The sequence below is a fragment of the Vigna umbellata genome, chromosome 9 (assembly GCF_029865625.1).
Source record: "Vigna umbellata cultivar VRB3 chromosome 9, Vumbellata_1.0, whole genome shotgun sequence".
NCBI classification, from domain to species: domain Eukaryota; kingdom Viridiplantae; phylum Streptophyta; class Magnoliopsida; order Fabales; family Fabaceae; genus Vigna; species Vigna umbellata.
This window is the reverse complement of record NC_142173.1, coordinates 37369051-37431635: the sequence shown is the minus strand read 5'-3', so window position 1 is coordinate 37431635 and position 62585 is coordinate 37369051. Positions and strand designations below refer to the sequence as shown.

Below are 62585 nucleotides of genomic sequence, written 5' to 3'. Positions count from 1 at the left end.
CGTGTGATGACATGTTTAATGGCTAACGTTGCCACGTTGGTATCTTGCAATGGAAAGTGAGAACAGTGGTTTAGACCACTGGTTTATCAGCTTGAACCTAATGTCAACCAATGTTTGGTTAGAAGTGTGGTCTGTATGCAGTTTGGCAAAGACAAAACCATCATTTAAGCTGGAAAGAAGGGTGAAGAGCAAAAGGTTGGAGTTGGTCTTCTTGGGCATTGGTGTACTTGGTCATGTAACGTTGATTTTTGTTTTTCATGGGAATAGAGGGATGAATTGGGGATATAGGGTTTTGTTGGGAATAAAGGGAACTAAGTTGATTTACTTTCGAAATCATTGTTGAAGGGAAATGAAAGCTGACAGTGGAGGAATCAGTTGCACGCGAAGGAGCATTGGTTCTGGAATGTCCCAAACATGCGGATCCTCCTCTCACTTAGCTTCCAAAATGTGGTTGTGGGGAAAGAATGTTGTTGTTGAAGGCAACTACATTGAAGAACAAAGGAAGACTATGTTTGAGATGTAGAAATTGGACAGTAAGCGAGAAAATGTTTTACTTATTGTGATGAAGTTTTTATTAATGATTGTAATTTTTTTGTAGAGTAATTCAAAATGTAACTACTTTGAATGAGTTGATGAAGGAGATTATGAAATTCAAGGAACCTTACAAAGGAAGACCGAAGAAGTTGAAGTTTTTATGGAAAAGGAAAATGTTGTATTGGATCTAAGGAAGAAGAACGAGAAGTTGAAGAGGAAATTAGAGCAAGAGAGAAAATATTGGAAAATGATGTTGCTTATGTTTGTTTTGTCATGGGCATTAACAATGATGTTTTGTATTATGTTTTTGTTGAAGATAAATTGTAATTAGTATGGTAATTTTTAAGTGTTTAATTCAATAAAATATTGGAAGTTGAGTTCAATTATCCCTTGACAAGGTATATTATGTGCATTTGTATGAACATTATTGTTGTGCTTTTAAATGAAACATTTTGAAGATATAAGTTGATGTTGTATCACGTGTTTTGTAATGACCAAATCTCGTACCAAATGTCATTGAAGAACATATTAAGTTCATTGTTATATGCTTTCAAATATGGAATCCTAACATTTACTTCAAAACTTCAGATTATAAACATTCCTATTGCTTGTCAGTTTATCTGATACCAAATCTCATACTAGAAACCAGCACCAAGGTTCCTTGACAGGTTCATGTAAAAAATAATGTTATTTGAAATTGAACACAGTAACATGTTGAGGCACTGGACTTGGCAAATGAAGCTGGACTTTTAACAAACAGTAGGTGCATTTAGAAGTCAGATTCACAATATGTAAATTTATGAGATATGAATCCCCTTATGCCTTCAAAATAAGTAATTCCAACAACCAATTTAGTGCACAATGAATCAAATGGACTATGAACATTTAATTTCACTCCACGACAACAATCACAAATTGAGAACAATTCAAAAGTTGTCCTATACCATTATATACGAGAATTCATTTGCCTACAATGTTCAAGTGGTCCTTAGCACTTTAATGAACATTACATGTGCTACTAGATGACAAAAAAGTGGTAGAAAAATAATGTACTGACTACTAAGTTATTACCTAGTGGGTCACATTCAGTACATAAAAGCATTAAAAATATCACATGCCTACACTAAAAGTTCAATTGCTACTAGCTTGAGACCGTACAATTTGTGCAGGCAGTATTTTTGTGGATGTTCTTCTTCCCCTTGACGACTAATTGCCCTAGTGGATGTTGTTCTAGCTTGTGATCTTGATGCAGCTCCTCCATCTATGGCAGTTCCCCTTCTTGATGTTCTTTCATCTTGTGTTGTTGATGCAGATCCTCGTGTAGTTGAAGTTTGTCTTCTTGATGTTCTTCCAGGTTGTGTTGTTCTAGAAGTTCCTCTAGTCGCACTTGCCCTTGTGGTCCGTCAAAAGAGTAAGGTAGTTAGAATTCACATAGTTATAAATAAGAATTTAAATAACATAATACTAATAATTACCTTGCTTTTCCTTCCTTTTTACAACTTCTTACATTATGTCCATATTGATTGTAGCTGCTACACTTCATACTAATATATTTCTTTGACAACTTTGAATGACTGACATTCTAACATGAACAATTTACAACCAAATAAAATCAACAATAAACGAACACCAAAACTAAAAAATTACCTTCCTTCACACCAAATGCAACAACCACAACACCTACAACAAGCGCTTAAGCAAATTGATCGAAAACAAAAACTAACAAACTCACCGTAATCGCGATTTTCGATTTACCTTCAACATAAAAGTAACTTACGAACCCTAATTTTCATTCGTGTAAAAAATTCCCAATTTAACTAAGTAAGGAACCCTAATTTGCTTCAACTGAATTACTCACTGACCACAAGTCATCAAACATGTCATAAAACATGACAAACGTTAGCCAACTCAGCCTAATTTTAATGGCGTTGGTTTTGGAGGACGAAAATTATAGTTTCCTTAAGAATAAGGATCAAAGTGTACCAAAGTTTGAAAGAGGGACTAAATCTAAATTCGCATGATAGTTAAGGGACTAAAAACATATTTAAACCACACACACACACACACACACACACATATATATATATACAACGATACTAGCTTAGGAATTTCATCAAATAGGTGGGAGACAAATAAACAAATTTGTTAATTCCAAGAATTACCAAATCTGGCTCAACACATATTACCAATAAGAATTCAATGTGATACAAGAAGACTCATCATTCATACAAACTCTAAAATAATAATTACATTACAAATTGAAAACAAACAGGACAAACAAACTAAATAACTACATGCAAAGTGATAAAGCGCTTCAGGTTAGAAGTAAAAATGAGAGGAGGGATTATTATGGGAAGGCAAGAGGGAATAATAGTGACTAGAAAGGCTATCTGATAACATTAATTTCTAACTTTTAATTGTGTTAAGTTTTTTGAATAAAAATCAACTATTCTTTAGCTTTTATCTTGCTTAACTCTCAACTATGTCTTGTTTTTGTTATTTGTTATATTTTAGTTATTTTATACTTGTTTTACCTTTAATTTATGTTTAAGTGCATGAGATAAGTATAGGAAACAATTATGGTGGAGGAAAACAAGCTAAAACTCAAGGAAACATGATTAAAGAACCGAAGATGAATTTTTAAGCAAATACCCATGCCAAGCACCACTAAAATGGCGCCCAACGTTGGAAAGTAGAGAACAAACAAAGGTGTAGAGGTTCAAGACGTTAGATGACACAAAAAGGGTGCTAGGCTCCACAAGTCTCGTTGGGCAAGAAGACAAGTTTGAATAGGTGGCCTTGGATGGTCAAAAATACTTGTTGAATCTTTTGGCAAGCGTACCAATAGTCAACTGTGTATAATGATTTTTAAGTAAAAGTATCGATCCTACGAGGAACAACTTCAATTAAATAGATAATTTTATCTCAAACAACATATATACAAGGATATAAAATCGATTCATAATGGATTTTTGTAATTTATATTAAGTTGCGTGAAGGTAACATAATAACAACAAATAAGCTAGAGAAAATTTAATATGAGAAGTTGGGATTGAATTCATCTATCTCACTCGTCTTCCATCTGGATGAATATAAACATATAGCATCTGAAATTACCAATATTGATGCAACACACAAAAGTCATTTATACTGATTCATCGCGTATAAAATTTTAAGATCAGTTCCTTGAATATTGATTCCTCACATATCCAACAAATTGTCCAGCATTATGGTCAAGTGTTATAAACAATTGACAAACTGAAATTTATCCCTAGCATCATAGGATATCAAGTATTCTTGTTCATATATGATTTTAGAAATACTTTCCAGTCATCTAAAACCCACATTCATGAAACTATTGATCAGATATAATCAAGCACTAAGAGTAGAACAAAAATACCAATATTGAATAAAAATAGAAAGCTATATATAAATATCACCAGATTACATCCGAGTTCGAATCAATTACATTAAATCTTTCTTAGATTGGGGCGAATTGATACAAATGTACACAATTTAAAACAAAAGTGCCAAAATTTCATATGAAAATTTACTACTTTTTTGCACTTATCAGTGGGTCATCAACTCTGAGCAATGGTTGTCAGCGTAGGGCAGTGGTATAGCAGAAGTTGCTCTTTTCACATTTTAATTGATGGCATGTAGCAATACTGAAATGGTATTGGGTAGTGATGTCGCTGACATGACAAAATAAGGTATTTATTCATACTTCTTATGAGGGTTTTGGCTCATTTCCTCTTTTGCATGAGTTATGTTTGCCTAAGGTGCTTAGGCGGGGCCTTTGAAGGCTATCAGGGGTGCTGAGAAGCTCTCTATTCTCCTTCATGGGTCTCCATCTTCATCTATGACAGTTTTCCCCTCTATGGGTTGAAGAGGAAGAGGGGTTGCGAATTGGAGATGAAGACACGAATGAGAGACACAATTGGAGTGTGGAGTAGATGCTAAGAACCTTGGGATAGGGCTTGCATCTTCTCTTTGGTTTCAATTTCTTCCCTATATCTTCATTTTGTAAACCCTAGGTTTTCTACCATAAGAACTAAATTTATTGTTGAAATTAAATGTAATGAACTTTTTTCTTGTGTATTTTATTGTGTTAAAACATGTTTTTCCAATTCTATGTTAATATTTGATTTCTATGCTTAAAGCTTGTTATGACTTATTCACCCATGACTTGATTGTTGGTTTTTGAGGTGTTGGAAATATCTTTTGAACTTAGAACTAAAGTTAACTACCTAATGGAGATTATATCTAGGAATAGAACATGATTCATTAATAATCTGAAGACTCTTAAACTTAATGCATGGTGCTTGTCCAGGATTAAAGCCATTGGTACTTGATGAGTTATCATAGACTCAAAGTCACTAGGGATAAAATTTGAGTAATTTTGTGAGTTGACTGTGATATGAAATTGGAATTGAATGATTGAGAATGTATTAGAATGAAATGGTGAAGTCTAATCGTGACAATCATAAATACTTTATGTTAAATTTATGTTGCACATAAATTGTTTGATAAAAATACAATTTGTTTTTGTTTTTTTATAAACATTGTCGTCTAACCAAGTTATAGATTGTAAAAATTGTCATGTGTTACATAAATTCATTGAGAGAGAATGATAAATATTTATTACTTATTAAGTGTTATCGACATACTTGTCATTTCACTCTAACACTATCACTGGAAAAGAAAACGCCAATCACTATTGATAAAAGTGTTTGACTTTGGTAACAACCCAAAATTGAAAAAAAAAACCCTAAATCTATAAAATCAGATAAGGAAACATAAAATAACAAATTGATAACAAACTATGAAGAATTGAGAATCAAACCCTTTAGTGAGACACAAATTCTCCCAGAGTGATAATATTGGGTTGTTAATCTATTTTTATGTGGGTTGCGAATATTAAAGATAGTAATTTTAAAAAATAAAATACAAAACCTTTAATAAATTAAAAATGAGATGAACGGTGATATTATTAAAATACGTAATATTAAAATAAAGAACAAGTCATATACTAAAGAATTTGATGAACATTAGTGAACTTCCCTTCGTGAAGCACTTAAAACATATCTTTGTCATATACCTGGACACGGATACACAAGCTTCATCCACGTGTCTGTGCATCAGAGGTTTCGACACACCTCAACTTGAAAATTTTCTTAAATCTTTGGTAGTATTGGATATATATAGTAAAAAGAGACCCATACTATTGTTAGGGGAAATCCAACCGACCACTTGACCGTGATTAAGGTGGTAAAAATACATAAACTTGTTGGTTGTGGGTGTTATTCTTAGATGCTCACATAGGATTTCAAAGGCCTTTAGAAAGACCCACTGTTTTAATGAAGCTGGCTATGTGCCACCCTTATCATTGCATTCGAAGTCGGACAAAGAAAAAGAAACATTAAGGTCATTAAACACGTATTCGTACACAAAAGTAAAGTCAACATAACATGACAGGTTTTTTGAACACCCTATCACTAGTAGAACAAAATTCAACAAATTCTTCAAAGACATATACTAAAACAAGAAACAAAATCCTTCACTGATAACATGGAAAGGAAGCCAAAAGTATAACTAACAACCTTCCCCTAAACCCAGAAATACTTGAGATCGTTAATGGGAGGAAATTTTGTCCTTTTACCCTTCTTAGGAGACTCTCTTCATGGATTCATGACAACTCTGCAAGGTAGGTTCATTTGAAGAACCCTCTCTAGGAATAGAGTCAATGTGACTCGAGAGTTGTCATCCACAATGGTAATAACCTCTGGTTCAACCAAAGCATACAAAACGTGGGTGAGTGTAGAATTTCAAATCCGTTTTTAATTTTTGAATTTCAAATTATAGTGTTTTACTGCTTAAAATAAGTTAATTTTTGTCTTCTAATTTTTATAAAAAATTCAATTAAATTTCTAATTTTTATTTGATTCAATTTACTTTTTTAATTTTAAAAATAATCCTACTAAATCTTTTTTTGTTAGAATTATGCATTAAATCATTCTCTCTAAAAAATAAAATTAATTTAAATATTTAGACCTTTTAAATAGAATAATTTGATGCATAAATTCTAACAAAACTCTAATGTTAATTTAATGAAAAAGATCTAATTGAATAATTTTTAAAAACTAAATGACTAATTTAAACCAAATCAAAATTAGTAATCTAGTTGAATCTTTTATAAGAATTAGAACATCAAAATAAGATTTTAACCTTTAAATCTAAAATACCATGTCAAAAAATCCTACATTTCAATTCTTTTGAATTTCTTTATCCATACATGTTGAGGTTAATCAAATTTTCAACTGTAATAACTGTTTTTTGAGAGTTAGCTTTTGTTTGTTTCTTCTGCTACTTATACTGTTTCATTCATAATGAGAAATTCGCTTTCTCAAAGTTCTTCTCTTTGCACTAGTCTTTGTAATATTCTTTCTCTTCTGCATATTTCGTTTAACAGTGGTATCAAGAGCTCGGTTGCGTGGCCCTGGAGCAACGGTGAAGTTCAAGAAACTCATCAAGGAAGAGTCTCGTGGCAGCAATGGCTGGAGTAATTCATAGCAACCTGCCGGTGTTTGATGGCAAAGGCTATGACGACTGGTGTGTCAAGATGAAAGCAATTCTTGGCTTCCAAGAAGTGGATGATGTTGTGAAGAAAGGTTTCAGAGAACCTTTAAAGAACGATACAAATGAGATGAAGAAAGAATATAAAGAGAACAGACGACTGGACTGTAAAGTTAGGATGTTGTTGCATCAGTGCATATCTGCGACAAATTTTCCAGAAAGTTTCGAAGGTTGCCACGACAAAGGAAGTATGAGATATTTTGCAAGAAGGTTATGGCAATTCTGGAAAAGTGAAGAAGATTAGATTGCAGTCTTTACAAAGACAGTATGAGCTCCTGTGCATGGGGAACAAGAAACCATTGTTGAATACATTGGGAGAATCCAGTTATGTAGAATGCAATGAAGTCTTGTGATAAGGCTATGAAAGATAGAAAGATAGTCGAAAAGATCCTTAGAACTTTAACTCCTCAGTATGATCATATAGTGGTTGCCATAAAGGAGTGTAAAGATCTTGAAACCATGAGAATTGAAGAACTGCAGAACTCGCTAGAAGCACATGAACAGAGGCTGATCGAAAGGAAAAATGCTGAAAAAGGCATGAATCAAGCCTTACAAACCAGAACTAACCAAAAGTTCAAAGGTCGTGGAGTTGGAAGAGGTAGAGGGCGTTCAAAGGGTGGACAAACTAGAGGGAGAAACACAAGCTTCTCCGAACAATTCTCTGAAGAAAATGGCAGTGATCAGAAAGAAGTAAATAGAAGAGGTGGAAGGCAGTCGAAGGGAAGAGGCAAAGGCAGAAAAGGCTACGACAAAAGGAATATCCAATGTTTCACATGCAGCAAATACGGTCACTATTCCTCGGAATGTTGGCACAATGAAGATGCGAAGAGAATCAAGAATGGTGAATCAGCCAACCTTGCGCAGGAAACAGGAGACTCTGAATCTGATCATGTCGTGTTGATGAGCACAGTGGAAGAACGATGTAAAAGATTGACCTAGAACAGGTGTAAGCGAGAAATGATTCATTTGGCGTACAGGTCTCACGAAGCACATGTGTCAATCGTAGATAGTGTAACACATGCATTGGGTGATCGAAGACACGTGTCTTTCTCAGATGAAGTGCGACATGCAGCAGATGATGATGAACTACCTACACATGCGTTACTCTCAAATGACACAAATGGTGCGGTGACTGATGACTCATGCAGCTGGTACTTAGACACGGGCTACTCGAATCATATGACAAGGAGACGAGAATTGCTTGTGAATCTTGATTCAAGTATAAAGAGATGCGTGAGGATTGCAGATTATAGCACCATTATGGCAAAAGGAATTGGCAGAGTCTTGATCACCTGTAAGAATGACAAGATTTCCTACATGGATGACGTGCTATACGTCCCAACAATGAAGAGCAACCTGCTGAGTTTGGGAAAACTCCTGGAGAAAGGATATATTATGTCTATGCATCAGCGACACATAGAATTGTTTGACAACAAACAACGCTCAGTGATTGAAGCGTCACTCCCCAGAAATAGAACCTTCAAAGTGAATTTGAATGTTGCAGCAATATAGTGCTTATCGGTGATAAATGATGAAGAAGAGAGATGGACTTGGCATTACAGATTTGGTCATCTGAATTTCAAGAGCTTGAGAGAATTGAATAGCAAAGGATTGGTGCTAGGAGTACCCCTGATAATTGCTCCAACTAAAATCTATGAAAGGTGTGCTATAGGGAAACAAACTACGAGAAAATTCAAGAAATTTGCACTAAAGAAAGCAAAACAACCACTTGATGTAGTTCACTCAGACGTATGTGGCCCTTTTGATGTGTCTTCACTCGGAGGTAATAGATATTTCCTAATCTTTGTAGATGAATGGACTAGGAAAATTTGGATTTATTTGCTGAAAGAAAAGAAAGAAGTGTATTCACATTTTGTCAAATTTTGTGCTATGGTGGAGAGGCAATCGGCCTTGCAGATCAAGACTTCCAGAACCGATGGTGGTGGTGAATTCAATTCTGGAGAAATGAAAAGGTTCTGTGATGATAAGGGAATTGTGCATGAGGTGGTAACTCCATACACACCCCAACACAACGGCTTGGCTAAAAGGAGAAACAAGATGCTACTTGACATGACAAGATGTATGATCAAAGGGAAGAGGCTGTCACATTGTTTATGGGGAGAGGCCAACAAAGGCTTTGTCAAACTGCACCCCTGAAGAAGCATGGTCTGGAGTAAAGCCAACTACACACCATTTGAGGATTTTTGGATCAGTGTGCTACAAACATGTGCCGGATGAAAGAAGAAGGAAGCTGGATGATAAGAGTGAGACTCTTATTCTAGTTGGCTATCATCCAGCAGGTGCCTACAGATTGTATGATGCAGTAAAGAAGCAGATTGTCATTAGCCGAGATGTGATGGTGGATGAGGCAGCAACTTTTGACTGGAAAGAGGATCAGGCAAAGCCAGATGTTGTGTCAAGCTGGTTAGAAGATAAGAACTCTACTGCAGAACAAGTTACGACAGATAGTGGAATCAACAATAGAAGATCTCAAAGAACCAGATTTCCATCTACCAGACTTTTAGACCATGAGGTACTCACGGATAATGATATAGCAGGTTCTGGTGATCTAGTTCATTGTGTGCTCTTAGCCGATGCAGAAGCCTTGACTTGGGAGTAGGCGATTGACATAAAAGAGTGGAAAGAAGCTATGTTGGAGGAACTGAAAGCTATCGAGAAAAACAAAACCTAGGAAATGGTGAATTTGCCTCAGAACAAACAACCTATTGAAGTCAAATGGGTGTTTAAGACAAAATACAAACCGAATGGAGAAGTGGCAAAGCTTAAGGCCAAGTTAGTAGCAAAGGGTTTTTTACAAAAACCTGGAATAGATTTCATTGAAGTTTATGCTCCAGTAGCAAGACTTGAAACCGTGAGATTGGTGATCGCTGTGGCCAACTTTAAAGGTTGGAAAATCCATCAAATGGACGTCAAGTCTGCGTTCTTGAATGGGTCATTGGGAGAAGAAGTTTACGTGAGACAACCTCTAGGTTTTGAAAAAGAAGGAGAAGAGCAAAAAGTGTATAGATTAAAAAAGGCCTTATATGGTCTCAGACAGGCACCTCGAGCCTGGAACAGTCACATCAATGCTTTGCTCATCAAACTTGGATTTCAGAAGTGCACTGTAGAATTTGGAGTCTATGTGAAAACCGGTGGACATCAAGGTATGTTGTTGATCTGCTTGTATGTTGATGACCTGCTCATAACAGGAGATTCGGTGAATGAAATTGAAAAATTTAAGAAAAGGATGAAAGAAGAGTATGAGATGACTGATCTCGGAAACCTGAGCTATTTTCTTGGACTGGAATTCAAGCAAACATCAGATGGTATGTTCCTACACCAAAGGAGATACATCAATGAGGTTTTGAAGAGATTTAGCATGGAGAACTATAAAACACCTCAATTCCAATCATGGCAAACTTGAAACCGACTAACCAAGCTGATGAGAGGAAGGTGGATGCAACTCTGTATAAGCAGATTGTAGGATCACTAAGGTACATCTACAACAGTAGACCAGATATTAGTTATGGAGTTGGGCTGGTGATAGATTTATGTGCGATCCAAGGCCGTCACACCTAGCTGCTGCCAAACATATTCTTCGGCATCTAAAAGGAACTGTAGGTTTCGGCCTTTTCTTTCCTAAGAAAACTGATAGCATGAAAGGGGTTTTGGAGGCATGGTGTGATTCAGACTAGTGTGGTGATAAAGTAGACATGAAAAGTACATACGGATACTTATTCAAATACTTGGGAGCACCAATTTCTTGGTGTTCTAGGAAGAAAAACGTGGTTGCACTCTCCTCATGTGAAGCTGAGTACATCTCCTCTGCAGAAACAGCATGCCAATGTGTATGGTTGGAAACAATCTTTGAAGAATTGAAACTTGAATGTAGAAAACCAGTGCAGCTTTTAGTAGATAATAAATCTGCTATAAGTCTGTCCAAAAATCCAGTGTTTCATGGAAGGAGTAAGCACATTGAAACCAAGTTTCACTTCTTGAGAGATCAAGTTAACAAAGGAAGATTGGAGCTGATATATTGCTCAACAGAAGATCAAGTTGTTGATGTTTTTACTAAAGCTTTGAGGCAGAATAGATTTGAAAAATTAAGAGATTTGCTTAGTGTTAAATCCATAGAGAATTTGGATTAAGGGGGTGTGTTGAGGTTAATCAAATTCTCAACTGTAATAACTGTCTTTTGACAGTTAGCTTTTGTCTATTTCTTCTGCTACTTATACTATTTCATTCATAATGAGAAATTGCTCGCTTTCTCAAAGCCCTCTTCTATTTGCACCAATCTCTGTAATATTCTTTCTCTTCTGCATATTTCATTTAACAGTTTAACAATACAGCCCATTTTACAATAAAAACTTTTAAATTCATCAAATAATGAATTATTCTCTTACGTTACCGATCCAAGGAGACAATAAAGGAAGCCCTCAAGTCAGACATTATACAAACATCACAATCACTCCCAAGCATAAACTGCCAGATAATATACAGTAGTAACAGCATTCTACAAATTATCAAGGGAAAACTGGAAATCAGAATCAAAGCCATATTATTCCCCTACTCATTCGACAAATAACAAATTTCCAGAAAGAACGGGCTATACTACAGATTACAAAAGTAATCATAATACAAGCGAACAAATAAATGGATATGGACTACAAGAAAATAATTTAGTTACACCTTACTTTGGGGGAGTTGAAAGATTGTTCTCAAGCATAAAGGAGAGATCATGCATCTGTGACATCAGCATCTCTACGTCATCTTTTGACCCTACTGCAGTGGAAACATCTCCAGGGTTTTCTCTCTTGACATCCACTTCAGCCACACTAAACATGCAACAGATGCAATAAATTTCTATTTTTATAATAGAAAATGTCAATTAAGAAATAACGTTAGTGAGAAGAGTGTGCAAAACCCACATCAATTATCCGAGGCATCAAGAGTATAAATAATTTAAAATTAAGAACTTCCAAGCCTCTAGTGTTTTCAGGGAAGATCTTTCCTCAATTCGTAATCAGTTTCTAGATTTCAAACTTGAGAACAAGGTGGCTTTTGAGAGAGGGAGTATTGTTAGGAATGATCTTAAGGAGCATCTAAAATGGAAAAAACCTCTACAGGTTTATTATAGAAAGAAAAATAGGAGAAAGGGTGAAATTTAAATAATAGTAGACTGGGTCAAGTTGTTAGTTATTTCAGTTAAGTCTGTTGAAAGCCTTGTACATACAAGACTTCTTCCTCTTCAGTGTTTTTTTCAATGTTTTTGTCTTACCGAGTTTCCAGTGTGAAAAGGAGAGTGCTCCATTTGGGGGTATACTTTGTCTACCTTTGTTCTTGTAAGAGTTTTGAGAATCAATACAAAAATTATACAGTGCCTTTTTCTCGTTCTTTGTTAGGAATCTGTTATCTTCTTTTTAGTTCAAGAGATTCCAAACAGTCTCCATAGTGGATCTCAACCGTGTAGACACCTCTTTTGTTGAACTATACAATTAGCACTAAATGGTAACTGAGTGACTGAACTCAAACTCCTAAAGGTGTTGAAAAAACAGTCAAGTACACCTGGCACTCCGAAAGTGGTTCAATTGAACTACACATAGTTATATTAAAATATTGGAACCAACAAAATATCAAGTCTAACCTGTTGGAATAAGCAGCTTGAAGAGAACTCGGTGAACTACCAAACTGTCCTGGAAATAAATCATGCTGTGGAAGCCCGCTAAATTCTATATTTTGTGATCCGATTGACAAACTGAGTAAATTCGTTTCAGATGTCCTTTCAGCAGAAGTCTGATTTGCAGTTTGGTTCAAAACATTGCTGGAATGATCTTGCGTAGTGGCCAAGCTAGTAAAATCATTCCAATCATCAAATGAATCAATATCATTAGTAGTCCTGGTATCATTTGTTTTGTTGTTGCTGTCTTGCCATTGGTTATCTTGATTCCAGTCAAAACTATCATCAGCAAAAGCATTAGTACCCTTTTCTGTTTTCATGTCATTAAGATCAGCAGTAACTTCAGCATATGTCCCAGTCTGGGCAGTAATCAAAGTGTCGGAAACAACACTGGAAGGATTGTGTGAAATAGCTGACCCAGTAAAATCATTCCATTCATCAAACGAATCAGCCAATTTATTAGTAGTCACAATACCAGTTGCCTTGGTATCAATGCCCTGCCACTGGTCATCTTGCATCCAATCAAAATTACCAGAAGTACCAGCAGCACTTTCAGCTGTTCTGGTATCATTACGATCCTGGGTCAATTCAAATGTATCAGTCTGGTTCATTATCTCTGAGTTGGATACACCAAAGGATGAATGTTGTGTATTGACTGAGCCAGTGAAGTCATTCCATGAATCAAATGAGACCACAGCTGCATTAGCACTGATGGTATCTGTTGTTTTATTATTGCTATCTTGCCACTGATGTTGCATCCAATAAAAATCCTTGTTGGAAGAGCTATTAGCATCCTCCGGTATTTTGGCATCATTAAAATCAACAGAAAAGCCAATATTTCCAGTCTGGCCAGTTGTATTTGAGCTGGTAGCAGTACTAGAAGGGTCTTGTGTGCTAGCTGAGCCAGTAAAATCATTCCATTCATCAAATGAAAATTTATCTTCAGCATTAGCCACGGGATCAGTTGTCTTGTTATCACTCCCTTGCCTTAGGTCATCTTGCATCCACTCAAGATTTCTACTAGAACCACTAGCACTGTCTGTTGTTTTAGTACCAATAGGATCAATGGTCGATTCTGATTTCCCAGTCTCGGCATGTAACATAGAGTTTGAAGTTCTCGATCCATCACCCTGAATATAATCATGTTCTGTGGATGCTGAGGGATTGAAATTGTCATTCTCCTTACCACCAACGGAATCTTTCCAGAATCCAGGTGCTGTATCCAAATCAACTTTAGAATGATCAATAGATTTGGACAATTTGTGAATAGGACCAGAACTAGCTGATGTAAAGCTGGCCTCCCAACTGGAAAACGAGTCACCACTCAGATTTTCTGCAGACCCTGAAGCCACTTCTGAAGCTTGTACATTCTGAAACAAACTAAGATTTTCATTCGCTTGGAATGTGTTATCTATAGCAGTACCCACCTGTCTTCCAGAAGCCAAGTTCTGTTCAAACACATCTGAATCAAATTCTTTCCGGTCAAAATAACTATCAAGATCAACTCCAGCCAAACTTAATGAACTTCTTCCCAGAAAAGCTGCAGAATCTGAAGTACTCAACTGAGCTATCTCGGCCTCGGAAGGCCATCTAATTTCCAAATCCAGCAGTTCAGATAGGGGAATCTCATCTTTTGATTCATTCCTCCCCCTGTTCCATTCATTTTCATCCATCACTGGTGCCACCATCTCCTGTTAACCAATGCTCAGAGTTATCACAACAATACATAAAACACTTCAATTTGTTAATAAAAAAATAAAGACAACCTATCATCGCCTTCAATACAAACCTTTATTGTATTGTTTACCATGGTAAAACTCCAATTTAGATTGGAAAATATTCTGGTACAAGTCTCTAGGGGATCCTAACCAGAGCATTCAATGTATATTTTCCCTTAAATAAGGTATTGAATATCTCCATGATACCGTTCAGCTCTGTATTAAAGGTTTTTGTATCCAATATGACAGAAAGTACTTTGTTGGACACCTTACAGACCTCCATGCATCTCAAGTAAAAAGTGTAAGGATGCAGAGAACACAACATGGACCCCATAGAGGAACATCTTTAGATTCCTTCCTTCTTCATAGGATTCTATGGTATAGAGAAAATTCTAGAAGGTATTTTTCAGATGGAGATTGAAATGGAGTTGCCCATTGTTTCCTGTTATGCTCTCTAAAGTAAGCAAAAATTCTCTAGTGAAAACTGAAATTCGTAGAAGTTCATACATCATCTCTCTGGTTGGTCTACTATCTTCTTGAAATTCAAGTCTACAACCTCTTATAACTACACTAAATGTAACTAATCGCGATAGTTAATCTTCCCTACAATTTTTCAACATCGTCTAATGTGTAATGGCAGCCGAGCTCTACAACAGGTGTTGATCTAGTGATAATAGTTACTGGATATTATCCAACTCTTTGATTATATAGGAGTTTGCATCTCAATGGGAGGAGGATTGAACATCCAATTGTTGGAATTGTCATGAATACTAAAGCCAAGTAACATTAAATGTCCAGATCGGTGGCAATTGGGGTTTTCAATATTTATTAGGAAGTGTTTAACCTAATGCGAAAGTCTCCTCACAACTGAGTTCAAGTAAGTTAAAGCATAGTCACACACCACAAACACACACACACATACATATATGTATGTATATAATTTAGAAACTCTTGATTATATACAAATTTCCATACTTATAACAATATTCTTGATTAAATAGGATCAAATCCTCATTGTTAGATATATTATATCTTTTATCTTTATCTTTTATCTTTTAGTTAGTTTGTTATTATTTTCTTATTTGTATTTTGAGCTTAGCCCATATTTCTTCTATTATAAATAGAGAACCATATGTGTGTATTTAACACAAGGGAGATTAATCCCAAATATAGTTTTTCACTATATTCAACATGGTATCAGAGTTAGGTTCTTTTGAGGAAAAATTTTCTGGTGCCTCTGCCACTACATCCGCTGGTGCTGGCGGTGGCACCATCTATTGCTGTTGGCGGCGCCGTCGTCTACCGTTGTCACTACTGGAGTTCTAGGTCGTATATGCCTAGCTTGCTACAAATATATCTTCGGTCTTACATTACTATAGACTTGGTGAATTTGCCAACCAATTATTCAATGAAGTTAACAAATCTAGTGGTGATGCTTTTAGACTCTAGTTTTTCTCTTACCAATGACAACTCACCTTAATGTATTTTATCCAATCATGAAAGAGTGGATAAGAGGCAATGTGTAATTCTACCTAGTTGTCATATACAAGGCGCATTTGGGAACTTTGTTCAAATTTAATCTCTTCCAGAAGTTGTTTTAGCCATATGAACTTAGAAGTGATTAATGTTACTGTCCTGTATTTTGCTTTTGCACGTGATCTTGCCACAACATTTTGTTTCTTATTTTTCCATGACTCTAAATTACCTCCCACAAGAACATGAAAACATGATACCCTGAAGTAGAACATTTATTGCTTGATGACCCTGCCAGCGTCAGAATATGGCAATTTGAGGATTTTTTTATATTACAAATGAGGCCATTTCTACTAACCCTTTTAATATACTTTAGGATCTATACAATTGCATCCCAATGGTCTTAACAATTAGTGTTTAAAAATTGACTTGCTATGCTTACTGGAAAGGTAATGTCAAGACAGGTCACACTGATGTAATTTAGCTTACCAAATAACCTTATGTATCTCCTAGATCAGAATAATGTTCTCCTTGGGCAGGTACAAGTAGAGGCGTTTGATAATATGCCTGGAACTATTCTCACTAGATCAACCCACATTGCGGAGCTCAATAGTCATTATGCATAGAAGATGTGGCCATCACTTTCACAAAATCCTATGTATAGAAGAGATTGATATATCGCTGGAATTGTTCTCACTAGATATTCTTAGTAAACCAACAACCCTCATTGCAGAGCTCAATTGTCATTGTGCATTAGAAGGTGCTGCTATTAGCTATCACTTTCTGTAACATTTCATGCAGTTATGTGAGGCTGTACACTAAATCCAATTTGAATTTCAAGAAGATAGGAGATCACCTAGAGAGAAGATATACCAACTTTTATGAATTTCGATTTCCACTGGAGTATTTTCACCCAATGGTAGAGTGCATAACAGCAACCAAAGAGCAACTTCAACTCAACCTCGTCTAAAAAATACCTCTATAATTTTCTTTATACTGGATAATCCTGTGAAGAAGGTTCCTCTGCGAATCCATGCCCGGCTCACAGGTCTGCACCCTTTACTCGAGATGCATGGAAGTATCTAAGGTTTCCTGCCATATGACTTTGACCAGAACAGAAAACAATACTAGACTGCATCAAAGATTTTTCTAAAAAATAAGAGCAAAACTTAGACGTAGTTCTTAGGAGGTTTTAGTATTACTCTCCGATCGAAATTGGAGTTTCACCTTGAAAACCAATACTGACATTAAAGGTAAGCATTTATTACACATATTGTCATGGTAAAATTCAAATTTTGATAGAAAAAACACGCTGAAAGCACAGATAGAACTCCATCTAAGATTTATTTTAAAACAAATCATAGCCTAGCAAAACGAACTATCATTTATCTACTTCTCTTTCCTATTTGCATTATAAACAAAAGAAAAACGGGCATTATGTCAAAACAACACCTATAATTTCCAATTTTCAGCATTAAGAACATTCCTAATAGTAGAGAAAACACTGAGATTGGTATTACCGATCCATCGAGTTGAAGGGATTCGAGTAGCCACCGATAGCCAATGGTGCTCTTGAATTTGATAGGTTCAGGTGGGAGGTCCTTGCGGGAATTCGTGCCGCAAAATACGCAGACGAAAGATTGCACGTCGCATATGAGTCTGCCATTGCAATTCTTACAGCGAAGATAAGACGGCGAGGGATCCAACTTCGATATTGTTTCGGAGACGGATGGAAGCTTCGGGAGCGAAAGATTTTCCTCCTTCTCGGGTTCGTACCACGAGAGGTTCGCCTCTTTGCGGAGCAGAATCCGGAGCTGCTTTATCTGATCTAATGGCATTTCGAACGCCATTGTGTAGGGTTTTAATTCGCAGTGTCTCTCGCTTCTTCTTCGATTCAGTGAGGAGACAAGTGAAGACAGGAAGAAAAACAATGTCAGATGCGATTTGGTTTGCAGAACAGAATTACATGCTTGTGTTAAACGGTGCCGTTATGGATCAATCGAGTTTTCAATTTTCTTTTTTTCTTTTTCAAAAAAGGTAAAGAACAAATAATTATTTGTTTTAAATAATTTCATTTATATATAATTTGGTCATGAAAGCCGTTTAAAGTGCATCTTTTACATGGATTAAATGGAGTTGTTAATTTGAGGTAGGGTGAATAGGTGACTTTATCATTTTTGAAAAAGTTTGGTTTAATATTTATTTTGGTCTCTCGAATTTTATAGTGGTCTTACCTTTTAAAAAACATTTAAAGTTTAAAAGTGTCTTATCTTGTGTGAAAACGGTTCAAGTTAGTCCCTTTTGCTTACGAGTTTCGAAAGTTAACGGTGCAGCTATCTTGTTGGCCAAAACTTAATGAGTTGTCTATTTTTTCATTTTGTGGCACGCTGAGGAAAAATGACGTGTCAATTTTGAATTTATAAAAAAAAGTTGATGAGGTAGAAATGTTATGACGCGAGCACATCAGTAGCCAGAAGGAAGAACCCCCAAATCACAAAACCTGCAACCAGAAAACAGAATGCAATCGCGACTCGTCTGCATCAACCATCAAATTTCATCAAACCAGAATCGCGCTTTTATCGCAAGTCGCCGCATTGCCAACACCACGCCAACCTCCATGTTCCTCTCCATGGTGAAACCTTGTCCTCCACCATCTTCGTTAACCTGTAGAGAAAACTAAATCACAGAGATCCCTAGCACCAAATCCAAACCCAATCGAGACCAGCGTTCCTCTACGCGAAACAAAACCTTAATCGCATCTCGCACTTGCAGAAAAAACGTAACCAAGTCTTGTGCAGTTCGTCTCTTATGCCACGATGTCATCAAAAGCTTCGCTGCTGCCACCATAAGAGTTCATCCCACCACTATGAGCTTCAAGCCACCAGAAGCAGCGCCTCTACCAATTCGCAGAAATCCCTTCGCGACGCAGGCAAGCAACTTTTTCCTTTGCAATTCTTAAACCCTAATTTGGGTAGAAAGGGGCTGCCACATGCCAAGCCCTCATTGGCGCGTTCATCCTGAGTTAACTCCTTTTCTTTTAACCCTATGTCAAAACATTTCCACCTCATCAACTCTCTTTAAACAAATTAAAAATTGATACGTCATTTTTCCTCAACGTGCCACGCAAATGAAGAAGTGGACAACTCATTAAGATTTGGCCAGCGAGGCAGCTACACCGTTAACTTTTTAACCGTTTTTAAACAAATTGGGACATTTTTAAACTTTTTTTTTAAAAGTAGGACCACTTTGAATAATGGTCATGATTCGAGGGACCAAAGTAGGTACTAAGCCAAAAAGTTTCTTATAAGTCTATGTTGTTCTTTAACCAATCGGAAGTACATGTTAAAGGTGCTCCGATGTTAAAGTTAGCTCAAGTTTGATTGGTATAACATAATAAATGGGTAATAAAAGTCTCAATAACTATACATTTGACGTGTATTTATAACTTTCTCTATGGGCTTTTGATTAGGATCGCCCTAATTGCGACTCAATTCTCTTTATATATGATTATTGATTTGTTTATATTAATTAGATATTTAACTAAATATGATCGTGACTGATCGATTTCCTTTAGTTCCAGACGATCGGTCATGCTATTACAATTGGTATGTATTAGTTGGTACATATGGTACATATATAGTAGGGGGTATGTGGATGACATATTTCCATCATCATCGTCATAGGATCAAGGGTCGTTTAAGCGGAGTTTGGCGACAGTAAATAGAGTCACCATACTTGTACAGGCTATAAATAAGGGTATGATCGAGGACGAGGGTCTGGACAATGCGGAGTGGGCGCATAGTCGGGGATATTCACGTCGACACTACAGATGAGGGGTACAAGATAATTCTTCTAAAAGTTCTTAGATATGAGTGGGCCACACATGAGGTTCACGAGTATGCTACCTACTGCCAATGGGGTAATGATATAGTGGACCTTGTCGACCAAACTTACAATATGAGGGATGATATTGATGATGATGTTGTGCATCTCTAAATGTGTCGAGGCAACGAACGAGTCTGTCATAGTCAGGACAATTCGAAGTTGGGCTTATTTTTTGCTTACCCATGTTTCTTTATAGACCTATTTGTGCCTGTGACGTTCAAAGACTTTCAAGTTGGGGTCCTACGGGTGTTGAAAGTCATTCCCAGTCAACTTCATCTAAACACATGGGTATCCATGTAAGTGTTCGATATTTTGTGCAAGGCTTTAGGCCCAACTCCTACCCCAACTTTATTCCTCCATCATTATCGCACTCGCCCTATTGCTTGAAAAGGATGGGTTTCTTTAATAAATGAGACTAATTGAGACCTTTTCCAACTTTTCACCGCTTATTATAAGGGCTTCAAATGAGGGTTATTTAAGATTGTTATTTTAGCCAAGGGTTGTAAATTGTTCTTATAAGGGAATGATCAACTGAACTTCCCTCCATACTGAACCTGAAATCCTACTCATCGAACTCTTGAGAATCGTCAATGATGACCCCTAAAGAAAGATGTACTCTTGGGATTTTGGAGTAGCTTCCCCCCAAACTCTCAACCAGAGAACTTAATAAATGCTTCTGCTCGTATTGCTGCTTTCTCCCATTGTTTGACAACTTTATCAAGCTATGTCCTTAGTTGATTCGCATTAACATCCACATGCCAGATTTTCCACCTTAGTGAAGGTTCACCTACTTTAATTGGGAGCATAGCGTTCGTGCCATAAGTTAAGTTGAAGGGAGTCTTCCTTATTGATCCGTGTGGCGTGAATCGTATGCCCATAACACTTGCGACAACTCATCCACACATGTTCCTTTGGCTTGTCCCAATCTTCTTTTTAACTCGACCACTATGATTTTGTTCATGGCTTCCGCTTGGTCTTTCCTTGCAATTGCTCTAAGGAGCTTGTAACATGTTTATGCCTAACTCTTTATATAACTCCTTCAACTTCATGTTTATGAATTATTGGTCTTTGTTAGTGATTATTGTTCGAGGAAGTCTAAATTGGTAGATTATGGTCTTCTAGATGAAGGATTGCACGTACTGAGTGGTTATGATAGATAAAGCTTTTGCTTCCACCCACTTGGTAAATTAATCTACCTCCATCAAAATAATCTTCCTTTGAGTCCTACTGACCAAAAACAAACTGGCAATATTCATCCCCCATTGCACAAACGACTAGAGGGAGACGATGTTTTGAAGTTTTGAAGAGGGTGTCTTGATGTCATTATCGTGCTCTTAGCATCTGCTACATTTTTCAAAAAACTTCTCTTATACTCAATCACTGGAACGTCAAGGTGTTGTTGTACTCAGGCACAATAAGGCTAAGTTGTTCTTGTACTCACTGAATTCTTCCTATACTCAAGTATTGGAACATTGAGTTACTCTCATACTCAGTCACTAGAATGTCAACTTGCTCATGTACTCGCGTATAACTAGAACATCAAGCAACTTTTATACTCGGTCACTATAATGTTGACTTGCTCCTATACTCGGTCACTAGAATGTTGAGTTTCTCTATGGGAGCAACGAACTTAACCACCCTTTCATCTCAATGAGGTGGAGTTTGATATCTCTTCGACCTTTGAGACTCTTCCCGCAGTCTAATCTGGTGATCCAAATATTTTGGAGATCAAGATTATTGCTTCTTGTAGTGGTGTTGAGAGACTTTGCTACTCAGACGAAGTTCAACAATTGCTTCTTGGAGTGGTTGTGCAAGACTCTTGTACTCAGACGAAGTTCAACAACTGCTTTTAGGGATATTCATGTTGGATAACTATTTATTTCTCCATTTTGTCAAGCTTTTGGTTCTTTTATTCAAGTGTTGTATTATTATGAAACTCTTTGTTTCATCGTTTCTTCTCGTATGTAGGCTTTGCCATGGACTTTGTGAATGAGATCTAGATCAAACCAGAGTTTTTTGTTTTTTGTGTTTTTCATCAAAGTTTTGTCTTGTCAAGCTCTAGTAGTGGGGGATCCCCATTTCTTGTGAGGGTGATTTCGATGTTTTCTTAAGGAAAATATTGTGGAAAGTTTGCTAAGTAGACTTCTAGGAAAGAGAGGTGAGCCACAATGAACAAACTTAAGAACCTTAGCTTTCTTAGCTAGAGTTTTCGCTGACCCTTCATACAATTTTCCTCATAAAAATGTATGCTTTTGATTTGATGAAACATCCTTAGCCATATCAATTTTACTTCATCCTCTTTCACTCTAGTTTCTTCTCGATAAGGTGGATCTATTATCGATCTATTGTCATTCTTAAGCGCCGAGAATTTTGTGGTCATCATGGTCGAGATTGATTTGTAAGTTATCATCACTATGAGTTCCTTTCAAGCTTCGTCTTTTGCGTGAGAATTCCTTGAACTCAACAAAGATCATGGCATGTGCTCCATTTGTGAGTCAGAATGATGTTTCTTCTACCAATGATTGGGGAGTGCAATGGTATCCCTCATAATATAATTAGAATTTCATCATCCTAGAGACCTTTGACTTGACCAAGTGTTTAATTCAACTTGTTCAATATTGTTAAAAAAGAAATGCCTTATATCTCATTCCGAGAGGAAGGGGGTGAATTGGATTAAACCTTTTTGAAAATCTTTTGAAATCTTTATGAGTTATTGGCTTCTTGAAATTAATAAACAAAGAATGATGAATCAACAAGTAGAGAAAGAGTAGAGAAAGATTAACACACAAACAGTCTATATTGGTTCGGCTATCACAAGCCTACATCTAGCCCTTTTTCAACAACCTTAGTTGAAGGAAATCCACTATAATGGTTGAGTATACAAGAATACAGAGATAACCCTCTCAATGCACTCCTCTCACCACTCAAAATCAAAATAACAACACAAGAGATGGACACCCTCAATCTCTTACAAATACAAAGAGCAATCCCAACTCTTAAACCTGGTTATCCCCGCACAGGTACACAATACAGATTGTTTGAAGAACCTAATCTTGAACACACTCTTCAAAGTGAAAAATTAATCAAAACCAATGTAGTCCAATTGTCTTGAATGAATCCTTGTAGATTGATCACCAAGAAAGCTTTGATTCCTCCAAGAATGTGTCTTTGAGAGCACCTATACGCAAACTCAGAAGATTTGTCAGTATTTGAAAATGTTAACGTTATGGAAACAGATCTCAAATCACATACATATAGGATTTTCAAATCTTGTTGTAGTATAATCAATTATGTTATTTGTGTAATTTGTTATGCTTTCCTTTCTGTTTTAACAGATTATCCTATGTGTGTAATCGATTATTTAAACACTTAAGCCTATTATTGTTTCATTTAACAGTCTTAACAAATTAGGCTATTTATGTAATTGATTAGAATATCCTTTATGTTTTAATCGATTATCAAACTTATGTAATCGATTATTTCAACACTTAACCATATTAGTCATCCATTTGCCATCCTTAACAGATTATCTCACTTACATAACAAATTATGACTTTCTCTGTGTGTTAATCAATTATATACCTTGTATAATCAATTATAATAGAGCAGTTTGCCCCATTTAGCTTTCTAACTGATTTAGATAAATCTAACAATTATATCCTTTATTTAATCGATTATTTATACTAGAAATGAGATGTTTCATCTGTTTTAAACTTGAATCATTCAACATTAATGGATTCAATCATCTAACACACACATGTTAAAGATATAAATAATTGTTATGCCATTTTTTTGTGCAAGAAACCATTATTAATCTTTTAACCATTCATCATCAAAAACAAAAATAAGCTCCCCCTATCAACAAATATAATTCTATTTACTACTTCAATTTGATCGTTGACATGTCAATGTCTATCGAACTCCAAAAATTTATCGAAGCCTTTCTTAATGAATTGTCAACAATTAATAATGATAATAGGGTGATGGAATAAGACAAGGCCATCGACCTCTTAGAAGAGGAATGATCAAGAGGATGCAAGAAGAGCTAGATGAGGAAGCACCAAAGGACATCAAAGCCTTAAACATCAAGCTAAATTGGCAACTCTCACATCACTTAGCACAAGCAGAGGACCGCTAATGCATGACACATGAGGCCTACTTTATCACTTATGGATCCTTCAGCGCCCAACGAAAAAGGCATGTGCCCAGTAGCCTGTGAAAGCTTATAAATGATGCACATTTATTTTGTGTTATATATTCACAAAAATAAATGCTAAAAAATCTAAATTCTAACTGACATCAACTAAATGAAACTAAACTAAACATCTTAATCCTAATCTGTAAGATAAAAGAAAACTCATCCATGCAAACCAAAATTGTCAGAAACCAAAACTACAGGGAATCAAAATCTACAATGCTCACAGCATAAATCTCAGAAATTGAATCAAAAAGAATAGAACGAGCACCTAATATCATAACCAGTACTTAAACTAACCCAATTACCTAACAGAATCGAATGAACAACATAAAACAAATCAAAACCTAATATCAAAATTGCCAACTCTCTTTTCTCGTCGGTCATCTTCTTCGGGCAGGATTGCACCAGTGGAGCTCTCCTCTTCTTCCTCTCGCCTCACTCTCTCTCGCGAACCCTAGAGGAGGGTTGTTTTCTGCCAAATGACTTGCTCGAGTGGGTTCCCTAAGCAGCAACAACATTAGGCTCTTCAAAACATTGTGCTTCATTAAGTTGGAGCCCAAGTAAGGCAGCAACTTTCATGCCTTAGACGCATCATTTTACTTATGGAGAATCAGCTCAGCGGTCCACTATACTTTCAATCAGCATCAACGGCCCAATCTCACTTTAGCACAACAATTTCAACTACTGCCAACACATCCAGCGGTCCACTTCAAGCTGTATAATTCCAACCCAGCAAAGGGGTGTTGCTCCCTCCACCACCACACCTTTCTCCCTCCACCTCACATTTACTATTTTTCCCCCAAGTAAAATTTTATTTTTAGGGTTATTATTTTTTAATTTTATCCATTCACAACCTATTCCACTAATAACCTATTCTAGTCCCCCGTACATGAGTAAAATACTTTTCTTTTATTTTAACATTATATTGCTTCCTCTCTTTCTTTCGTCGCTGTGAGATACTACAAGTTGCAAAGGTTGGTGATGGTGGAAAGAATTATCAAGCAGTCTCCCTCTCGTGGTGTAGTGTCGCTCTCGTGGTGCAGTGCGTGTGTTGCTTCTTCCAGGTGCGTATTCGAATAAACCTTCAAATAAAACCATAAAATAAAAAACGTAACCTTTAAACGAAGGTGACATCCTTCAACGAATGTCAACATCCTTCAACGGATGTCAACATCCGTTTAAGGAAAAAACGGATGTCAACATCCGTTTAAGGTAAAACGGATGTCGACATCCGTTTAAGGTAAAACGGATGTCGACATCCGTTTTTCCTTAAACGGATGTTGACATCCGTTGAAGGATGTCACCTCCGTTTAAATGTTACGTTTTTTATTTTAGGGTTTGTTTTATTAGTTTATTCTTTATTTTGGAAATATTTTAATAATTTAATTTAAATGTTTTGATTTATTATTTTTGAATATATTTTTAATGTATTTTAATAATGTAAGGAAAATGAAGAAGAAAGAAATAGAGGAGGAGAAGTGAAACGGAGAAGACAAATGGGATTGTAGAGTAAAACGGAAGACAAATTGTTAAATGGAAATGAGAGATGGAAAGATTGGGTGCAGGGAATAAAGTAGGAGAACTAGGTTTAAAATAAATTAAAATAGTAAAGGTAAAAAATTTTAATCTGAGGATATAATTGGAATTAAAAAAAATTGGGGAGGTGGAGGGAGAAAGGTGTGGTGGCTGAGGGAGCAACACCCCCAGCAAAGATACGACTTTTCCATTCAGTGCTGACTCAAATGTGGCTTGACCCAAACAATATTGCCAGCCCAAAAGAAAATTTTTGAAGAGTTTAATTAGTAAAAAAAAATAAAATCCTATAATTCTAAAAAAAAAATTAACATTTAAAGAAAAGAGCAAAACACATATTTATTAAAAATAGTATTTATCATCTAAAAACACAAAATTAATACTATTTTTTACAAAACTCTAAAATTAAAGAAAAATCTAAAAACTATCCTAATTCTAGAAACTTAGAAACAAAAAGAAACTAAAATTGACTTCTAAACACAAGAAAAGAGGGAAAATTTGGAAGTTAATAGTATTCTACCTCTGTTTTAGTGTTATGTGCCTTGAGTCAATGTTTTACTCATTTTAATCTGTGAAATAATTTTATGGTAGTCTTTTTGAGTTGGAAATCAAATCCTATTTTGTTATCAGTCATGTACCTTGCTTTTATTGTCATTAATTTATAGTTTCACATTTGAATTCTTGTTTCTTGCTTTTGGTTTGAGTTTGGCTATTTGCTCCACAATCGAACACCATATGAACCATGAAAAGTCTAACTACGAGCTCGAGTGCAAGTTTATTTGGTACTAGTAAAAATCTGACTTCATTATTGCATTAAGTTTTAATGCGCTTCAATTTCTGCGTTAATTGTAAACTGAGATTTACTTATGACTATCGATCTACTAGCTAGTACCAAATGCAGAACAAATAAGTAATGAAATGCCTGCTATAATTTGGTGGTACTATGTGAAAGCACAACAACCATTTGTTGTTTAATTACATTGAGATTGAATTTATTTTGAGTGTTTTGTGTGTGTAATTGTCTTTTCTGCTTAGCATTAGACCATTGCTAAGCTTTTAATGTCAATATATCTTAAATCAATGCTGGTTTTGTCCATTAAATTTTTTTTTCTGTAGATTTGGTTAATTTAAAACTTGTTACTGCAAATTACGGACTTGTATGCCTATTTTTGGCCTTCCATTCCTTGATTGAGAGATAGAATTTCCAACTTTGAAATTTGCATTTGTCCATTTTTTTCGGTTTGATTCAATTTCTTTTGTGTAACAAAACCCTTTTTCAAGTCAAGTGTAAGAAAGAATCATTGGTGTTCTTCCTTCAATTGTACAATTTGCTTGAAACTTCATTTTAAAGTTAGGCCTTAGACGGTGTGTGTGTCTTGAAACCAAAGTTTCAAGCCTCACTCTAGGAGATTCAACTTAATTGCAATTTTACTTGTTAGTTTAGAGTAATCTTGGCTAAAAGAGATTAAATTCTAAGCCTTATCACATTAGGGGTCCAAGTTTAGGAGTCTAGTATTTTTCTTTTGTTACTTGCTTGTGTTTTGTTTTATTGAGTCACATCATTTGACTTCAAAGGTGATTTTGATTTAAAAGGGATAAAATCAGTAGCTTAGGACAACTCTGACTAGGCAAGACTTGGTAATTAAGCAGCCTCTTGGCTCACCTCTCTTACCTAAGACTTGTGTTTTGGTGAAGTATTACAACCCTTTTGAGTTAAGAAAACTTGTGAAAGCAAAAGATGTCTATGCATTATTCTCCAAGGATAAGTGACTTTGAGGAACTTATAACTCGTAAAGACATTTCAAAACAACTCAAGGAACTTAACCTTTGGAGAATGGAAGAAGAGTAAATGAGAAGGAAAGATAAGATTGATAAGGATTTTTCAAATTGTTATTTTTCAAGATGACCTAAGATTGTTAAAAGAGGAGCAACTCTAAAAGAAAGAAAAATCAAGAGAGAGTAGGAGTACGGAGTCACAATCTGAGAAGGAAAGTCTAAGAGTAAGAGATTATTATCATTAGCCTTCTTCCTTTAGAAGGCAAAAAAGAGAACTCCTTCCCCCTAGAGAAATTAAAGTGGACTTGTCATACTTTATTGGGAAGGACAATTAGAAGCCTACCTTGATTGGGAAATGAAGGTGGAGCAAATATTTGCTTGCCACCAAGTTAATGAGGAGATAAAGGTGTCTTTAACTACTTTTAGCTTTCATGGGTATGACATGTATTGGTGGAGACACATTTCCTCCTATTACAATAGGGAGCTCATGGATAAGCTACAAAGACTTCAACAAAAATCTATGTCTATAGAAGTGTATAGACAAAAGGTAGAGTTATACATGATGAGGGCGAGCATAGTAGAGAATCAAGAGATTACCTTGGCAAGGTTTATGAGTGGTTTCAATTTTGACATAAGAGATAGAGTAGAACTTCTAACTTATAGAGATCTAAATGATTTGGTTCTAATGCGTATCAAGGTAGAACAATAAAAGTTGAGAAAATCTTCAAGAAAACCTCAAGTTTCCTCTACATCTTATGACATGAAAAGCTTTAAAAGAGAATAGCCAAATAAACCTTTAGTCAAGATTCTTGAGAAGGGTAAGTAAGAAACCTCCACACACACTAGAACTAGTGACATCAAGTGTTTTAAGTGCTTAAATAGAGGCCACATAATTGGTTAGTGCCCCACCAAAATAACCATTATCATGAGGGGCATTAATCTCTATAGTAGTGAAGAAGACTCAAAGTCTAGTGAGAGTGAGAATGTAGAAGAGTCAAAGTCTTACAAGAGGAGTGATCAAGAGGATGCAAGAAGAGCTAGATCAAGAAACACCAAAGGACATCAAAGCCTTATACATCAAGCTAAATTGACAGCTCTCTAATCGCTCAGTGCAAGCAGAAGACTACCTAACGCAAGACACATGAGGCCTCACTTTTTCACTTATGGATCCTTTAACGCCCAACGAAGAAGGCATGTGCCGAGTGGCTTGCGGAATCTTATAGATCATGCACATGTATTTTGTGTTGTACACATGGCTAGGCAATTGTAAAAGATGATGTACACATGGCCTGTGATCCATATGATGTGGCTGATGATCAACTAAGGCTTAATCTCATGTAAAAGTGTTGAATCACCTACAAATTTAGCACCTCACCCATTGTAAAACTTACTTTTGATGCATGTTGAGATCACTCTAGCCTTGCTTTACTCGAGACTTACCTTGTCCAAAGAGTCAATCTCATCTCCTCTAGCCTCCTTCCTTGGTTAGAAACGCTGAGAGAGCCATTTACCTCACTTTCACACCACAAATTCCTCTTTCGCTTCATCTAGATTCACCTAAATTTGTGCCTCCTTCACTAACCTAAAACTGGTTCAGTGCAAGCTATGGAATGACAACTTAGAGGTGCTTTAAGGGGTCCATCATAGAGTGAGGTAAATTATGCCTTTAGTGAATAGGAATGATCTAGATATATACATTCCTCATGTAGTGAAAATCCAAAGAGTAAAAATTATATGTAATTCCTTTACTAAGTAGTTGCAAAACTATTTCACCTCCACCCTTTGGATCAAAGTGCTCTTGGGCTTGCTTCTTCTTAGTGTGATGACCATTGGAACTTGTAGCAGTTATTGAGGCATGTGTTATCAAAGCAAAAGAAAACAAATCTCCTTGACATTATTCACGAATTTGTAGTAAACAAATTATATCATAATAATATATTGATGAATAAAATATATGGAGTGTTAATACAACATTCCTCAAATCTTAGGGCACATAGAAGAGTGATGGATACAATTCAATCAGTGATTCAAGGTCAAGCACAAAATAAATTAAATTTAATCATTTTAGGAAATTAGTCTTAACACATTAGTGCTAGAATGTATTGGAGAAATTCTTCTGTTAACATATTCACCATGAAGCATGCTTATGAGTTGATTTCTAGACTATACTATCAAATAAATCTAAAATATATCTTTTATCCTTAAAGAATCAATATCTCAATTATGATAAAATACAATGTGGAAACGTACCTAGATTTTCCTTTAAAAATTATATAGATCATCATATTAACAATGGTTATGCGATCCTTTAGTAAAGAGCTTTATGTACTTCTATCTTTGTTGATAGAGATTATACTTCTACCTTGGTTGGTACGAATTTATAGATGAAGAAAATATATGTATTGTATAACTTTGTACATAATATACCATTTTGAACAAAAATAATAATAAAGTATAAAAACCTCATAAGGACGTGGCAAGAGTTTCACCAAAGAATGGAAAAAAGGAAAGATTATTTAAATTGCACTTGATCTCAACTCATAAGTGATGTTGGACTATTGGATGTACTAGAACCCCTAATTAAAGCCTAAAGGATATAAAGGTTTACCCCCAATGGAAGGCTAAGGAAAATCTTTTTCATTCCTACGATGGGCGCTAATTTTGTTCCCATAGTGAGTGCTAATGTTCCAATCTCAAGTTCGTCAACTATCATCATTAAGGTCAATCATCACACATCCGAGGTATTGTTCACTTTGGAGCCTAAAGCTTTGTCATGACTTTATCCTTTAAAGGCACCTTAGAGGAGGAAGGAGTATTTAAACTTCTTTTAACCTCAACTTCTAAGCGATGTGGAACTATTGGGTGTACCAGAACATAAGACCCCATTCAAGGCCTAAGGTATTTTATGTTTCAGTATGCCTAATAGTCCCACATTGATTAGGAGTCGAGGTCAAAGGGAGTTTATATACACCTTCCATCCTCTGAGGCACCTTTTAAAGACAAAATTGTGATCAAGTTCTAATCTCCAAAACGAACAATACCTTGGATGTGCACTGATTGACCCTAACGGTGATAGTTGACGAACTTGGAATCGAAGCATTAACGGCATCATGGGGCCAAAACCGAGGTTCTATAGACAAATTATTAGTTCCCTTAAGCCTTACATTGGGATGAACCCTCAATCCCCTTAGACTTCGACTAGGAGGCTTATGTTCTGATACGCTTAATACCTCATATGTGTTGATTGACCTTAGTGATGTTATCTCATCAGAGTTGGGATTGAAACATTTTTTGGCATTTATGTGGATGAAAACTCTCATTTCAATTGACTAAGTGGCTTGTTTCAGTACATCAAACAGTCTCACATCACTTAAGAGTCAAGGTCAACCACATTTTAAATATTCTTTCCTCCTTCCACCCTTGGAGACACCTTTAAGTACAAAACTGTGACGAAGCTCCAAATTCTAAAGCAGACAATACCTCATATCTGGTGATTGACCCTAGTGATATAATCGCATCATACTTGGGATCGAAACACTAGTGGCGTTTGTGGGGATGAAAACTCTCATTTCCCTTTATTGGGGAGCTTGTTTTGGTATATCAAATAGTCTCACATCACTTAAGAGTCAAGGTCAACCACATTTTATATACTTCTTCCTCCTTCCATCCTTCAAGACACCTTTTAATGACAAAACCATGATAGAGCTCCAAATTCTAAAGTGGACCTAGTGATGTTATCTCATCATACTTGGGATCAAAACATTGGTGGCGTTTGTGGGGACAAAAACTCCTCTTTCCCTTGATTGGGGGGTTTGTTCCGGTACACCAAATTTTTTTACATCACTTAGGAGTCAAGGTCAACTGCAATTTAAATACTTCGTCCTTCCACCATACGAGACACCTTTTAAGTACAAAATCAGGACAGACCTCTAGACTCCAAAGCGGACAATACCTTAGATGCGGTGATTGACCCTAACGTTGTTATCTCACTGGACTTAAGATCGAAACATTGGCGCCCATCATAGAGATGAAAAACTCTCCTAACCCTCCATTGTGGGAGGAACCCTTATTCCCCTTAAACATCGACTAGAGGGCTTAAGTTCTTCTATGCCCAATAGTCTCACATCATTTAAGAGTCAAAGTCAAAGACAATTTAAATCTTCCTCGGTTGTCATCATTAGAGTCAATCATCATATATCCAAGATATTGTCTACTTTTAAGCTTTGAACCTCGTCAGAGAGTGGAAGAAGGAAAGGGTACATAAACTGTAATTGACCTCGAGTCCTAAGCGATATGGGACTATTTGGAGTATAGGAACATAAGCTCCAAATCAAGGTCTAAGGGGAATAAGGGCATTCCCAATGGACGACTTACGAGAATCGATGATTCGTCTTTAGAACCTCGTTTTCAGCCTCCCAGTGGTTGTCAATGTTTCGATCCCAAGTTTGTGGATGTCATTGTTAAGGTCAATCACCACACATCTGAGGTATTGTCTATTTTGGAGGATAGAGCTCTGTGACGGTTTTGTCCTTAAAAGGTGCCTTAGAAGGTGGAAGGAGGAAATGGTATTTAAACTGCCTTTGGCCTCAACTCCTAAGCGAAGTAAGACTATTGGGTGTACTGGAACACAACCCTTAGTCAAGGTCTAAGGGGAATGAAGGTTTGTCCCCAATGGATGGCATGGGAAAAATGTTTTCATTCTCATAGACGACACCAATGTTTTGATCCCAAGTCCGACAAGGGACATCGTTAAAGTCAATCATCGTAAATGAGGCATTACCCACTTTGGAGCCTAGAACTTTTTCATAGTTTTGCCATTAAAAGGCATCTTAGAGGGTTGAAGGAGGAAGGAGTATTTAAAATGCCTTTGGCCTCGACTCCTAAGCGATGTGAGATTATTGAGCATACTAAAATATAAGCCCCCTAGTCAAGGTCTAAGGGGAATGTGATTCATTCCCAATGAAGGACTTAAGGGAATCAATGATTCGTTTTTAAAAACCCATTTTCGGCCCCACGGTGGGCGTCAATGTTTCATCCAAGTCCGATGAGATTGCATCGCTAGGATCAATCACCTAGAGTGTCGTCACAATTTTGTCCTCAAAAAATGCTTCGAAGGATGAAATTGGCCTCGACTTCTAAGAGATGTTAGACTATTAGGCATACTGAAACATAAGCTCTCAGTCGAGGTTTAAGAAGAATAAGGGTTCATCCCCCATGGAGCGGTTAAGGGAATGAATGATTTTTCCTTAAAACCTTGTTTTTAGCCTCACGATGGACACCAATGTTTCAATCTCAATTCCATCAAGACATCTCTATAGTCAATCACTGCATTCCCGATGTATTGTCCGCTTTTGGAGACTAGAACTTTGTCATGATTGTCTTTAAAATCGTCTCAAAAGATAAAAGGAAGAAATTATATATAAACTACTCTTGGTCTCGATTCCTAAGTGATACAAGACTATTCGGTGTACCAAAATAGTTTACAAGAAAAAGAATTTAAAAAAAGAAACTGAATATTTTTTCTATATATTAAAAATAGTTTATGTATAAATTAAAAATCACACTTTAAAAAATCATATCTAAATAACCTAATAACTTATAAATAATCTAATTTTAGTTTATTCAAAAAGTCATTTGTTTTCAAATATTTTTGTAAAGGTAAACTCGGTAAGAGATTATTCGTCCTTTGATATGACAATTAAAGAGAACTTATTAAACATGTTTCTCTCAAAACTTCTTTTTTTCAAAAATTCGTCCATTATTATCTTAAATAATTCTTCCCATATTTCTTTTTTTCAAAAGAAATGTGTTTAATATGGTACTACAATGAATATCAGTAAAAATTGTAACTGCAAATGTGAATAAAATGTAGATGTGCAACACTGCTTATGAGAAAACTCCGGAAAACTTTTCTAGTATGGAAGTGTATTCTAGTTGAAATGATCCTTTGTATTCATTATTGAGATATGCAAGTCCTAACTGCTAACTGTTACCAAAATAGAACTTAGAACAACACTCTAATCCCAAATAATCTAAACTTATATAAGCTTATTATTGTAGAATATGTGTATAAAATTAATTTCAATCAAAATCAAATTTCTCTAAGCTCATCTTGATAGATGTTGTAGAACCTGACAATAATAGAATAAAAATCACGAACAAAATACTTCCTGAGGCGCGTAGATCACTGTCTTTAAGGATTTATCCGTGGTGTATTGCACAAGCCCCCAAGATACAACAGGAACTTGTCAGAATTTCTGAGGAACTCAGAACTAGCAAGAATCTCTTAAGTAGAGAATAAAAATAAACCCAGAATATTTTTAGGAGAAGAAGAAAAGAGAAAGAATGAAACTAAGAGAAGAGAGAATGAGAGAATAATGATTCTGATGAAGATTTTAAAGTGAAGAAGGTGCTCAATTTATAGAGCATGAAAATGAGAGATCCAAGGAAAAATAATCTGGTGAAAGTAGCTGCCCAAAACCGATTTCGTGACTTGCGTGAGGAGATTTGACGGAAGATGTTATTCAAAACCTAACTCCCAAGCCTTTCGGGATGGTAACACTGATAAACAAATATCCCGAGACTTGTGGGATGATATTTGACCCTTATTAGTGCAACATGCTTCAGTTTCTTTCGCACGAATCTTTTGCAAAATAACAAGTTTTACAACAATCCCCCACGTATTGCAAAAGACGAGAAATAAAGATTGAAAGGGAAAAGAAAACAAAATCCTGGGTTTTATAAGATGTAATGCATCAGAGCTGGTATAACAAGCTATATGAACTATTCATAGATCGAGAAACTTAACACATAGTGTAGTTGGTATAACAAGCTATATGAACCAAAGACACTTGAGTGTGTTAGAGGTTTATCAATCACAGTACACCCCCACAATCCTTGCTGTTATCGCTTTGATGCGCTTAATAGGCCATGCACGTGCCCGGTATTCATGAGTGCTCTAGAGATCATGCCAAGGTCTCATGCAAGCGACCCCACTTGACACTCATATAGGTGATTTCATCAAGTATATGCTGCAAATCATACACCAACCATAAGGGATATGAAGATCATTAAAAACTTTGTTTAATTACAAAGTTTAACCTCTCAATAATGCAGTCTCTAGCACTTTCACACACACCATAGGAATGAACATATTTGATTTAAAATCAAATTAGTGCTATCAGAACTAACAAGTGACTTGTTTTTACCCATATGAACCTTATTCATGGGATCTCCAATCACAAAGGTTGGGTTACCATCACTTGTTTGTTTGTTAGTGGCTTAAGTCTCATTCCCCTCGATGTTTCTAATATCATATTTCTTCCCAAGGGTTTTGTCAGAGGATCTGCTAGATTTCGTTCTGATTTCACATAGTCAATGGAAATAGTTCCACTCTTTAGCGGCTGCTTCACCAAATTGTGTCTCAATTGGATATGTCTATTCTTTCCATTGTAATTCTTATTTTTAGCTATAGTTATTGCCGATTGGCAATCACAGTGTATTGACACCGATAGGGTTGGTTTCATTCCTAGTGGAATGTTTACTAAGAAGTTTTTCAACCACTCCGCCTCACTACCAGCCATCTCAAGAGCGACAAACTCAGATTCCATTGTTGATCTTGCAATAATAGTTTGTCTGGCTGATCTCCATGTAATCACACCACCCACAAGTGTGAATACATAACCATTAGTGGATTTTGTCTCATCTGAATCAGAGATCCAGTTAGCATCACTATACCCTTCTAGTACAATAGGAAATCCACTATGTTCAATGGCATAATCCATTGAACCTCTTATGTATCTCATAAGCCTCGAAAGTGCATCCCAATGTTCTTGATTTGGACATTGAGTGTACCTACTCAGTCTACCTACGGCATAAGCAATATCAGGTCTAGAAAAGTTCATCAAGTGCAGTAAGCTCCCAATTATCTGGGCATATTGAGGCTGAGATAATGATTCTCCTCTATTTTTCATTAATTTAGAGTTATCATCATAAGGGGTACTCACGGGTTTGAAATCATAATACCCAAACTTCTTAAGAAGTTTATCAATGTATTGTTCTTGGGATAGTAATATACTATCTCCCGTCCTTATGATTTTAACACCTAAAATTACATTGGTTTCACCCATGTCTTTCATTTCAAAGTTTGATCCTAGAAACAGTTTAGTTCCAGTAACAATCTCATTGCATGTACCAAAAATTAACATGTCATCCACATACAAACATATAATGACACAATCACCATTTTCAGATTTAGAGTACACACATTTATCAACATCATTAGGTGAAAAATCATCACATAACAATACATTATCTAGTTTTTCATGCCACTGTTTTGGTGCTTGTTTCAAACCATACAAAGATTTTAAAAGTTTACAAACTTTATTCTCTTGACCAGGTACTACACACCCTTCAGGTTGAGTCATATAAATTTCCTCCTCTAAATCACCATTCAAAAAGGCAGTTTTAACATCCATTTGGTGTATCACTAGCTTATGGATGGCTGCTAAGGCTAACAGAACTCGAACAGAGGAAATCCTAGTCACAGTGGCAAAAGTATCAAAGTAATCTATGTTGGGTTTTTGAGTAAAATCTTTTGCTACTAATCTTGCCTTATACTTCTCTATATATCCATCAAGATGATACTTTTTCTTAAAGATCCACTTACAACCAATGGGTTTTCCTCCTTTAGGCAAATCTACTAAGGTCCAAGTATTACTTTTCTGAATTGATTCAATTTCAGTCATAATGGCTTTATCCCATTGTTTTGCATCAGGAGCACTAATGGCTTCTACAAAGTTACTTGGATCATTATCAACTAGATAGGTATAGAAATCATTACCAAATGAAGTTTCCTTCCTTTGTCTTTTACTTCTTCTTAATTCCTCACACAAGGCATCACTATTATTATTATTTTCTATAGGTTGAGACGTCTCACTAACCTTTAAAGGAAAAACATGTTTAAAAAACTCAGCATTTTTCGTCTTCATTATAGAATTTCTTTCAAGTGTATCACTTTTTTAAGAACTAGAAACCTATAGGCAGCACTATGTTCATCATAACCTAAGAACATACAATCAGAGGTTTTAGAGCCTATTTTCCTTTTCTTAGGATCGGGTAACATCACCTTGGCTAGAAACCCCCATACTCTTAAATATTTAAGGTTAGGTTGATAACCTCTCCACAGCTCATACGGAGTTTTACCAGTTTTCTTATGAGGTATTCTATTTTGTACAAAACACGCAGTAAGCAAGGCTTCTCCCCAAAGGTTATCAGGTGCACTAGAACTAATAAGCATAGCATTCATCATCTCCTTAAGAGTTCTATTCTTTCTCTCAGCTACTCCATTAGACTCAGGTGAATATGGTGGAGTTACCTCATGGATGATACCTTCTTTAACACAAAAGTCATTAAACAAAACATATTCACCACCTCTATCTGATCTAATTCTTTTAATATTTTTATTCAATTGATTTTCTACTTCTGCTTTATAGGTTAAAAATACATCAAAGGCTTCATCTTTGTGTTTGATTAAGTATACTTTGGTGTATCTAGAATAATCATCTATAAAGGTCACAAAATAATTTTTACCTCCTCTAGACATGGTTTGTTTCATATCAGCTAGATCAGTATGAATTAACCTGATGGAAGCTTAGCCATGCTTAGAATGACCTGGACCTTGCAGACAAAGCTTCAAAAAAAAATCCAGAACAGTATTGGTGCAGCAGATTGAAAACAGGAGTGAGAATGCAGCGGAAAATGAGTGAGATTGGTTGATGGTTGGTGTGTTTGAGTGAAATGAGTATGTGGGGGAACCTCACAGCTCAGAAGGCCTTCCTACAATGGAAGGAAGCTAGATGAAAGGGAAGAGAAAGTAGAGAGAACAAATGACTCAAGAGCAATAGGGCTGGAAATTAAATTCAGCAGCAATTTACTAAGCTCAAAAGTAAGTCAATACAAAGACAAGGCCCTCTTATTTATAGGTGAAGAGTAGCCTAATTTCTGATTTTAATTCCCTCCTAAATTCAAATTATTCAGATTTATTTTGATCAAGCAAAGTCCATGCCTCATTCCAGCTCAGCCAGCAAGGTGTATGCTTCCTTCCAAATCAGCCAATTCACGTGGAAAATGCTGGTGCATGCCGTAAGCACCTCCTTTTTGGCTCCTTTGCTTGGTTCTATTGATTTAACTTCTTAGATGGCTCAATCATAGTCTCCAAGATTTATTAATTCCTACAAAACAAAGTATAAGTGCTTTAGTTAAGAGAAGAAGGATTTTTATAAGTAACCTTCCATAGAAGTAAAATGTTAAGTGATCCTTCTTCTTCTTGAATCTTCCTTGCCATTGCTCTAGTAAGAGGTCCAATGTGATTTCTTGATGGTTTTCCATCAGACCCTCCCTCTTGAAAAAGATCTGTCCTCAGATCTGCTTCATCCTGTTGATCATCTCCTGTGAAAGGAATTAAATAGCAGATGTTAAAAGTAGGACTGACACCATAACTTTCAGGAAGGTCTAATATGTATGCATTATCATTTATCTTTTTGACCACCTTGAATGGACCATCTCCTCTTGGACTAAGTTTGGATTTCCTTTGAGAGGGAAACCTTTCCTTTCTCAAATGAAGCCAAACTAGGTCTCTTTTTTCAAAAACTATTTTCTTTCTCCCTTTGTTGTTGTATTCTGCATATTTTTGAGTTTGTTTTTCAATTTGGATTTTAACTTTCTCATGTAACTTCTTGATAAACTCCGCTTTAGAAGCACCTTCTTTATGAAGAAAAGAAGATGATTCTGGAAGAGGTAGTAAATCAAGAGGTGTGATAGGGTTAAAACCATAAACAACCTCAAAAGGAGAAAGATTAGTAGTCTTGTGGACTACTCTATTATAAGCAAATTCAATATGAGGTAGATGTTCATCCCAAGATTTGTTATTTCCTCTTAATATTACCCTTAATAATGTAGATAAAGATCTATTTACTACTTCAGTTTGCCCATCAGTTTGTGGGTGACATGTAGTAGAAAATAGAAGTTTAGTTCCAAGCTTTTCCCATAAAGTTTTCCAAAAATGGCTTAGAAACTTCACATCTCTATCAGACACTATAGTTTTGGGTAAGCCATGCAATCTCACTATTTCTTTAAAGAAGAGTCTAGAGATATAGCTAGCATCATCTACTTTGTGGCAGGGTATAAAATGAGTCATTTTACTAAAACGATCTACTACCACAAATATAGAATCATACCCCCTTTGAGTTCTTGGCAATCCTAAGACAAAGTCCATGCTTATGTCCTCCCAAGGGGTATTAGCTATAGGAAGAGGTGTATAGAGTCCATGAGGAATAATTTTGGATTTAGCTTGTAAACAAGCTATACATTTAGAACAATGCCTTTGAACATCTATTCTCATGTGTGGCCAATAAAATTTACTTTTCAAAATGTTTAAAGTTTTATCAACTCCATGATGGCCCATGAGTCCTCCTCCATGACTCTCTTTGATAAGAAGTTTTCTAATGGATCCTTGGGGTATACAAAGTTTTCCTTTATTAAAAAGATACCCCTCAGAAAGATAGAATCCATCAAAAGGCTTCTTAAGACATGATGAATAAGTGGATGCAAATGTTTCATCATTTTCATATAACTCTTTTATGTCATCAAATCCTAGTATTTGGGATCCTAGGGTTACTAATAATGCATGTCTTCTAGATAAAGCATCCGCAACAACATTAGTACTCCCCTTTTTGTGTTTGATGACATAGGGAAATTGCTCAAGATATTCCACCCACTTTGCATGTCTTTTGTTTAGCTTTGCTTGCCCTTTAATGTACTTGAGAGATTCATGGTCAGTGTGTATGATGAATTCTCTAGTTACCAAGTAATGCTCCCAAGTTTTTAAAGCTCTAATGAGGGCATACAACTCTTTGTCATAGGTAGGATAGTTTAAGGTAGGCCCCCTAAGTTTTTCACTAAAGTAAGCTACGGGATGTCCTCCTTGTATTAAAACAGCTCCTATTCCTACCCCAGATGCATCACATTCTAGTTCAAAGGCTTTGGAAAAATCAGGCAAGACTAGAATAGGTGCATGTGTTAACTTGTGTTTCAAAGTCTCAAAAGACAACTCTTGCTTATCACCCCAAATAAAAGGCATATCTTTCTTGACTAGCTCATTTAAAGGAGCAGCTATGGTGGAGAAGTCTTTCACAAATCTTCTATAAAAACTTGCTAACCCATGAAAACTTCTCACCTCTCCTACATTTTTAGGGGTTGGCCATTCTTGTATAGCCTTGATCTTCTCTGGATCAACATGTACACCTTCTTTTCCCACTTTGAATCCAAGGAAAATCACACTTTCTTGACAAAAAGTACATTTGTCAAAGTTGGCAAAAAGATGATGTTCTCTAAGAAGAAGCAAGACTTTTCTGACATGGTTAAAATGTTCTTGAAGGCCTTGACTATAGATTAGGATATCATCAAAGTAGACCACTACAAATCTCCCTATGCATTCTCTAAGAACATGGTTCATTAACCTCATGAATGTACTTGGAGCATTGGTCAAGCCAAAGGGCATGACTAACCATTCATACAAACCAAACTTGGTCTTAAAAGCAGTTTTCCATTCATCTCCTTCATGAATTCTTATTTGATGGTATCCGCTTTTGAGATCAATTTTGGTGAAAAAATTTGCTCCATGTAATTCATTCAGCATATCATCTAGCCTAGGAATGGGGTGCCTATACTTGACAGTTATGTTGTTAATGGCCCTACAATCTGTACACATTCTCCAAGATCCATCCTTCTTAGGAACCAACAACACAGGCACAGCATAGGGACTTAAACTCTTTTGGATCCACCCTTTGTTCAACAAGTCATTAACTTGTTTCTCTATTTCTTTTGTTTCCATAGGGTTGGTTCTATAGGCTGGCCTATTGGGTAGGCTTGCCCCAGGCACCAAATCTATTTGATGTTCTATTCCCCTCAAAGGTGGTAACCCACTTGGTACCTCTTTGGGAAATATATCATCAAATTCCTTTAAAAGTTTTTGCAACCCCTTTGGTAGAGAACCAAGTTCATGAGTGATTGAAACAAATGTCTCTTTGCAATAAAGAAGGAAATGAGGTTGTCCAAGAAAAAGATTTTTGGAAATATTTAAGGTTTGAGGTTGGACAACTTCATGGGCTGAGGCATGGGTTACCAAATTCTTTCTTTCTTTCTTATTTTCTTTTTTCTTTTCTCCATCCAACTTCTTCTTAAGAATTATTTGGTCCTCTCTTACTTGTGAAGGTGTAAGAGGACACAAAATAATTTTCTTTCCCTTGTGTTGAATGGTGATTTTGTTGGTGACTCCATCATGTAAAGCTTGTTTATCATATTGCCAAGGTCTTCCAAGTAATATGTGCCCAGCTTCCATTGGTACTATATCACAAACAATTTGATCTTCATATTTGCCAATGGAAATAGGTACACTTACTTGTTCTTTAACTACTATTCCATCATCCTCTTTGATCCATTGAAGTTTGTAAGGTTTAGGATGAGGAGTAGTAGTTAAGCCAAGCTTTTCTACCATTCTAGAACTACAACAGTTGCAACAAGAGCCACTATCCACTATCATTGAACATGTCTTTTCTAAAACTTTGCATCTTGTGTGGAATAGGTTCTCTCTTTGTGACTGTTCTAATTCTACATGTTTACTTTCCAGGAGTCTTCTTACCATAAGTAAGTCACCATCACAAGGTAAAGCTTCTTCTTCTTCAGAAGTGGATGTTTCAGACTCACTATATGAAGAACCCTCACTTTCACTCTCATGCTCAAGGATGTAAGTTGACCTTCTATTGCGGCACTCAGATGCATAGTGCCCTTTTTCCCCACATCTAAAGCACTTAGTCTCCTTACTCTTATGATCTCTTGAAGGTTCTTTGACTTTTTCTTTTCCTCTCTCTCTCTCTCTGTCTTCATATCTTGGCTTGGTTTGACTACCCTCCCTCTTATACTCTTTCTTATGGTAAGAACTATGAGGGTAATCTTTTTTTTTATTAGAACTATGAGGGTAATCTTTCTTGGTGGAGCTTTTCCTCTTTAGTTGTTGCTCTACCCTCACACAAAGTTGGACTAACTCATTGAGATCATTGTAGGGTATAAGTTCAACCCTATCTCTTATGTCATAGTTGAGTCCACTTTGGAACCTAGCAATTGTGATTCTTGGTTCCTCTCTTATCCCAACCCTCAACATGAGTAATTCCATTTTTTGTCTATATTCCTCAACACTCATGTTCCTTTGTTGGAGTTTATGGAGTTTATCCATTATCTCCCTATCATAGTAGGCTGGTACATGCCTCTCCTCAAGGCAGTTCTCAACTCATTCCAATATCTAATGGGAGGTAAGTGTCTTAGCCTATAATCTTTGACCAAGGCTGTCCACCAAATTAAGGCATAGCCTTGAAAGCTTAGAGAAGCCATGGTGACTCTCCTTTCATCATCTATTTGGTGGCACTCAAACAATTGCTCAACTTTCATTTCCCACTCTAGATATTCTTCCACATCATCCTTTCCATGAAAAGAAGGTAGATCAATTTTGGGCTCTCTTGGATGGTGTTCTCTCACTCTATGATGTCTTCTAGGAGGCATTTGGTAGTGGTCATCATTGTGATGACTACTATATTGCTCAAGCTCACTATGAGAAGATGATGATTCTTCTCTTCTCCTATGGGAAGATCTCTCTTTCTTTTTGTCTTGATTAATCAAAAGTTGACTAATCATGTCTTTGAGCTCACTAATCTCTCTATCCCTTTGTTCAAATTTTTGTTGAAATTCCTCCCTTAAAGAACTCTCACTATTGGGTTTGATGCTACCTTGCACACTTGATTGACTCATTCTTGTCAAATGAAAGAGGTTTTCACAAGGTTTTCAAAATATTTGACAAGTAATGAATGAAAAGATTTTCACAAGCTTTCTTTATTTTATTTTTGGTGAAAATTTTCTAAAGAGATTCTAGAGGTAAAAGATGTTTCTAAGTAGCTCCCAGGAAGAAGAGGTGAGTCACAAATGGACAAGCTTAGAAACCAAGTTCTTCCTTAGCCAGAGTTTCCTTAGAGTTATCTTTTACCTTAGTTTCTAAGTAGAAATTCTTCAAATTCTTTTCAAATGTTATGAAATGAACCTAAAACCAAAGAAAGGTTGACTAAATGCTATGAAATCCTATATACCACGGAGACTTAAAAAAAAATTAAGCAAGAAATTAAAGAAAGCAATAAAGATGCAAGAATGTAAATGCTAGACGACCCTAAGTGAAAGTGCAAGTGGCACTTGGAGCCCCTTGACACACTTCCACACTAAGAAAACGAAATTGGACTATTACAATGTTCAATTGTGAACTTGGAATTGCTTCAAGAGCATTTTTCCAAGTTACTTGGCTCAAAAAACAGCAAAGAAAAAAAAATACAATTTCAAACAGCAAATTCCGTGATATTTGGTGTAAATAAACTTGAAATGAGGCCTAGAAGTAATGTGAGCTTTGTCTTCTTGCTGCTGCAGAAAGCTACTCAAAATGAAGGTGTGAGTTGCTCTTTTTCCAGGTTTGAAATGCTGCTGTAATAGAGTTTTTCAGCTGCTGTAACAGGGTTTTTTAGCTGCTGGACAGTGGTGTTTGGCTGCTGTTGAGTCTTCCTTCTTGCTCCACTTTCAATGCTCAAACCACTTCCTAGGAGGCTACCAAAGTAGGAGAAGGATTCTGGTGCTGGATGCCCCAATCAGCTTGCACATACACTCCAAAACTCAGCAAAATCACACCAATCAGTTTAAAAATCTGCACCAAACTATGCTGCTGTTTGCACCAAACTATGCTGCTGTTTTGAAACTTAGGATGCCAAAAAATAGACACAACAATTTGGAACAGCACACCAATGAAAGGTACACAAAAGGAACTTATCAAAGGCACTAGAATGGATGAAGAAAGCAAGAAAAAAACACAAGCACAGTTCAGAAATTCTTCCAATACAAACTGTTTGATAATTTTCAAAAGTGTTTGATAAAATGCCTCACTGAGTTTCAGCTTTGTTTTTCAAGATTTGTAATCTGGATTGGTTGGTTCTAACAGCTTTTTAACACTTGATTCTTCTTCTTTTGATCATGTATTTTCATTTTTAAACATTGAACCAGCTTTTTCACCATCCAGCAATGTAATTTAAACCAAAATTACCAAAACAGTTGCTGGAAAAAAATCAAAATCTGCACAAAAATTATGAACTAAAATGGTGGTTTTGGAACCCAAAATGAGTAGCAGTGTTTCAGCAGCTTGGATGAATGTTCAAACAACTTTAATTCATGATATTAAACATGCTTAAACTCTTAAACAACTGAATTAACGCTTACTACTCAAATTCACTGGTCCACTTCCAATTTTAACTCAAAATTGATGGTTTAAGTATCCAATCTGCATATAACTTCAATTTTGACCAAATGAACAGTATTAACAACTTTTAATCATCCATTTAGACTTGCTCAAGCTTTCCAAAAGCACAGAAACAGCAGGATTCGAAAATCACCCTTGCTATGGCCAAATTATGCAGCAAAAACCATCAATTAACCAACCACTTTTAGTTTTTCATGGATTCAAAAACTGGACAGCAAAGGAAATGACTCTAAGAAGTGTAAAAACACAGATCTAAGCTAGATTTAATGTGCTTAGCATGAACAAACTCAGATTAGACAATTCAAGGAAACTTAGCACGGTGAAAAGCTTGAATTAAAACTGCAACAGTGGAATGCTATTAATTGTGAGCAACCAAGCTATGCAAATTGCATTTCATTGCTTGTAATGATCTGCTACACTTTTAGCATCATTCAATATCATCAACCAAATTTGTATGAAGCACTAGAATTAAAAAAAATCAACTGGAAAACAGATTCATGATTTAAAAACAGAATTGAAATTCTGCAGCAGAGTTCAACACAGATTTGAAATCAAAATGGATTTCTAGTGCTTTAGCTTGTATCACCAAGGCTAGAACAAATTCTCATTGCCTTTATTGGTTGATATATAGTTTATCTAGCACTTGAACTCAAGCAAAACGAATTAAACCAGCAGAAAAGAATACCAAAGCAGTGACAGAAATTAAAACTGCAATATTCACTTGCACATGACCAAGACAACACTGAAATTGAAAATTAAAGCTGGAAATGACTCAAACAAATAAAATTCACCGTTTAAAATGAAAGGACAACATCAACACACAAAGGAAACTCAAATTGAACTACTGGAAAAGTAATACACAGCAAAACAGAAATGAAAAACAGCACCTCTGGAAACAAAACAGAACACACTGATTTGGAAAGCTGAAACAGAAAATGGAAGAGGAACTTAGCTCTGGTTTGCGTGGACAACCAAGGCTCTGATACCACTTGATGGAAGCTTAGCCATGCTTAGAATGACCTGGACCTTGTAGACAAAGCTTCAAAAAAAAATCCAGAACAATATTGGTGCAGCAGATTGAAAACAGCAGTGAGAATGCAGCGGAAAATGAGTGAGATTAGTTGATGGTTGGTGTGTTTGAGTGGAATGAGTATGTGGGGGAACCTCACAGCTCAGAAGGCCTTCCTACAATGGAAGAAAGCTAGATGAAAGGGAAGAAAAAGTAGAGAGAACAAATGACTCAAGAGCAATAGGGCTGGAAATTAAATTCAGCAGCAATTTACTAAGCTCAAAAGTAAGTCAATACAAAGACAAGGCCCTCTTATTTATAGGTGAAGAGTAGCCTAATTTCTGATTTTAATTCCCTCCTAAATTCAAATTATTCAGATTTATTTTGATCAAGCAAAGTCCATGCCTCATTCCAGCTCAGCCAGCAAGGTGTATGCTTCCTTCCAAATCAGCCAATTCACGTGGAAAATGCTGGTGCATGCCGTAAGCACCTCCTTTTTGGCTCCTTTGCTTGGTTCTATTGATTTAACTTCTTGGATGGCTCAATCATAGTCTCCAAGATTTATTAATTCCTACAAAACAAAGTATAAGTGCTTTAGTTAAGAGAAGAAGGATTTTTATAAGTAACCTTCCATAGAAGTAAAATGTTAGGTGATCCTTCTTCTTCTTGAATCTTCCTTGCCATTGCTCTAGTAAGAGGTCCAATGTGATTTCTTGATGGTTTTCCATCATAACCCTAACAATTTAGTTTGACGTTCTACAAAAAAACATGTTTTCTTTGTTATTTTAGATTCTACACATATATCACATTTACTACTTTGTTTGTAATGCATATTAATTAATCCTAGTTGTTTTAATTTCATAACATAAGAAGAATTCAAATGTCCTAATCTAGCATGCCATATATCATATGAGTCAATAATATAAGCAGAAGAAGATGATTCATTAATATTTTCAAAAATGTTAAGTACAAAGAGACCTTGATCACAATATCCCTTCCCCACAAAAATATTATTTTTTGTCATTACAATCTTGTCAGACTCGAGTGACACTTTAACCCCCACTTTTCCCAGTAGTGCTACAGAGATTAAATTAACTCTGATTGGTGGCACATGTAGCACATCACTCAAGGTCAGAGTCTTTCCAGATGTGAGTTTGAGAAGAACTTTCCCTTTTCCCAGAACAGGAGTGGTCCTGGAATCACCGAGGTAAACGTGTTCTTCTCCATCCCCTACACTAGTGTAAGAGGTAAAGGCACTTCTGTTTGCACAGATATGTCTGGTAGCACCAGAGTCTACCACCCACTTGCTCACATTTGTCATCAGATTTACTTGAGAAACGACCGTAGCAATAATGTCATCTCCTTCGACTATATTAGCCTTAGGAGGATTGTCGTTTCTTACTTTGCGCCTGCACTGCGGTGCATGATGGCCCGGCTTCCCACATACAAAGCAATTTCTTTTCTTCTTAAAGGTGGGGTTAGATGTGTTAGGGCGAAATTTTTGAAAATTATTTTTCTTATTGTGATCAGATTTGTGTTCGTACCTTTTTGGAGCAGGTTTGTCTTCTATCATGTTTGCTTTTGCAGACAATGCTTTGGCCCTCACAACAGCACATTCTTTCCTGTTGGTATCTTCAATAATTATGTGAATGATCAACTCTGAAAGTGACATTTGCTTGTGTCTGTGTTTTAGTTGTTGCTTGTAATCAGTCCAGGAAGGCGGCAGTTTCTCGATCAGAAGCTTTGAAACAAACTCATCTAGAAGAAGAACGTTCTCCGCTTTGATATCTTCGAGTAGCTTGTGGTACTCATTAATTTGCGACTTTATGTCCTTGTCTTCGACCATTTCCCAACGATGGTAATTCCCAATGATGAATCTTTGCCTGACTATATCTTCAGCAGTGTATTTGAGAATCAACGAATCACAAATGTCTTTCGCTTCTTTATAGGAACAGTATACATCGAACAAATCGTTAGAGAGTGCACTAAGTAAAGTATGACGGCATACCTTGTTCGCATGAACCCAGTCTTCAACTTGTTTTGAATTTGGAGGGAGACTGGAGTCGGGTTTTGAAGATGAAAGAGCAAAAGCGACTCCGTACATGTCTAAGAGGGTTGACACGCATTCTTGCCAGCGCCGAAAATTTTGACCAGAGAAGACTTCAAATTTTGATACATCCGGGAAAGGTTTCGCGAAGACTGTCTGAGTTCCGGAAACAATATTCTGTTTCTCCGGGATTGAGTTGTTGTTGTTGTCAGCCATAAGTCCTTAAAATTGTTGTAGAAGCTGACAATAATAGAATAAAAATCACGAACAAAATGCTTCCTGAGGCGTGTAGATCATTGTCCTTGAGGACTTATTCGCGGTGTATTGCGCAAGCCCCTAGGATACAACAGGAACTTCTCAGAATTTCTGAGGATCTCAAAACTAGCAAGGATCTCTTAAGTAGAGAGTAAAAATAAACCCAGAATATTTTTAGGAGAAGAAGAAAAGAGAAAGAATGAAACTAAGAGAAGAGAGAATGAGAGAACAATGATTCTGATGATGATTTTAAAGTGAAGGAGGTGCTTTATTTATAGAGCATGAAAATGAGAGATCCAAGGAAAAATAATCTTATGGAAGTAGCTGCCCAGAACCGATTTCGTGACTTGCGTGAGGAGATTTGACGGAAGATGTTATTCAAAACCTAACTCCCAAGTCTTTCGAGATGATAACACTGATAAACAAATATCTCGAGACTTGTGGAATGGTATTTAACCCTTATTAGTGCAACGTGCTTCAGTTTCTTTCGCACGAATCTTTTGTAAAATAACAAGTTTTACAACAGTTTTCACTAAGGATTGAGGAAGAGACAAAGAGTCTAATTCACATAAAAAATTTACATTATTTTCAACCCAAAATTCTGAAGTAAAGAGAGCAGAAAGACACATATAACTGCAACAGAACCCAAAGTAAATGAGTTTTATTTTTCCACACAATTCATCATACAAGCGAAATGCATCATCAGCACAAACATCTCCCACTACCCAATCCTAGTTCTTGCCAATTGCAGCTCTCCATTTGATCTGAAGAGACTTGGAAATCTCAACAAGCTTATCAGTCTCAGGTATAAGCCCCTTGACAGCAGGGTCAGCAGCAAATCTCTCAGCCCATTTCACCAAAGCAGGAGCCTTTGCTTCAACCAGCAGTTTCCTTTCATACCTATGTTCTATCACACTGAGCCATCCCAGGAAGCACCCAAAAGCAATGTCAAGGAATCCAATCCTGTCTCCTGCAAAAAATGGCTTTCCTTTGCTGCATTTCCAGAAAGCACCCTCCATCCTTTCAAGTACTTCTTCCAACACCTCAAAATATGGCTTCCTTTCCTCCTCTCCTTCAACCGTCATAATGCTTTTCATGGATGGAAACCACTGCAGCATATCCACAAAATAGTAAAATCAAATCAAACTAATTTCATCTTTTAACAATTTGAAAGAAAATTATACTTGCTGAACAATTAGTTACAAACATGGAAACAGAAGGGGAAAGAAAGAGCTTTACTTTATCATCTACGTAAGCAGCCCAGAAGCGAGCAAGAGCTCTATCGTGAGGATCGGAGGAGAGGATAGGAGGATCAGTGGACCATGTTTCATCTATGTATTGAACTATGATCAAAGATTCAGAGATGGGTCTGCCATGGTGGAGGAGAACTGGGACTTTGCCATAGACAGGGTTGGATTGAAGAAGAAGGTCGCTTTTGGGGTTCAACGTTTCTTCAAAGTGCTCATGTTCAAGGGCTTTGATGTTCAGGGCAATCTTCACTCGCATAGCATAAGGACTCGACCATTTTCCAATCACCTTTAACTCACTCTTCGCCATCGATATTCAACAAGATAACAGTGTATCTCCATATATGGATATTCTCTCTTTTGATGGATACACATGTATGTTGACTAAAACTAAAAAAAAATAAAAATAACAATATAGCCTTAGGATTAGAAAAAAATACTAAAAGGGATAATAAGAGAATTAACAAGTTCTAAATAGTTAGTTTTAAAAAAATTTCTAATAACTTGATTTTTTTTAACACTCTTCTCCCAGAATTAAATAGTTATTATTTAAAGAAAACAAAAGTGAAGACGTTGCCGGCTGAGTTGCACATGTGACTTCCAGATTTTTTACCAATAATTTACTGATGCGGATGTCTACCGTATATTTAGTTTTCTTCGGCCTTGTTTTTGTTCCTGTACAACTTAAATTATATTTTTTAATTTTTTTTAAATTTAAACATATTTTATAAAACAATTTAAATTTAAGCATTCTTCTTTTTTAATAAAGAAGCCTATGTGCTTCCAAAAACTAATCATGGTAATTGTATAAGGATTAACTAAGTTTTAAATATATGGTAAATTTATTTAGTTTTAATTGAATTTTTATTAAATTTTTGTTTTATTGAGTTTTTAAATATTTTCTCCTCTCCAACTTGTTTATTCTTTCTTTAATTTTTTAATTCTTCAATAAATTCTTTTTGAAGAGAGAACGAGCATGTTAACTGTATGGTAGATAAAAATAAAAAATATTTAGATAAAAATAAAAAATATTGTAAATTTTGGCTAAAATATTTGTTTAATAAGTGATCAATTCAAATATTAAAAATTTATGATATACTTAAAATTTAATTAAGCATAAATAATATACACTTTTCTTTTTCATGCAAAAACAATTCATAAGAACTCTTGAAAAGGCCTATATTGTTTCTTTTGACTCTTTATATGTTATGACAAGCGTGTGTTGCATCTTTTTCTACATGTCTAGCATATCTATTGTAGCACGATTAGACATAACAAAAATATATGCACTTGCATATTAATATATATATATATATATATATATATATATGTATGTGTATATATATATATATGTGTATATATATATATATGTATGTATATATATATATATATATATATATATATATATATATATATATATATATATATATATAAATAAGTATTTTAGTTACTTATTTTTTAGCAAAACATATGTAAATAGTATGGTATTTATTTCACAAATTTGTTACCATTATCTATCTATTTTTAGTAACTTTGATTTGGATATTTAAAAATAAATCAAGTGACCCAAATAAAGTTAGTAGTAAAAGAAATATTAACAATTAAACAATTATTTACAATTTGTTTTTATGTACTTATATTTTTTTTATTTAGACTCGTGAAATTGAATTATTTATTTAAAAGGTTATTAATTTTTAAAATTTATATTATGTGATTTAATTTATTTGACATTAATTTTTTATGTGGAATAAATGTACTTTTACTGATATTTCATTATGCAATTTTATTTGAATTTTATTTTAAGAAAAAAAAATCCATATAAAAAATTATTTGTGAGTAGTCTTATTTAAAATAAATAATAAATGTAAATATAAAATAATTATTCCATATTTTTTCAAGAATACCTAATACCAATGGAGCAAGTAACATGACATATTCTTTAAGGTTGGCACCCACCCAACCTTTCTTTATTAGTAAGCACAACTCAATGAAAATAAGTATTCTCTATTTTTAGTACTCATAATCTATCTATTTAATTAGAGGTGGACACTTATGACATGACAAATTCTATTTTAGTTTTGTTGTAATTAAAAATTGCCTCTTATTTTCTTAAGAACTGTTTCGGGTATAAGATGGAAGTTCTTTACTCAAAGTATTTCAAGTTGTCTTGAAGACTGGACGGACTTTCTAGTGGTCTTTCATTCTCCAAGCTATTGTTCGTTCTCCCTCCTTCTTGTCGAAATCGTGCGGGTGAATATCTGTCAAAGGCACTCCGACGCTCAAGTTAGTAATCTAACCGATCGATTAGCTGAGCAAGTAATGCATATAATGTGCATCGTGTCTTTAAAGTCATACCTGGGACCTTTATTTATACTAGTTGGTGATGTGGGCCTTTACCTTTCGCTAGCCTAATGACAGCCCAATCACACCTTAATCCGCATTAGGGGCTTAATGAGTCATTACTAGTGAGCATGGCCTAGGGGGACAACCATGGGAGGACGGAGGATGACATGGGAGGTCGGTCTGGGAGGACGACCATGGGAGGACGGAGGATGACATGCGAGGTCGGTCTGGGAGGACGGCCATGGGAGGACCGTACGCAAGGACGACCGTGTGGGAGGACCGTACAGTACACAAGCCCCCAAGCCCGGGCATGATGTTATTCTACAAAGGGGTTTTTTACATGACCTTCCTGATAGGGACGGGTTCTCTGGTTGGTTTTTGTTTCTGTCCTCTCTGTTCGTTGATCACGATGGGTGGTTGAAAAACGGGTCTTGCCTTTGTCGGCTAAGCTGGATACGCTACTAATCCATCAATTAGACTGGCTGAAATTCCTTTGGTGAAGATCCACGGTCGCTGACCTTCGGTGAGGCCGGCCGGGGTTCCTTTGATGAAGATCCACGGTCGCCGACCTTCGGTGAGGTCTCCCGAGATTCCTTTGATGAAGATCCACGATCATTGACCTTCTATGAGGTCAGCCGGGATTCCTTTGGTGAAGATCCACGATCGCCGACCTTCGGTGAGGCCGACCGAGATTCCTTTGATGAAGATCCACGGTCGCCGACCTTCGGTGAGGCCGACCGGGATTCCTTTAAGGTATGGTCGAACGGTTGTGGTTGAACACTGGAGGTCAAATTTAGCTAAGAGGTTGAGGTCAAATACGTATTTGTGAGGCCATGGGAGGCCGAAGGTTGAGGCCAAGGTATGACTGAACGATGGAGGCTGAACACTTCAAGCCAAATCTGGCTAAGTACCTGAGGTCGAATGGTCGAGTAGTTGAGGCTGGATGACCGGATGGTGGATGCCAAATTTGGCTAAGTACTTGTGAGGCCGAATAGCCGAGTAGTTGAGGCTGGATGGCCGGATGCTGGATGCCAAATTTGGCTAAGTCCTTGTGAGGCCGGATGGCCGATAGCTTGTGGCCGAATGGCCGAATGCTAGTTCCCAAATTTGGCTAAGTACCTGTAAGGTCGGATGGCCGAAATGTTGAGGCCGGATGACCAGATGCTGGATGCCAAATTTGGTTAAGTCCATGTGAGGCCGGATGGCCGATAGCTTGAGGCCGAGTGGCCGGATGCTGGATGCGAAATTTGACTAAGTCCCTATGAGGTCGGATGACCGAGCAGTTGGGGTCGGATGGTCGGATGTTCGATGCCAAATTTGGCTAAGTACCTATGAGGCCAGATGGCTGAGCAATTGAGGCCAGATGGCCGAGCAGTTGAGGCCGGATGGCTGGATGCTGGATGCCAAATTTGGCTAAGTCCTTGTGAGTCTAGATGGTTGATAGCTTGAGGCCGAATGAGAGGATGCTAGATGCCAATATTGACTAAGTCCTTGTGAGGCCGGAAGGCCGAGAGCTTGAGGCCGAATGACCGGATGCTGAATGCCAAATTTGGCTAAGTCCCTGTGAGGCCAGATGGCCGACCTATTGAGGCCGGATGGCCAGATACTCGATGCCAAATTTGCCTAAGCACCTATGAGGCCACATGGACAAGTAGTTAGGGCTGGATGACCGGATGTTGAATGCCAAATTTGGCTAAGTACCTGTGAGGCCAGATGGCCGAGCAATTAGGGCCAGATGGGCGGATGCTGGATGCCAAATTTGGCTAAGTCCCTGTGAGGCCGGATGACCGAGCTATATAGGTCGGATGGCCGGCTGCTCGATGCCAAATTTGGCTAAGTACCTATGAGGCCAGATGGCCGAGAAGTTGGGGCCGGATGGCCGGATGCTGAATGCCAAATTTGGCTAAGTACCTGTGAGGACATATGGCCGAGCAATTGGGGCCGGATGGGCGGATGCCGGATGCCAAATTTAGCTAAGTCCCTGTGAGGCCGGATGGCCGAGAGCTTGAGGTCGAATGGTCGGATGCTGAATGCCAAATTTGGCTACGTACTTGTGAGGCCAGATGGCCGAGCAGTTGGGGCCAGATGGTCGGATGTTGGATGCCAAATTTGGCTAAGTACTTGTGAGGCCAAATGGCCGAGCAGTGAGGCTGGATGGCCGGATGCCAAATTTGGCTAAGTACTTGTGATAATGGTTGAATGGTTGACGTCTTTTAAAGCACCACTCACTGGTTCCTTATGGCTATAATGGGGGATACTTGGTCGGCCCCACAGTGGGCACCAAAATGTTTCGAGTATAAGGTTGAAGTCCATTACTCAAAGCACTCCAAGTTGTCTTGAAGACCGGACGGGCTCCCTGGTGGTTTTCCATCGTCCAAGTTGTTGTTCCTTCTCCTTCCTTCTTGTTGAAAATGTGCGTGTGGATACTTGTCAAAGGCACTCCGACGCTCAAGTTAGTAATCTAACCGATTGGTTAACTGAGCAAGTAATGCATATAATGTGCATCGTGTCCTTAAAGTCATATCTGGAACCTTTATTTATGCTAGTTGGTAATGAGTCTTTACCTTTCGCTGACCTAATGATGGCCCAGTTACACCTTAATCCGTATTAGGAGCTTAATAAGTCATTACTAGTGGGCATGACCTAAAGGGATGACCATGGGAAGACATCCTGAGAAGACGAAAGATACCTGAGAAAACGGTCTAGGAAGGACCGTACACGAGGAAGACCGTATGGAAAAACGGTCGTGTGGGAGGAGGACCGTATGGAAGAAGGACCGTATGAAAGGACGACCGTACGGTACAAGAACCAAAATACGAATTGAAATAACATATATTTAGTTTTAATCTAGAAGAAATGAATTCAATAGAGTTATATCACATTCTTTGCAACCTGATAAACTTTTTAGCAAACAAGTAAAACAATACTACTACAATTTATATGGGTTACCCATAACTCTTGAGTTGCATTTTATTCTCTTTTAAGGAAACTTCTTAAAGAGTTTTATTAATTAAAACTTAATTGGAAATTGGATACGCAAACCATTCATGATTATCTTTTTTCAATTTCCTCCTAATACTAAAAAAAATCAAGTATTTTTAGTTGTTACTTTTGATTAAAAGTACATTTAAGTTAAAAGGTAAATAAAATTACTCTTAAAGAGAGATTGTAGCATAATTTTCTGATTCACAAAATGAAAATATAAAGATTTAACGTTCTCCACAAAAACAAATTAAGCACAAACTTAAAGCATTATATATCTTCTGTTACTTTTGTTTTTGTGTGTTTGAAGGACTAAGAGATGTGCTTTACTTAGAATGTAAAGAGAATTATTTTCAGAAAGATTGTATCATAGATTAATGACTTCACAACAAAATAAAATGTAATTTCCATAAAAAAAACTAATTACACCCAAACATAAAACATTATATATTTTATAATTATTTTAGTAATGTGTGTTTGAAAGATGATAAGATTGTGTTTTATATAAGTTTTCAAAAAAAATATTTATTAATTATGTATTTTTTGTAATAACAACTTTTATGTTTTATATAAAGTTTTCACATAAAGTCAAACATTAGGGAAATGTATAGAATATTTGACAAAATACATATCATCCCAAAAAACTAAAGGCAATGCACCAGCCGGGAATCGAACCCGGGTCTGTACCGTGGCAGGGTACTATTCTACCACTAGACCACTGGTGCTGTTATTTTAGTATTTAACAATTTTAAAATATAATTCAATGTCATATTTTTGACAGCCTCAGGATTCTTCCTTGTATATGGAATAACATAACATATTTGACTTTATGCTTAAAACCCTCCATTGTATATGGAATATCGCAACACTCAAAGAAACAAGAAACGAAGACATTATTCTTTATTATTCAAATTTCATTATATCTTTACAAAATTAAAATTAAAATTAAAATTTCAGAAGATATCATTTTGAAATGAATTAAATCTTTTATGGAAAGAACTGTAGACAAACACTAGCATCATTACCATTGTAAATTTCGTATAATGAAACTTACTTTCAGAGTAAATTGTCGAAGAGAGTTTATAATTAATTTTGGAATGATCTTTCTATAATGATGAGATTCCATGGATACTAACCAATCGTGTTTCTATTTCGGCCAAAGTACATGTTAGAACATAAATAAAAGATAAATAATGTATTTTCATTTTTTTTTAACTTTTAGTAGTTATTATTGTTACCTTGGGAGTTAATCATTCTTTTTCTTTGTACATCGTTCTCTCAATTTTTGGTTCAAAAGTTTTAAATCCCCACTTACACTTTTAGTTAAATCAAGTTTTAAGTTTTAAAAATTTAACTTACACTTTTGGTTAAATCAAGTTTTCATTTTTAAAAATTATTCAATTAAGTATTTAAGTATTTAGTATTATACAAATAATATTAAAAACATGTCATATGTTAGTTTTTAATTTTTTTTCATGACATATGCAATGTCACATAATAGTGATAATGTTATATGGTAATATTATTTTCATGTAATAATATTAATGTTTTGTATTAATTTAGTCCTAATATATTTTTTATATAATTTAATCATAATATATGTTTTTATTATTAAATTTAATTTAAATTATTTTTTAAATAAATTAGTATTATCTTTCTCAAAATTGAACTAAATTTATTATTGGCATAAAAGTTATATTAATATTTATATTAAAATTGACTTCTTAACATATTAAATAAAAATAATAAATGTTAGTATGATACATCACACATATTAAAAACTTAACTTATATGGTTAAATCAAGTTTTCATTTTTAAAAATTATTCAATTAAATTTTTAGTATTATTAAAATAAGGCCTAAAAGCCTTAAAGTTGAAGCCCAATCCACAAAACCTAAAGGAGATAAAGTATCTCTTGATAAAATTACTACCTCGAGACAGTCTGTGTCAGCATAGAGAGAGAAAGAATGAAAACGTCTTCTGGAAGCTTGGAGAAAAAGAGCATGAAGCTCTCTTACGGTGAGCGTCCATGGCTATTGGAAGTTGGAAGAGAAGCAGATTGAGAAAGATGCTCCAGGGAAGGTAAGAAACAAACTCAAACTTTCCATTTCTATAAATGTATTTAATATTCTTGTTACAAGAAAAGAAAGAAGAACCCTATGTATATATAGGGTTCTGGTGAGGAAGGAAAAGAGAGCGGGATTCATAAATGTCCCTAACTAAAAAACAAACCAGAACCTAAAATACAAAAATACCTAGAAAACAAAAACTTTAATAGCCCCTCAAGCTGGATGGTGAATGCTCACCAATCCGAGCTTGGGAATAATGCATCTAAAACGTGTGCGGTGAGGAAACTTGGTGAAAACATTAGCGAGTTGTTCTTGGGAAGAAGACTCAAAAGCTTAGCTTGAATCTTCTCCCTCACCACATGACAATCCAGCTCGATGTGCTTGGTTCGCTCATGGAAACTCTGGTTGTGAGTGATGTGCCTGGCGAAGTTGTTGTCACAATAGAGGACAACAGTTGCAATAGGTTGGACCTGAAGATCCTGAAGTAGATAGTGAAGCCACTGTATTTCACAAACAGTGGTAGCTAGGGCACGATACTCCGCTTTTGTAGAGGACCTGGAGACAGTGCTTTGCTTCTTCGATTTCCATGATACAAGAGAGGAGCCTAGAAATATGCAGTACCCAGTGGTGGATCTCCTCGTGTTAGGGCAGGTGGCCCAATCTGAATCATTGAAGCCTTTGATCTAGACATCAGAATTGGCAGCAAAGAAAAGCCCTTCTGAGGGGCTAGATTTCACATATCTAAGGATGTGCTACAAAGCCTGATAATAATAGTTAGTAGGTTTCTGCATAAATTGGCTTAAAAGATTGACAGTAAAACATAAATCAGGTCTAGTATTAGTAAGGTAGAAGAGTTTCCCTATCAATCTATGATAGGCACTAGGATTATCCAGATAGTTCTCAACCTTGTATAGGGAACTAGTATTGCTTAGAAACGGCGTAGAGCATGGTTTGCTTCCCATCATTCTAGTTCCCTCAAGGATATCCAGAGCATACTTTCTTTGACAAAGGTGTATGCCTTTCTTAGACCTAGAAACCTTAAATCTTAGAAAGTATTTGAGTTCTCCCAAGTCTTTTATCTAAAACTGATGATGCAGAAGAGTCTTTATGTGACTAATCTCATCCATAGAGTTCCCTGTTAAAACAATGTCATCTACATATACAAGTAATGCTGTGAAGTCTGTTGAAGCTCTCTTGATAAAAAGAGAATGGTCAGAACTAGATTGCACATAACCAACATAAATAAGAAAAGTAGACAGTTTATCAAACCATTATCTGCTGGCCTGTTTTAGACCATAGAGGGATTTAATCAATTTGCAAACCTATCCTTTAGTGGTAGTGTTCTAACCGGGAGGAGGATCCATGTAAACATCCTCATTTAGGTCACCATGCAAGAAAACATTATCTACATCAAGTTGATGTAGAAACCAGTTCCTTGAGGCAACAAGAGCTAGAAGTAATCTGACAGTAGTAAGTTTAGCAACAAGAGAAAAGGTATCGAAAAAATGTATTCCCTCTTATTGGGTGTACCCTTTGGCAACCAATCTGGCCTTATACCGTTCCATAGTCCCCGTCAGCCTTATGTTTGACCTTGTAAACCCATCTACACCCAATGGACTTCTTCCTAGGAGGGAGTTGAGTCAGGAACCAGGTACCATTATTCTATAGAGCCTTTATTTCCTTCTGTATGGCATCTGTCCATTCAAGACTGTTTCTAGCCTCATCATAGGAACTGGGTTCTTTGCTAACAGTTATGGCTAGAGTGTATTTTAGATGCTTATCAGATAAAGATTGATAAGATATGACATTAGTGATAGGATAAGGTGTTTTCAAACCATTTCTGATGCATAGAGAAGTAGATGAGGACTTATCAGCTTGATGCATGTAGTCTTTTAAGTATCTAGGAGTTCTTTTAGCTCTGTTTGACCTTCTCTGATGTTGAAAATCTTCCTCCTCTATGAGATCAGCATCACCAGTATTAACATTGATGTTCTTAGTAGGGGTTTGACCATCTCTTCCATCCTCGACCAAACTTTTTTTATAGATGCAGGACAGATCACCAAGAAAATGCATATTATCTTCACTTTCGTTGCAATCAGCCCTATTATTTTGCTGCTTTCTGTATGGAAAAATATCTTCATAAAAGATTACATTTCTACTACTAAAAATTTATCTAGTATTAATGTCAAGGATGATGTAGCCCTTTACACCATTTTTGTAGCCTAGGAAAATACCCTTTCTAGCTCTAGAGTCAAGCTTATTCCTATTATTTTCTAAAGTATAAGCAAAACACAAGCAGCCAAAAACTTTCAGGTTAAGATAAGTGGGAGGATTATTGTTCAAAACATCATAAGGTGATTTATCTTTAATAATATGTGAAGGGAGTCTATTTATTAGATATATAGCATGAGATAAAGCATAAGACCAATAAGCATGTGGGATATCAGATTGAAAAAGCAAGCTACGGGTAACATTTAAAATATGTTGATGCTTACGTTCCACAACAGAATTTTGTTGTGGGGTTTCAACACAACTTCTTTGATGCTCAATCTCATAAGAATTAAAAATGTTGGGGCAATTAAATTTTGGCCCATTATCAGTTCTAATGACCTTAATATTTTTATTAAATTGAGTCTTAATTTTAACAATGAAGTTCTACAGTAATTCTCTAGTTTGACCCGTATTATGCATAAGAAAAGCCCAAGTATATCTACTACAATCATCTACAATAGTGAGAATATACTTGTGCCCGTGAATAGAAGGAATAGAGATAGGGTCCCATATATCACAGTGTATGATGTCAAAACAATTAGCAGACACAAAATTATTTTTAGGAAAAGGCAATTTATGTTGTTTGGCATAATGACAAATATCACAAGTATTATTGGAATTAGCTTGAACATAGGGAAAAGTCTTGCATATTCTATCAACAGTCTTGTATCCAAGATGGCCTAGCCTATAATGCCAAAAATTTATATTTACATGCTCATAAGAAAAGGTAAAATTGGGTGTGAGATTCCTTTCAAAAGGTTGCAGGTAGTAAAGTCCCTTATAGACATTAGCACATTCAATCGTCTTCAATGTTGAGTTGTCCTGAATTTGACACATCTTAGAGGAAAAAGTTAGAGTGCAGTTTATATCTTTGATCAAACTTTGAACAGATATGAGATTAAAAGCAAAATCAGGAATATACAAAACACTAAAAATAGTGAAGTGTTTGGAAAAATGCACAGTTCTTGCATAGTGGGATGTGAAGTGGAATTATTTGGTAGTTTAATAGATATAGGCTTGATTTTATAAAAGGTAATGAATTGGATTTTGTCATGGGTCACATGATCAGTGGCCCTGTATCTATAATCCAAGAAAACATACACTGTTTGTCCTCAGCAGTGTCTTTATGTATTTGGCTAATGTTGTGAGCAGGTTTATCATCTTTCTCTATTATTTGCAAAATCTTCTTCATCTGTTCTGGGGTAAAAGAATTCTGAACAGAATTCATGCTATTTTGTTGACTGATTTGTGTTTCAGCAGAGGCAGTATAGACATTAGCAAACCCCTAATCATTCTGTCCCACCTTTTCCTGGCTATTATTTTCATTCTTCTCATACCATGGTGGATAATCATGCTTATAGTAGCACTCATCAATCGTGTGGTTCATTTTATGGCAATAAGAACATTGCTTTCCAAAATTGGGATTTCTTTCTCTCCCTCTCCCTTGGCTACGAGGTCCAAAACCACGTCCAGGAGCTTTCCATTGATTATGTCTTTCAGCAATACTGGCTAAAACCTTGATTTCATTGTGATTAGTAGGGCTCGATTCATGCTTTCCTTGTCTCTCTTGTTGCATAATAAGAGAAAAGACATTGTTGATATTGGGTAGAGGCTCCATTAAAAATATTTGTATCCTAACAGTGCTTTAACATTCATTTATCCCTTTCAAGAAACAAATAACATGTTACATATCTCTGTACTTGTGAGAAGCTTTAGACAAATCACAGCTGCAAGGAATTTTGCAGCTATAACATAGAATGGGTCTAAGAAATTCCAACTCTTCCCATAAAATCTTCAAATCTATGAAATATTGGCTCACACTCCTTTCTCCATGTCTAATAGAGTGTATTTTCTGAAGTAAATCTGAAAACTTGAAGTGGTCACCTTTAGAAAATCTCTCTTTTAACTCTTCCCACAATTCTTGGGCATCTTCCACATATACAACACTCTCTGCTAGTTGGGATGAAAGAGTCTTGATTATCCAAGACAAGACCATCATGTTGTTCCTTTCCCAGAAATCAAAAAGGGGATCATCTTTATGAGGTTTCTTGATCCCTCCATTAATGAATTTCAGTTTGTTCTTGGAAAGGAGAGCCCTTATCATACTTCTGCTCCAAGAAGTATAATTTGATTCATTTAAAACTTGTGAACTGAGGGATATACTTGGGTTTTCTCCAGGATGAAGATAGAAAGGGCTGGAAGGGTTATTGAGTTAATCAACATTCTCCATGATGGCCAGAAAAACGAAAAGAAACACCAAGAACCTAGCAAGATTAGGCACAATGGAAGTAGGGACAGAACAGGCACAGGACCTACTATGGTACCATATTAAAATAAGCCCAAAAACCTTAAAGTTGAGGCCCAGTCCACAAAACCTAAAGGAGATAAAGTATCTCCTAATAAAACTATTGCCTCGAGGCAATCTATGTCAGCAAAGAGAAAGAAAGAATGAAAACGTCTTTTGGAGGCTTGGAGAGGAAGAGCATGAAGCTCTCTTACGGTGAGCGTCCATGGTTACTGGAAGTCGAAAGAGAAGCAGATCGGGAAAGATACTCCAAAGAAGGTAAGAAACAAACTCACTCTTTTCATTTCTGTAAATGTATTTAATATTCTTGTTACAAGACAAGAAAGAAGAAACCTATGTATATATAGATAGGGTTCTGGTGAGGAAGGAAAAAAGAGCGGGATTCATAAATGTCTCTAACAGAAAAACAAACAAGAACCTAAAATACAAAAATACCTAGAAAACAAAAACTTTAACGTACAAACAATATTAAAAACATGTCATGGTTTTTAATTTTTTTTATGACGCATGTACACATAATAGTGATAATGTTACAGGTTAATTATCATGTGATAATATTAATGTTTTATATTAATTTTTGTATTAGTTCAGTCTTAATATATATTTTTATTATATTTAGTTATAATATATGTTTTTATTGATTCAATTTAATCTAAATTTTTTTAAAAGTAAATTAGTATTATTTTTCTTAAAATTGAATTAAATTTATTATTTGTATAAATATTATGTTAATATTTACATTAAATTGACTTTTTAACATATTAAATAAAAAATAATAAATGTTAGTATGAGAACAAAAAAATTTTGAAAAAAAAAATGAACTCCAATATAACATGTTTTTAATGTTATTTGTACATACTTAATGAAATGATTTAATTAAGTTAATTTTTCAAAACTTTGGATTTGATTGAAAAAAAAATTATAAGTGGAGACTCTTTGAAGTTTTTCAATTAAAATTAGGGTAAATGAAATAATTAAGCATAAATAGAAGATAAATAATGTATTTTTTTTTTTAACTTTTAGCAGCTAATATTGTTACCTTTTAATTAAAATTTTTTTCTTGGTCTTTTTCTCAATATCTCCTCTCTCTTTTGTTCGCGGAATGAGAATTTCTCTTTTCATAAAATCATCAATAGCATCAAAATAAAATATACATACTTTATGTGTGGGTCACTTTCTTCTTCATTTTATTTTCTTCTATTGAATCTCATATAGTGTGTTAATTCAACTGCTAATCATGATGGTACATTCAATTAGAAAAAAGACAAAGAAATTGTTTAAAATTTTACTGACATAAATCATTGAGAAAATTATTCACTATTAAGATAAGGTTCAGTATATTTAAAGGATAATCTTTCAATTGTTATTAATGTATTTTGTTTTTTATTATCCTACCCTCAATTTTTTCTTGTCAGATCTTGTCAAATCATCCGCTTCTCGTTTTCTACTCTCAATTTGAGTGACAAATGATAATTGATTATAAATTAGTTTTCAACTCGATGTTACATGTGATAAGGCTGAGAAAAAAAAAATCATTTTTGAACAAGAGAAATTGGAAGTAAATTTTGAGCATATAATCGGATTTGATTGAATAAACTATAATTTTATAAATATTTGACACAATCTAAATTTATATTTTAATATTTATAAATTTATAAATTTATAAATATATTTTGAAGTTTTGTTTTTGTTTTTCATATGATCCTATTTTGTTAAGATGAAGTAGTAAGTTATATAAAATTATAGTTCATTATAATAATAATTATTAAAATTATATATGTTATTTTTCTTTGTTAAAGATTCATTATACTTATGTCATTTATTTAAAATAAAAATATTCTTTTCAAAATTTATTTTAATATAAATCTATAATTTAAAAATATGATAAAATTAACTCAAAACTCAGACAACTTGAATATGATTAACTTGATGAATTAAATGATCAATGAATTTTAAAATATTAAATCAGATTTTATATATATATATATATATATATATATATATATATATATATATATATATATATATATATATATAAAAGGTTGGATTCGAATTTGATCTTTCTTGATTAATGTTTTGTAGGGAAGGAGAACACACACATAGATCTCTATAAGATATTGTTCATTTTAGGTCAAGTCTTTACAGCTTCCTCTCAAATAAAGTACTATCATTTTTCACCTCTTCTACGATGGAAGTCTCTTTTTATCCTCGAGTACACCACGGTTTGCATG

The 62585-nt window shown here is 35.7% G+C and overlaps 3 protein-coding genes and 1 non-coding gene across 4 annotated transcripts; all 4 read right to left on the bottom strand.

Moving 5' to 3' along the window:
* Nucleotides 1-11618: 11618 nt before the first annotated feature.
* LOC124823032 (uncharacterized) lies at nucleotides 11619-18006 on the bottom strand. The gene is made up of 3 exons (XM_088099765.1): nucleotides 17559-18006; nucleotides 12815-14538; nucleotides 11619-12005 (listed from the first exon to the last, which is right to left on the bottom strand). The coding sequence occupies exons 1-3, from the start codon at nucleotides 17886-17888 to the stop codon at nucleotides 11861-11863; spliced, it is 2199 nt and encodes a 732-aa protein (XP_087955891.1). The 5' UTR covers nucleotides 17889-18006; the 3' UTR covers nucleotides 11619-11860.
* A 29694-nt stretch (nucleotides 18007-47700) lies between these two features.
* Nucleotides 47701-48720, bottom strand: LOC124820393 (glutathione S-transferase U17-like). Its single transcript, XM_047292064.2, has 2 exons — nucleotides 48377-48720; nucleotides 47701-48246 (listed from the first exon to the last, which is right to left on the bottom strand). Exons 1-2 carry the CDS (start codon nucleotides 48692-48694, stop codon nucleotides 47869-47871), a joined length of 696 nt encoding a protein of 231 aa, XP_047148020.1. The 5' UTR covers nucleotides 48695-48720; the 3' UTR covers nucleotides 47701-47868.
* Nucleotides 48721-54363: 5643 nt separating this feature from the next.
* Nucleotides 54364-54434, bottom strand: TRNAG-GCC (transfer RNA glycine (anticodon GCC)). Its single transcript has one exon. It is a non-coding gene; the product is annotated as a tRNA-Gly (tRNA).
* A 5299-nt stretch (nucleotides 54435-59733) lies between these two features.
* Nucleotides 59734-60153, bottom strand: LOC148193428 (uncharacterized). The gene has a single exon (XM_088099423.1). The coding sequence runs from the start codon at nucleotides 60151-60153 to the stop codon at nucleotides 59734-59736; it is 420 nt and encodes a 139-aa protein (XP_087955549.1).
* Between the last annotated feature and the right edge of the window lie 2432 nt (nucleotides 60154-62585).

Bases quoted from the DNA above. Each gene is read 5' to 3' on its own strand.
- LOC124823032 (XM_088099765.1), bottom strand. From the start codon at position 17,888: ATGGCGTTCGAAATGCCATTAGATCAGATAAAGCAGCTCCGGATTCTG. The intron at 14,539-17,558 runs GTAATACCAATC...ATTGGTTAACAG, and splicing joins CCCTTCAACTCGATGGATCG to GAGATGGTGGCACCAGTGAT. The intron at 12,006-12,814 runs GTTAGACTTGAT...TTGCATGTTTAG, and splicing joins CAAGCTGCTTATTCCAACAG to TGTGGCTGAAGTGGATGTCA.
- LOC124820393 (XM_047292064.2), bottom strand. From the start codon at position 48,694: ATGGCGAAGAGTGAGTTAAAGGTGATTGGAAAATGGTCGAGTCCTTAT. The intron at 48,247-48,376 runs GTAAAGCTCTTT...GATATGCTGCAG, and splicing joins CTGCTTACGTAGATGATAAA to TGGTTTCCATCCATGAAAAG.
- LOC148193428 (XM_088099423.1), bottom strand. From the start codon at position 60,153: ATGATAAGGGCTCTCCTTTCCAAGAACAAACTGAAATTCATTAATGGA.